At 38.1% G+C, this 72089-nt stretch overlaps 2 protein-coding genes and 4 pseudogenes across 2 annotated transcripts; 1 reads left to right on the forward strand and 5 right to left on the reverse strand.

The window, feature by feature from the left end:
- OR7A160P (olfactory receptor family 7 subfamily A member 160, pseudogene) lies at window positions 1954-2851 on the reverse strand (annotated as a pseudogene).
- OR7A98 (olfactory receptor family 7 subfamily A member 98) lies at window positions 11690-13040 on the reverse strand. Its single transcript, XM_024995310.2, has one exon. It carries the CDS (start codon window positions 12936-12938, stop codon window positions 11907-11909), a length of 1032 nt encoding a protein of 343 aa, XP_024851078.1. The 5' UTR covers window positions 12939-13040; the 3' UTR covers window positions 11690-11906.
- OR7A155P (olfactory receptor family 7 subfamily A member 155, pseudogene) lies at window positions 29461-30375 on the reverse strand (annotated as a pseudogene).
- Window positions 38726-39674, reverse strand: OR7A178P (olfactory receptor family 7 subfamily A member 178, pseudogene; annotated as a pseudogene).
- Window positions 51637-52670, reverse strand: OR7A103 (olfactory receptor family 7 subfamily A member 103). Its single transcript, XM_002688679.3, has one exon. The coding sequence runs from the start codon at window positions 52655-52657 to the stop codon at window positions 51686-51688; it is 972 nt and encodes a 323-aa protein (XP_002688725.1). The 5' UTR covers window positions 52658-52670; the 3' UTR covers window positions 51637-51685.
- Window positions 52671-55714: 3044 nt separating this feature from the next.
- Window positions 55715-64358, forward strand: LOC100300469 (cyclin-dependent kinase inhibitor 3-like; annotated as a pseudogene).
- Window positions 64359-72089: the final 7731 nt, after the last annotated feature.

The following is a 72089-nucleotide window of genomic DNA, read 5'->3' on the forward strand; positions in this document are numbered from 1 at the left end:
TCTAGAATCCAAGATTGGTATTTTGTCTTGATTAGGGCCCTAATCAAGCACTAACTGTAGTGGGTCACAGCCCCTAAAATCCTATCACCATCTTTAAGAAGTGGGTTAACAGTGTCATTTTAGTATAAAACCTTAGACAGTACACAGCTTGGATTTATGACAATACTGCCAAAACAATTACACATTTCATAATTCCAGCACAAGACTGGTTATTTTGTTCCTCACAAGAAAGTGTTTAATTGTAAGAGGTATATTTAGATCTTAGCACCTCCTAGAGATTGTATGATTTATCTTTGGAAAACTTTATTCTGTGAGGTAGTACTATTATGAACTCGGTTTTCCATTGTAGAAATGGGGCTCGTAGGGATTAGTGATCTCCCAGTTGTAATCTGAGTAGAAGTAGTGACAGATTCTATTTTCTTGGGCTCCAAAATCACTGCAGATGGTGACTGAGGCCATGAAATTAAAAGATGCTTGCTCCTTGGAAGAAAAGCTGTGACAAATTGAGACACACATTTTATTTATTTTTTTTTAATTTTTTTATTATTTTTTTTTTACTTTACAATATTGTATTTGTTTTGCCATACATCAACATGCATCCACCACAGGTGTACACGTGTTCCCCATCCTGAACTCCCCCTCCCACCTCCCTCTCCAGACAAGCATTTTAAAAAGCACAGACATCACTTGGTTGACAAAGGTCCATGTTGTCAAAGCTATGGGTTTTCCAGTAGTCATGTAATGATGTGAGAGTTGAATCATAAAGAAAGCTTTATGTTCTCAGATTGTGGTGCTCTAGAAGACTCCTGAGAGTTCTTTGGACAACAAGAAGAACAAAGCAGTCAATTTTACAGGAAATAAATCCTGAATATTCACTGGAAGGACTGTTGCTGAAGCTGAAGCTTCAATACCTTGGCCACCTGATGTGAAGAGCTGATTCACTGGGAAAGACCCTGATGCTGGGAAAGATTGAAAGCAAAAGGAGAAGGAGGTGGCAGAGCATGAAATGTTTAGGTAGCATCACCAGCTCAATAGACATGAATCTGAGCATATTCTGGGATATAGTGGAGGACTTGGTGTGCTATATAGTCCATGTCATCACAAAGTCATACATGACTTAGCAAATGAAAACAACATCATGATGAAAGCTAACTTGATTTATTGTGGTGATTAGTTTGTGATATACACAAATGATCAAACCATTATGTTGTACACCTGAAACTAACATAAGGTAATATCAGTTATGTTTCATTTAAAACAACAACAACATAAGGGCTGGTTTAGTCAAAACATTTGTTCAGATCAAAATCACAAACATTATGGGCCTGGGCAATGCCCCCCAGGCATTCTTAGGCAACGGCATCATATCAGTAGATAGATACTGAAATTGGGTTCATGAGACAGTCCACATTATCAGGAAGAGTGGTTAAAATAATGATGTAAAGCAGAGTGACAATACCAAAGTTAAACTGTGGTTTCATCTTTCCCCCCGACAAAGGCATTGCATAAATGATCTTAGATGCCAAGTATAGTTTTATTCATATCAGTATAACAACTCATGATTGCTCTTTCATGGAAACTAGGGGCAATTGTGTGGGACAGTATAAGTCTTTTGAGAAGAAAATATTTTTAAGAAATCTAAATCTCTCCATGAAATATATGTTAATTTACAAATATATCTGATACAAAGTAGAGAAAACTTTGGGAATATATGAAAATGGCCCCAAAGAAAACTGTCTGTATACCAGACAGAGCAGAAAGATTAATAAATTGAATTGTTGAAATTGAATACAAAGGTTGAATTCAAAGAAATAGAAATCCCAGGAAATAATTGGCAACAAATTATATTCCACAGTGCTCAAAGAATCACAATTTTATGTTCTGAAGTTTTGAGTCATGCAATCAAGGACACTTATTCACCTCCAGAATGATTGGTCATTTTATACCTGCCATCCCATATAATCTCTTCAGAGCCCCATTAATATCTTCATTCCTCAGACTGTGGATGAAGGGGTTCAGCATGGGTGTGACCACAGTGTGCATCACTGAGGCTATTGCACTTGAGGGTGAGCTGTATAGCAGCAGAGCTAAGGTACACTCCTAGGACAGAAGAGTAAAACAAGAAGACAACTGAGAGGTGAGAAGCACCGGTGGAAAATGCTTTATTCTTCCCCTGAGCTGATGAGATTCTACATATAGAAGAAACTATCTGAGAATAAGAGTAAAGGATACCAGCAAAGGATCCACAGCCAGCACCCAGTTGAAAAATACAACACAGCATCTTTAAGAAAAATGTCAGAACAGGCAAGTTTGAATATCTGATTGAGATCACATAAAAAGTGGGATATTTCCATGTACAGAAGGACAATCACAACATCATTAAACTTTGTAACAAGGAATTTAGGACACTTAGATCCAGGACACCAGCATCAGCAGTCCACAGAGCTGGGGACTTGGGGTGATATTGTAGTGCAGGGGGTGACAGATGGTGAAGAAGTGGACATAGGCCATCAAAGTCAGGAGAAAGTTGTCCAAAGAGTATGGAAAAATACATCTGGGTGATGTAGCCTTCATAGGTGATACCTTTGCTGTGGGTCTGGGTGTTCCATAGCACATTTGGGATGGTGGTGGAGGTGAAACAGATGTCTACAAAGGACAGGTTGGAGAGGAAGAAGCATATGCGGATGTGGAGGTTGGAGTCTGAGCTGACAGCCAGGATGATAAGCAGGTTTCCAAGCACAGTGATCAGGTACATGGAGAGGAAAAGCCCAAATATGACGGGCTGCAGTTCTGGTTCCTTTGATAATCCCAGAAGAAATCCTGAAAATTGGGTATCATTGCCTGGTCACATGTTTGATGGTAAAGACTAAAATTTTAAAATACTATGATTAATTTTTATATAAATGGACTTCAGTAACATGTTGAAAATGCTGCAATTACAATTGTATGTCAAGCAAAAGCAAACATAAGAGAGAGTGGGTGGTTTTGTTATTTTCATTGGAAGTTCAGGAAGACTGAAAAACAGGGGTATATTTGTACATAAACCTTAAGGAAAAATAGTTGGCAAACAAAGAGTTATCTGGGGAAGTGTGTGCCCTGCAGGGAAAAAAGTTAGTGCAAAGGATCTGAGGAAGGTTCTTATTTCAGACATTCCAGGCTCAATATATTTCCAGTGTGGTGAGCAAAGAGCACAGGGAGAGTGATGACAGATAGTGTCAGAGAGTGGACTCCTTACCACAACTGGGACTTCAGGGCACAAGGAGTCCCTTTGTTAAATTCTGTTCATTACTCATCATCAATTTTGATTTCAAGGCATCCTGTGACTAGGTATGGATCCTAGTCACAAGGATTCTCCTTATCTTCATATGTTGGTTAACATTCTGGTTTCTGTCTTTTAAAGGTCACTTTACTGTATGTGGGTTCAAGTAGTCAACACTCAGAACTGCATCAGCCACAAGACACACAACACACAACACAGAGCATATTTTTCCTGTTAGGGGCACAATACACCCAGGCTTTTCTCATCCCTAAAAGAAAGTGAAAGTGTTACTCAGCTGTGTCCGGCTCTTTGTGACCCCATGGGCTGTAGCCCACCAGGCTCCTCTGTCCATGGGATTCTCCAGAAAGAATACTGGTATGCACTGCCACTGCCTTCTCCAGTGGATCTTCCCAACCCAGGGATCAAACCCAGGTGTCCTGCATTGCAGGCAAAGTCTTTACTGTCTAAGCCACCAAGGAAGCATCTTCTCATTCCTAACCACCAAAATTAGGGAAAAAAAAAAAAAAACCCCTCTAGAAATAAAGCTGTCAATCAAATTATCTTTACCCTAAAGAGTAAAGAAATAACATTCATAGTCCAGTTGGTGGGCCTGCCTGGGACATGTGAACTTGGTGCTTCATTAAAGTGTGACCATTTTCTGTCTTGTATTTAAATAAGTATAAAAACCTCAGCTATTTGTAAGGCCTCCTCAGACAACCATTTTGTCTTTTTGCATTTCTTTTCCTTGGGGATGGTTTTGATCACCGCCTCCTGTACAATGTTATGAACCTCAATCCATAGTTCTTTAGGCACTCTGTCTATCAGATTTAATTCTTTGAATCTTTGTCACATTCACTACTTTATAATTGTAAGGGATTTGATTTAGGTCTTACCTGAATGGCCTGGTAGGTTTCCCTACTTTCTTCCAGTTGTCTGAATTTGTTAATAAGGAGTTCATGATCTAAAACACAGTCAGCTCCCAAAGTTGTTTTGCTGATTGTATAGAGTTTCTTCATCTTCAGTTGCAAAGAATGTAATCAATCTGATTTCAATATTGACCATCTGGTGATGTCCATGTGTAGAGTCATCTCTTGTGTTGTTGGAAGAGGGTGTTGCTATAGCCAGTGCATTCTCTTGGCAAAACTCGGTTATCCTTTGCTCTGCTTCATTTTGTACTCCAGGGTCAAACTTAACTCTTACTCAGGTATCTCTTGATTATCTACTTTTTTTTTTTCTAATTTTATTTTTAAACTTTACATAATTGTATTAGTTTTGCCAAATATCAAAATGAATCTGCCACAGGTATACATGTGTTTTGCATTCCAGTTCCCTGTAATGAGAAGGACATCTTTTTTTGATGTTAGTTCTAGAAGGTCTTGAGGGTCTTAATAGAATCATTCAACTTCAGTTTCTTCAGCATTAGTGGGTGGGGCTTAGACTTGGGTTACTCTGATATTGAATGGTTTGCCTTGAAAATGAACAGAGATTATTGTGGTGTTTTGAGATTGTACCCAAGTACTGCATTCCAGATTCTTTGTTCACTATAAGGGCTACTCAATTTCTTTTAAGGGATTCTTGCCCACTGTCAGTTCAGTTGCTCAGTTGTGTCTGATTCTTTGGGACCACACGGACTGCAGCATGCCAAGCTTTCCTGTCCATCACCAACTCCCAGAGCTTACTCAAACTCATGTCCATTGAGTCAGTGATGCCATCCAACCATCTCATTCTCTGTCGTCCCCTTCTCCTCTTGCCTTCAAACTTTCCCAGCATCAGGGTCTTTTCCAATAAGTCAGTTCTTCTCATCAGGTGGCCAAAGAATTGGATTTTTCAGCTTCAGCATCAGTCCTTCCAATGAATATTCAGGATTGATTTCCTTTAGGATGGACTGGTTGGATCTCATTGCAGTCCAAGGACTCTCAAGAGTCTTCTCTAACACCACAGTTCTAAAGTATCAATTCTTCAGAGACCAGCTTTCTGTGTAGTCCAACTCACATCCATACATGACTACTGGAAAAATCATAGCTTTGACTAGATGGACCTTTGTCAGCAAAGTAATGTCTCTGCTTTTTAATATTCTGCCTAGGGTTGTCATAATTTTCTTCCAAGGAGCAAGTGTCTTTTAATTTCATGGATGCAGTCACAATCTGCAGTGATTTTAGAGCCCCCCAAAATAAAGTTTCTCACTGATTCCAGTGTTTCCCCATCTATTTGCCACAGTAGTAGATATAATGGTCATCTGAATTAAATTCACCCATTCCCATTTAGTTCACTGATTCCTAAAATGTTGATGTTCACTCTTGTCATCTCCTGTTTAATCACTTCCAATTTACCTTGATTCATGGACCTAACATTACAGGTTCCTATGCAATATTGCAATAGGAATAAGCACAGGCAGCTGCGACAGCGCACAAGCACGGCCGAGAGGAGTTACCCCACGTCTGAGGTCAGAGGCCGCAGCGGAGAGGAGCTACCGCACCCGAGGTCAGGGGCGGCGACCGAGAGCGCCAGACTGCGACAGCAAAGGAGTAGCCGAAAGGAGCTATGCCCACCCAAGGCCAGGGGCAGAGGCCAGGAGGAGCTACCTGACACCCAAGATCAGGGGAAGCAGCCATTTAAGCGACCCCACTTCCAAGGAGCAGTGGCTGTGTGGGCTCAGGAGGGCCTAGAGGAGCTACTCCATGTTCAAGGTCAGGAAGGGTGGCAGTGAGGAGATACCCCTCATCCAAGGTAAGGAGCACCAGCTGGGCTTTGCTGGAACAGCCACAAAGAGATACCCCACGTCCAAGGTAAAAGAAACCCAAGTAAGATGGTAGGTGTTGCAAGAGGGCATCAGAGGGCAGACATACTGAAACCATAATCACAGAAAACTAGTTAGTCTAATCACACGGACCACAGCCTTGTCTAACTCAAGGAAACCAAGCCATGCCATGTGGGGCCACCCAAGATGGGCGGGTCATGGTGGAGAGGTGTGACAGAATGTGGTTCACTGGAGAAGGGAATGGCAAACCACTTCAGTATTCTTGCCTTGAGAAACCCATGAACAGTATGAAAAGGCAAAATGATAGGATACTGAAAGAGGAACTCCCCAGGTCAGTAGGTGCCTAATATGCTACTGGAGATCAGTGGAGAAATAACTCCATAAAGAATGAAGGGATGGAGCCAAAGCAAAAACGATACCCAGTTGTGGATGTGACTGGTGATAGAAGCAAGGTCCGATGCTGTAAAGAGCAATATTGCATAGGAACCTGGAATGTTAGGTCCATGAATCAAGGCAAATTGGAAGTGGTCAAACAGGAGATGGCAACAGTGAACATCGACATTCTAGGAATCAGCGAACTAAAATGTACTGGAATGGGTGAATTTAACTCAGATGAGCATTATACCCACTACTGTGGGCAGGAATCCCTTAGAATAAGTGGAGTAGCCATCATGGTCAACGAGAGTCCAAAATGCAGTACTTGGATGCAATCTCAAAAACGACAGAAGGCTCTCTGTTCGTTTCCAAGGCAAATCATTCAATATCACAGTAATCCAAGTCAAGCCCCAACCAGTAATGTTGAAGAAGCTGAAGTTGAATGGTTCTATGAAGACCTACAAGACCTTTTAGAACTAACACCCAAAAAAGATGTCCTTTTCATTATAGGGGGCTGGAATACAAAAGTAGGAAGTCAAGAAACACCTGGAGTAACAGGCAAATTTGGCCTTGGAATATGGAATGAAGCAGTACAAAGGCTAATAGGGTTTTACCAAGAGAACCCACTGGTCATAGCAAACACCCTCTTCCAACAACACAAGAGAAGACTCTATACATGGACATCACCAGATGGTCAACATCAAAATCAGATTGATCATATTCTTTGCAGCCAAAGATGGAGAAGCTATATACAGTCAGCAAACACAAGACCAGGAACACACTGTAGCTCAGATCATGAGCTCTTTATTGCCAAATTCAGACTTAAATTGAAGAAAGTAAGGAAAATCACTAGACCATTCAGGTATGACGTAAATCAAAGTCCTTATGATTATACAGTGGAAGTGAGAAATAGATTTAAGGGACTAGATTTGATAGACAGAGTGCCTGATGAACTATGGACTGAGGTTCATGACATTGTACAGGAGACAGTGATCAAGACCATCCCCAGGGAAAAGAAATGCAAAAAAGCTAAATGGCTGTCTGGGGAGGCCTTACAAATAGCTGTGAAAAGAAGAGAAGTGAAAAGCAAAGGAGAAAAGGAAAGATATAGGCATCTTAATGCAGAGTTCCAAAGAATAGCAAGGAGAGATAAGAAAGCCTTCTTCAGCGATCAATGCAAAGAAATAGAGGAAAACAACAGAATGGGAAAGATTAGAGATGTCTTCAAGAAAATAAGAAATACCAAGGGAACATTTCATGCAAAGATGGGCTCAATAAAGGACAGAATGGTGCGGACCTAACAGAAGCAGATGATATTAAGAAGAGGTGGCAAAAATACACAGAAGAGCTGTACAAAAAAGATCTTCATACCCAAGATAATCATGATGGTGTGATCATTCACCTAGAGCCAGACATCCTGGAATGTGAAATCAAGTGGGCCTTAGAAAGCATCACTATGGACAAAGCTAGTGGAGGTGATGGAATTACAGTTGAGCTATTTCAAATCCTGAAAGATGATGCTATGAAAGTGCTGCACTCAATATGCCAGCAAATTTGGAAAACTCAGCAGTGGCCACAGGACTGGAAAAGGTCAGTTTTCATTCCAATCCCAAAGAAAGAAAATGCCAAAGAATGCTCAGACCACTGCACAATTGCACTCATCTCACATGCTAGTAAAGTAATGCTCAAAATTCTTGAAGCCAGGCTTCAGCAATACGTGAACCATGAACTTCCAGATGATCAAACTGGTTTTAGAAGAGGCAGAGGAACCAGAGATCAAATTGCCAACATCTGCTGGATAAATCAAAAAAGCAAGAGAGTTCCAGAAAAACATCTATTTCTGCTTTATTGACTCTGTCAAAGCTTTTGACTGTGTGGATCACAATAAACTGTGGAAAATACTGAAAGAGATAGGAATACCAGACCACCTGACTGGCCTCTTGAGAAGCCTATATGCAGGTCAGGAAGCAACAGTTAGAACTGGACATGGAACAACAGACTGGTTCCAAATAGGAACGTCAAGGCTGTATATTGTCACCCTGTTTATTTAACTTTTATGCGTAGTACATCATGAGAAATGCCAGGCTGGAAGAAACACAAGCTGGAATCAAGATTGCTGGGAGAAACATCAATAACCTCAGATATGCAGATGACACCACCATTATGGCAGAAAGTGAAGAGGAACTCAAAAGCCTCTTGATGAAATTTAAAGAGGAGAGTGAAAATGTTGGATTAAAGCTCAACATTCATATAACGAAGATCATGGCATCTGGTCCCATCACTTCATGGGAAATAGATGGGGAAACAGTGTCAGACTTTATTTGAGGGGGCTCCAAAACCACTGCAGATGGTGACTGCAGCCATGAAATTAAAAGACACTTACTCCTTGGAAGTAAAGTTATGACCAACCTGGATAGCATATTCAGAAGCAGAGACATTACTTTGCCAACAAATGTCCGTCTAGTCAAGGCTATGGTTTTTCCAGTGGTCATATATGGATGTGAAATTTGGACTCTGAAGAAAGCTGAGCACCGAAGAATTGAGGCTTTTGAACTGTGGTGTTGGAGAAGACTCTTGAGAGTCCCTTGGACTGCAAGGACATCCAACCAGTCCATTCTGAAGGAGATCAGCCCTGGGATTTCTTTGGAAGGAATGATGCTAAAGCTGAAATTCCAGTACTTTGGCCGCCTTATGCAAAAAGTTGACTCATTGGAAAGGACTCTGATTCTGGGAGGGATTGGGGGCTGGACGAAAAGGGGAAGACAGAGGATGAGATGGCTGGATGGCATCACCGACTCAATGGACATGAGTTTGAGTGAACTCTGGGAGATGGTGATGGACAGGGAGGCCTGGTGTGCTGAGATTCATGGGGTCACAAAAAGTCAGACACGACTGAGAGACTGAACTGACCTGATGTAATATTGTTCTTTACAGCATCAGACTTTACTTTCACCACCAAACACATGTGCAACTGGGTGCTGTTTCCACTTTTGCTCAGGTTCTTCATTCCTTCTGGAGCTATTTCTCCCTTCTTCTCCAGTAGCATATTGGACACCTACCAACCTGGGGAGTTTATTTCAGTGTCATATTTTTTGCCTTTTCATAGAGAAGCAAAATGCAAGGAAAAATGGAAAGTTACACCCATTTGAATGCAAGTTCAACAAGGAGAGATAAGAATGTCTTCCTACATTACTTTGCCAACAAGGCTCCATCTAGTAAACACTATGGTTTTCCCACTAGTCATGTATGGATATGAGAGTTGGACCATGAAGAAAGCTGAGCACTGAAGAATTTATGCTTTTGAACTGCAATGTTGGAGAAGACTCTTGAGAGTCCCTTGGACTGTAAGGAGATCCAACCAGTCCATCCTAAAGGAAATCAGTCCTGAATATTCATTGGAGGGACTGATACTGCAGCCGTAGCTCCAATACTTTGGTCACTTGATGCAAAGAGCTGACTTATTTGAAAAGACCCTGATGCTGGGAAGGATTGAAGGCAGGAGGAGAAGGGATTGACAGAGGATGAGATGGTTGGATGGCATCACTGATTCGATGGACATGAGTTTGTTCAAACCCTGGGAGATGGTGATGGACAGGAAAGCCTGGTGTGCTTAGTCATGGGGTTGCAAAGAGTCAGACGCTACTGAGCAACTCAACTGAACTGATACTTAAATGATCTTGATAATTGCTTCTTTTTCAATTGATTTTATGTGGGAAAAAATAAAGTAGAAAAATTCCTAAAAAAATAAATTAATAAATAAATAAACTATTTAAAAGCACAACTAAAAAAAGAAAGAAAGAAAAGAAAGTCTTCCTAAATGAACAATGCAAAGAAACAGAGGAAAGCAACAGAACGGGAAAGACTAGAGATCTCTTCAAAAAAATTAGAGATTACAAGGGAACATTTCATGCAAAGATGGGTACAAAAAAGGAAAGAAATGCTATGGACCCAACAAAAGCAGAAGATATTAAGAAGAAGTGTCAAGAATACACAAAAAGACTATACAAAAAAAAGATCTTAATGATCTGGATAACCACAGTGGTATTACCACTAACCTAGAGCCAGACATCTTGGAGTGTGAAGTCCAGTGAACCTTAGGAAGCATCACTGTGAACAAAGCTTGTAGAAGTGATGGGATTCCAGCTGAGCTATTTCAAATCCTAAAATATGATGCTGCAATAGTGCTGCACTCAATATGCCAGCAGAATTTGAAAACTCTGCAGTGGCCACATGACTGGAAAAGGTCAGTTGTCATTTCAATACCAAAGAAAGGCAATGCAGAAGAATCTTCAAACTGCCATACATTTGTACTCATTTCACATGCCAGCACAATAATACTCAAAATCCTCCAAGGTAGGCTTTAACAATGCATGAACTGAAAACTTCCAGATGCACAAGCTGGATTTAGAGAAAGTAGAGGAACTAGACATCAAATTGCCAACATCTGTTGGATCATAGAGAAAAGAGAGTTCCAGAATAACATCTACTTCTGCTCTATTGACTATGCTAAAGCCTTTGACTGTGTGAATGGCAACAAACTGTGGGAAATTCTTAAAAATATGGGAATACCAGACCACTTTAGTAGCCTCCTGAGAAACCTGTATGCATGTCAAGAAGCAACAGAACCAGACATGGAACAACGGATTGGTTCCAAATTGGGGAAGGAGTACATCAAGTCTGTATATTGTCACCCTGATTACTTAACTTATATGTGATAGAGAAGCCATAATTGTAGGCAGCATAGAATTTTTTTAGCCAAAAACGAATAACACAGGGAGCTCAACTTGATGCTCTGTGACAACCTAGAGGAGTAGTATGGTGTGGGAGGGAGGCTCAAGAGGGATACTCCAGTATTCTTGCCTGGAAAATCCCATGGACAGAGAAGCCCGGCAGGCTACAGTCCATGGGATTGCAAAAGAGGCAAACACAATTTAGCGACTAAACAACAACAGCAACAACACATGGTAGATATTGGGGACACAGGCTGAATAATTGTATGACACCAAAAGACCAGTTCTAAAACTCAGTGGCATGAATAAAGTCGATATTATCAGGAAGGACAGTTAAACTGGTGATACAGAAAAATTACAGAGCCAAAATAAAAACACTGGTTTCAGACTTTACTCTACAGTTGAATTCTATAAGTTACTTTAGCTGCCAAAGGCATTTTTTCCTCATGAGTAGAGAAGAATTATTTTAAATACTTGAGAAGATGGATATTTCTTAAGACAAAGGCCTTAAGAAATCCAATTTTTCCTACCAAATAAATGGAAGTTTCCAAATATTTCTCACCCATGTTTGGGAAAAATTTAGGGAAAGTAGAAATATAGAAAAAAAAAATGGAAAATTGTCCATGCATCAGCTATTAAGAAAGCTTAATTGAGTTACTTAAATTATATGCTGAATTTAAATCAAAGAGTGCAAAACCCAGGCAATTCATAAAAGGAACAAATGCTCTTTCAACAATCTGATCAAGAATCACAATTTCTGACTCTAATGCTTTGAGCACTGCAATTACCAGCACTTCCTCAGCCCCAGGACAAATGGCCCTTTCATAGCTGCCACTCCAAAGAATCTTCTCAGAGCCCTCTTTATGTCTTTATTTCTCAGACTGTAGATGAAAGGGTTCAGCATGGGTGTGACCACAATGTACATCACCGAGGCTATTGCACTTGAGTGTGAGTTGTGGGTAGCAGTAGAGCTAAGATACAATCCTAAACCCGTAAAATAAAATAAGGAAGCAACAGAGAGGTGAGATGCACAGGTGGAAAATGCTTTATACTTCCCCTCAGCTGATGAGATTCTACATATGGAGGAAACTATCCTAGAGTACGAGTAACATATACCAGCCAGGGGGACAGCACCGAAAAGCCCAACTGCAAAATACATCACAGCATTATTAAGAACGATGTCAGAACAGGCAAGTCGGAGTACTTCTTTCAAGTCACAGAAAAAGTGGGGGATTTCCAAGACTGTACAGAAATACAGTCTCAGTACCAGTAAGCTTTGTACCAAGGAATTCAGGGCACTCATAATCCAGGACAGGAGCACCATCAGTCCACAGAGAATAGGGCTCATGATGACTGTGTAATGCAGGGGGTCACAGATGGCTATGAAGCGGTCATAGGACATGACAGTTAGAATTAAGTTCTCCAGCTCTACTAATAGTATGTAAAAATGCATCTGGGTGATGCAGCCTCCATAGGAAATGGCTTTGCTCTGTGTCTGTATGTTCACCAGCATCTTTGGGATGGTGGTGGAGATGAAACAGATGTCTACAAAGGACAGGTTGGAGAGGAAGAAGTACATGGGGGTGTGGAGGTGGGAGTCTGAGATTGTGGCAAGAATGATGAGCAGATTCCCAAACACAGTGATCAGAAACATGGAGAGGAAAAGTCCAAATATGATAGGCTGCAGTTCTAGTTCCTCTGATAATCCCAGAAGAATAAATTGTGCCATCCCTGTATCATTTCCTTGTACCACGTGGTGGTGATCACTACTAGGGAAGAAAAATATAGCATGATTAATTTCTACATGTGTGCACATTAACACAGTAAAATGCTATGAATTACAATATTTAATCATCTTTAAGTAATCTACTGTGTCATCTGTGATTAGAAATTCCTGTCTAACACTCAACCGTTTCCCCAAGAGGTCATGATTATACTGTTTTAAATCAAATGTCTTTCACATATTCTAGAAATTCATGTTGAGTATCAACCATCTTCTAGGGTAAATGTGTGAGATGCTGAGAACAAAACTTCCAACAATGCAATGATGAAGAAAGAATATGAGCTAGCAAATGAAATATATATATATATATATATATATATATATATATATATATATCATCTCATGTGGTGACAGATGATATGGGGGGGAAAAGGCAGGTATAAATGTAATAAAATATCCATGCATGGATATGTTACATTTTACTGAGAGTTCAGGAAGATATGCAAAAAGAGACATTTGAACAGAGACCCGAAGCAAGACAAAGCAGAGACATCAGTCTCTGGGGAACCAGTGTTCCCTATTGGGAAAAGAGTCTGCAAAGTACCTGAGGGCAGGGCTTGTTTCAAATATTCAAGACTTAAAAAGCAGCAAAAGTGTCAAGGGAAACAAGCAAGAGTGAGTGTGAGGAGAAATAGTATCAGAGGATGATAAGGAATAAGGTTTTCCTGCTACAGCTGAACTTTCAAGACACAAGAAGTACTTCATCCACATGTTGTTACTTTCACATTTTTACATTTGTTTTGATTCCTGTGAATTAAAATGAATTGACTCCTTTATTTGCATCTTCTGGTTGACATTATTGTGTCTGTGTTTTAAGGGTAACATTTTTGAGTTGATAATTTAAGAATCACTTTCCAGAGAACTGCTCATTCCCCACAACACACACACACACACACACACACACACACACACACACACACAACACACACACTTACACACATCATGTCTTACTGGGCTTGTAACTCTCTGACTTTTCTCACTTTGGGCTACAGTAATTACGAAAGCAGCGATGAAAGATAGTCATCAACACTATGTTGTTTTTGCCCAAGAAAATGCAGAAATAGTACCCAAGTTCTAGACAGTAAGCTTCCTATGAACTGTATTCCATTTAAATGTGACTACTTTGTGCCCTGTATTGGGCTTCCCCTGTGGTTCAGCAGTAAATAATCCCCCTGAAGTGCAGGAGATGCAAGAGACACACGTTTAATCCTTGGGTTGGGAAGATCCCCTTGAGGAGCGCATGGCAACCCACCCCAGTATTTTTGCCTGGAGAATCCCATGGACTGAGGAGCCTGGTGGGCTACAGTCCATGGACTTGCAAAGCATTGGACATGACTGAAGCAATTGAACAAGCATGCATGCATTAAAAAAAAAAAAAAAAGGAGTTCAAAAAACTGATAGAATGAAAAGTCCTGTGGAGGAAAATAAGGTCTACCTGTGGGTCACATTCCTTGGTGGTTGCCTTGTCCTAGGATACAGGCCTTGGAGTATGTATACCTCACTTATGCAGACATTTCAACCTCTATGACAAGTCTGATGGCATCAGGGATTTACACCATGGTCTCCCCTACAAACCTGTATTGAATACTTTCATTTTCAAAGCAAAATCTAATAAACTCAGCTGGTCCCTAACAGACCATGGAAAAGAGAAAGATTCCTTGATTCTGATAGCTTTCCAATGACAGTTATATTGCCTTGATACTCAAAATATCTCATAAAATATTCTAGAGCAATTTATCAAAGCAGGAAGGAGTAATCATTTTAGGACAACAGGAGCATTCCAGTAGAAAGTAAGCAAAGGGAATAAGGCTTCCTTGGTGGTTCAGATGGTAAAGAATCTGCCTGAAATGCAGGAGACCCAGGTTTGATCCTTGGATCATCAAGATTCCCTGGAGTAGGAAGTGGCAACCTACTCCAGTATTCTTGCTTGGAGAAACCCATGGATAGAGGAGCCTGGCGGGCTACAGTCCATGGGTTCACAAAGAGTTGGACACAACTGAGCAACTAACACTTCCAAGGGAATAAACCCACAACTGACAACAGAAAATAGACAATACACAATTATAGATGAGGATTTTAAAAGATAAATTCTCTAGGCTGGTGCACAGGGATGACCCAGAGGGATGGGATGGGGAAGGAGGTGGGAGGGGGGGTTCAGGATGGGGAACACATGTACGCCCATGGCGATTCATGTCAATGTATGACAAAACCAGTACAATATTGTAAAGAAAATAAATAAATAAAACTGAAAAAAATTAAAAAAAGATAAATGGTAACAGACTTTTGTAAATGATCTTGAATACAAAGCTTTTGATTCATAAAACTGACTTTTGAAACTCACTGTTATCACATATTAGCCATTTGAATGTAGTGGATCTACAGACCCATTCTAAATGTTAATGACCTAATTCAAATAGTGGGGATAGTGGTATCTATCCTCCTAAGTTGGAAGGCAAATTTAGTCAATACATGTAAAAATTCAGCATAGTTCCTTTCTCATACTAAATTAGCAGGTATCACAGAGATGTGAATTTGCTTGTTTTTTCTTTCTACCTTCCAAATGCTTCCCTTGCTTCCCTACCTCTTGGTATTTAAGAATTCCAAAGTAAGACTCATTTTCATACCCCTGTTTTCATTCTAAGCACAATATTTTCCTGTGAATATATAACCTGAGGAAAGATACTGTGAAATGTTTGTCTCAAGAACACTGTTGCAAGGCAGTATATAATTCCATAGATGTGGGTCGTTCTAATAAAAATGGAAGGTATTCAAGTACTTCCCAAATTCAAAAGTCTTTTTGTAAATGTGGATATTTCATTTCATATGCCTCCAAACCCACTTTTCTTACTCTCCTTAAATGTATAACTCCTCTAATATGCTCTGATTTTACTGGAACCACTTGATGCTCCTCATTGCTTCCTCATTCTCATCCAATTGGGTTTCCATTCCCATCACTTAATTGTCAACATTGATTCTTGTGCTGCTGAGTTCATCAGACATTTCTCGAAAAATTTTAACATATAAAATAAATGAATTATAAGTTAATTAGTCAATCTAATGAACAACCATGGCTAATATTTCAGCCCTGGTGTGGGCCGATTAGGTTCTCAAGTGACCTCAGAAAAAAGTTTTCCACTTGTATTCTCTCTCAAACTTCCTTGAAGTACCTATAGAACTCTCACACTCACCTGGATGGGGATGACAGGAGGAAAGCCCCTGTGTGGATATCCATGTTTCTCCGTGGATGGTTGATGATGCAGGCTGAAGCTCTGTTCTCAGGCAGGTCAGAAGGAAAGAGGGAAGCATTGATCCTTTCAAATGTAGGACTCCAAAACCAATAACCATGCCCTGTGCAGCTCAAGGTTGTATAGACTGAGGGATGCAGCCAAGGAGAATTTACAGCTCTCCATGTCTGTTCATTAGGCACTGTTTCCATTGTTACTCCCACATCTGAGCACAACACTTCCCTGTGGGACACTGGTCTAGATAGGAAAATTTTCCTGATGAGTCTCTTTCCCCAGAAGGTTAATTAGAAGTAAGATGAATCTAGTTTTTATTACCCTCTTCCCATGAACTTGGCTGCCTTCCAGAGGTCTAATCTCCTTGTACTTGATCCTTGTGTGTGCTAAGTCACTTCAGTTGTGTCCAATTTTTGCAACCCTATGGACAGTAACTTGCCAGGGGCCTCTATCCATGTATTCTCCAGGCAAGAATACTGAAATGGATTGCTATGCCCTCCTCCAAGGGATCATCCCAACTCACAGATCAAACCCACATCTCATGTCTCCTGCATTATAAAGTGGGTTCTTTTCCAATAGCACCACCAGGAAAGCCCATATCAACTATACTTCAATTGAAAAAATAACTTAAAGAAACAAAAAAATGGTATTGACTTAATGATCTGACATAGATTAGCAATAAAATTGGCAAAAGAGTAGACATGCACTTCAGTTCAGTCACTCAGTAGTATCTGACTCTTTGCAACCCCATGGACTGCAGCAACCCTGGCTTCCCTGTCCATCACCAACTTCTGGAGCTCGCTCAAACTCATGTCCATCAAGCCAGCAATGCCATCCAATCACTTCATCCACTGTCGTCCCCTTCTCCTGCCTTCAATCTTTCCCAGCATCAGGGTCTTTTCTAAGGAGTCAGTTCTTTGCACCAGGTGGCTGTAGTATTGGAGCTTCAGCATCAGTCCTTCCAATGAATATTCAAGACTGATTTTCTTTAGGATGGATTGGTTTGATCTCCTTACAGTCCAAGGGACTCTCAAGAGTCTACTCCAACACCACAGTTCAAAAGCATCAATTCTTCAGCACTCAGCCTTCGTTATAGTCCCACTCTCACATCCATAAATGACTACTGGAAAAACTAGAGCTTTGACTAGATGGACCTTTTTTGGCAAAGTAATGTCTCTGCTTTTTAATATGTTGTATAGAATGCTCATAGCTTTTCTGCCAAGGAGCAAAGGTCTTTTTATTTCATGGCTGCATTCACCATATGCAGTGATTTTGGAGTCCCCAAAAATAAAGTCTCTTAGTGTTCCAACTGTTGCTCCATTTATTTGCCATGAAGTGATGGGACCGGATGCCATGATCATAGTTACTTTTTTTTTTTTTTTTTTTGACATTAAACATTCAATTTATTTCAAACATGAAAATTTACATTTTGCATAAAACAGTATAAAAACATTATAAAGTTATAATTCCAATGTAAATTATTAGATTTGAGTATATCTAATGATTCTTTCTCCTTTGTATCCTTCTCATCAGAGTACCTTCTAAATGGATACCCCTGAAGTATTTAGCTCCCCTCTAATGTACTTTCAGACCCGTGAGGTAGCTCCTCCATTCTGGCCAAGAAGCTACTGGCTTGTACAGTTTTGATTTTAATTCCAGTTAACCTGAGAAGGATGATTCTGTTAATTTCTCCCTCCCCTCAGGAAAGAGATTAGCTGCTTTCTGAAGGCTCTCTCTAAACCAGTGTGTTGTTTTTTTTTTGTTTGTTTGTTTGTTTTGTTTTGTTTTTACTTTTATTTTATTTTTAAACTGTTGAGTTTTAAACCAGTTTTTTCACTCTCCTCTTTCACCTTCATCAAGAAGGTCTTTAGTTCCTCTTCACTATCTGCCATAAGGGTGGTGCTCTGCATATCTGAGGTTATTGATATTCCTCCCAGCAATCTTGATTCCAGCTTGTGCTTCATCCAGTCTGGCATTTTGCATGATGTAATCTGAATATAAGTTAAATAAGCAGGGTGACAATACACAGCCTTGACATAATTCTTTCCCAATTTGGAACCACTCTCTTCTTCCATGTCCAGTTCTAACTGTTGCTTCTTGACCTGCATACAGATTTCTCAAGATACAAGTCAGATGGTCTATGGTCTGGTATTCCCATCTCTTGAAGAATTTTACATTGTTTGTTGTTATTGACACAGTCAAAGGCTTTGGTGTAATCAATAAAGCAGAAGTAGATGTTTTCTGGAACTCTCTTGCTTTTTCTATGATCCAACGGATTTTGGCAATTTGATCTCTTTTTCCTCTGCTTTTTCAAAATCCAGCTTGAACTTCTGGAAGTTCACGGTTCATGTACTGTTGAAGCCTGGCTTTGAGAATTTTGATTATTACTTTGCTGGAGTGTGAAATGAGTGCAATCATGGGGTAAGTTGAAAATTCTTTGGTATTGTCCCTTTTGGGGGTTGGAAAACTGACCTTTTCCATTCCTGTGGCCACTGATGACTTTTAACTGAATGTAATACTCAATGTTCCTAGAAACAGTGGCACATAGTAGATGTTCAATTATTTGTTGAATGAATCAAGAATCAGGTACAGTAGAGATGCACATTGGGCTTTCCAGCTGGCTCAGCCAGTAAAGAATCCACCTGCAATACAGGAGACCCAGATTCAATTCCTGGGTCAGGAAGATCCCTTGGAGAGGGAATGGCTACCCACTCCAGTATTCTTGTTTGGAGAATTCCATGGACAGAGGAGCCTGATGGATTACAGTCCCTGGAATCCCGAAAAGTAAGATACGACTAGGCAACTTTCGTTGCCTAACACTTTCACTTTTCATAGTGATTTCAAGATAACTGAATGCAACAATATTGAACAAAAATCTACAATTAACTTATATAAGGACATAAAATATTAACAATTTAATGATACCAACATGAGCTACTATTTCAACTTAAATTCCCAAAGACTTAGAAATAAAATATCTTAAAGGATTTTAAAATGTTAGAATAAAGGAGTACTCAAGTTACAATTTGTTCTCATTTTAATATATTTGGATTCAAATATGCATATGAAAGATGAAGTTGACATTTTCAAATGGTAAAGAAGAATGCTTTCCAAGTGCTCACCAAAAGTGATACAACTTTTAGAAATATGTTTAATCAAGAAAGGCTGATAAGAGCAATAACGAGTATTTCCATGTATTTCCATTTCCAATAACAGATTTCCATGTATATAAATGTATAAAAGTTTATTTATTCACACTATGCAAGAGAACATTCACTCTTGTTTTTGTTTATAACAAGGATTTGCAAGTGGCAAGTATTAAAGTGACAGTTCAATTATTGCAGTTAAAAAAAAAAAAGCTAAAAAGTAGAAAAGCAATGGAAAAACAACCATATAACTGAGTGATATAGAACTAAAGAGCCTCTTGATGAAAGTGAAAGAGAGTGAAAAAGCGGGTTTAAAACTCAACATTCAAAAAATGGCATCCAATCTCATCACTTCTTTGCAAATAGATGGGGAAACAATGGAAACAGTGACAAACTTTATTTTCTTGGACTCCAAAATCACTGCAGATGGTGACTGCAGTCATGAAAATGAAAGACACTTGCCCTTTGGGAGAAAAACTGAGCAACCTAGACAGCATATTAAAAATTAGAGACATTACTTTGCTGACAAAGATCCACATAGTCAAAGCTATGGGTTTTTGAGTAGTCAGGTATAGATGTGAGATTTGAATTATAAAGAAGGCTGAGCGCTGAAGAATTGATGCTTTTGAACTGTGGTATTAAAGTAGACTCTTGAGAGTCCCTTGGACTGCAAGGATATCAAACCAGTCAATCCTAAAGGAAATCAATCCTGAATATTCATTGGAAGGACTGATGTTGAAAATGAAACTCCAATACTTTGGCCAGCTGATGCAAGGAACTGAGTCCTTAGAAAAGCTGGGAAAGATTGAAAACAGGTGGAGAAGAGGATGACAGAAGATGAGGTGGTTGGATGGCATCACCAACTCAATGGACATGAGTTTGAGCAAGCTCCTGGAGCTGATGATCGACAGGGATGCCTGGGTTGCTGCAGTCCATGGGGTTGCAAAGAGTTGGACACGACTGAGTGACTTAGCTGAACTGAGTAATATAAAGAACAACATATGACTGAGTATATGTTATCAAACATTCTAATATATCTACATACTTAAAATAATAAAATTGCATGCAATAATTTTGTGAATGGTAGTGGTGAGAGTCGGCACCCTTGTTTTGTTCCTAACTTTAGGAACACCATTGAGGATAATGTTTGCTGCAGTTTTGTCATATATAGCTTTTATTATGTTGAGATATGTTCCTTCTATTCCTGCTTTCTGGAGAGTTTTTATCATAAATGGATGTTGAATTTTATCAAAGGCTTTCTCTGCACCTATTGAGATAATCATATGGCTTTTATTTTTCAATTTGTTAATGTGGTATATTACATTGATTGATTTGTGGATATTCAAGAATCCTTACATCCCTGGGATAAAGCCCACTTAGTCACGGTGTATGATCTTTTTAATGTGTTGAAAGCAAAAATAAAAAAATGGGATCTAATTAAAATTAAAAGCTTCTGCACCACAAAAGAAACTATAAGTGAGGTGAAAAGACAGCCTTCAGAATGGGAGAAAATAATAGCAAATGACGCAACTGACAACCAACTAATCTCAAAAATATACAAGCAACACCTGCAGCTCAATTCCAGAAAAGCAAACGACCCAATAAAAAAATGGGCTAAAGAACTGAATAGACATTTCTCCAAAGAAGACATACAGATGGCTAACAAGCACATGAAAAGATGCTCAACATCACTCATTATCAGAGTAATGCAAATCAAAACCAATATGAGGTACCATAACATGAGAAACGCTGGACTGGAAGAAACACAAGCTGGAATCAAGATTGCTGGGAGAAATATCAGTAACCTCAGATATGCAGATGACACCACCCTTATGGCAGAAAGTGAAGAGGAACTCAAAAGCCTCTTGATGAAATTTAAAGAGGAGAGTGAAAATGTTGGATTAAAGCTCAACATTCGGAAAACGAAGATCATGGCAACCGGTCCCATCACTTCATGGGAACTAGATGGGGAAACAGTGGAAACTGTGTCAGACTTTATTTTTCTGGCCTCCAAAATCACTGCAGATGGTGATTGCAGCCATGAAATTAAAAGACGCTTACTCCTTGGAAGGAAAGTTATGACCAATCTAGATAGCATATTCAAAAGCAGAGACATTACTTTGCCAACAAAGGTTCATCTAGTCAAGGATATGGTTTTTCCTGTGGTCATGTATGGATGTGAGAGTTGGACTGTGAAGAAGGCTGAGCACCGAAAAATTGATGGTTTTGAACTGTGGTGTTGTAGAAGACTCTGGAGAGTCCCTTGGACTACAAGGAGATCCAACCAGTCCATTCTGAAGATCAGCCCTGGGATTTCTTTGGAAGGAATGATGCTAAAGCTGAAACTCCAGTACTTTGACCACCTCATGCGAAGAGTGGACTCATTGGAAAAGACTCTGATGCTGGGAGGGATTGGGGGCAAGAGGAGAAGGGGACGACAGAGGATGAGATGGCTGGATGGCATCACTGACTCGATGGACATGAGTCTGAGTGAACTCTGGGAGTTGGTGATGGACAGGGAGGCCTGGCGTGCTGCGATTCATGGGGTCACAAAGAGTCGGACATGACTGAGTGACTGATCTGATCTGATGAGGTCCCATTTCACACCAGTCAGAATGGCTGTGATTCAAAAGTCTACAAGCAATAAATGCTGGAGAGGATGTGGAGAAAAGGGAACCCTCTTACACTGTTGGTGGGAATGCAAACTAGTACAGCCACTATGGATAACAATGTGGAGATTCCTTAAAAAACTGGAAATAGAACTGCCATATGACCCAGCAATCCCACTGCTGGGCATACACAATGACGAAACCAGAACTGAAATAGACACGTGTACCCCATTGTTCATCGCAGCACTGTGTATAATAGCCAGGACATGGAAGCGACCTAGACGTCCATCAGCAGATGAATGGATAAGAAGGCTGTGGTACATATACATAATGGAGTATTACTCAGCTATTAAAAAGAATACATTTGAATCAGTTTTAATGCAGTGGATGAAACTGGAGCCTATTATACAGAGTGAAGTAAGCCAGAAAGAAAAACACCAATACAGTAAACTAACGCATATATATGGAATTTAGAAAGATGGTAATGACAAGCCTGTATGCGGGACAGCAAGGGAGACACAGATGTATACAACAGTCTTTTGGACTTTGTGGGAGAGGGAGGCGGGGGATGATTTAGGAGAATGGCATTGAAACATGTATAATATACAGGAAACGAATCGCCAGTCCAGATTTGATGCAGGATGCAGGAGGATTGGGGCTGGTGCACTGGGATGACCCAGAGGGATGGTATGGAGAGGGAGGTGGGAGTGGGGTTCAGGATGGGGAACACGTGTACACCCATGGTAGATGCTGATGTATGGCAAAACAAATACAATATTGTAAAGTAAAAAATAAAATAAATAAATAAATAATAGAACCAAATTTTAAAAAAAGGAAAAAAAATTGTGAATAAATGAAACATCAAATTTTTGTTGAAAAGTATGATCAAACATGGGAATCCAACCAATGCAACCAGAACATACAAAACAAAAGACTCTCACAGACAATATATTTTATCAAGAAAGTAAATGACTAAAAAATGGAAATATATATATAACATCATTGGTAATAAAATAATTGCAAGTATTATAATTAGTAATAATTAAAGCTCTTTAGTGTGCCCATTTTCACATAAAACATTTTTTTTATGTGAATATCCAGAGATAGAAAAGATACTGAGATATATAAATTCCAAGTAATGCTGCAGTAGGCATGTATTTGCATAAATCCCTTGGTCAGGATTTATTTTTGCAATCCTTATTGTAAAATTCAGATTTAAATACAAGAATGTAGGGAAAACCACTAAACCATTGAGGTACAACCTAAATCAAATCCCTTAAGATTACACAATGAAAGTGATAAATAGATTCAAGGGATTAGATCTGATAGACAGAGTGCCTGAAGAACTATGGATGGAGCTTCATAACATTGTTCACCAGGTAGTGATCAAAACCATCCCCAAGAAAAGGAAATGTAATAAGGCAAAATGGTTGTCTGAAGAGGCCTTACAAATAGCTGAAAAATGAAGAGACACAAAAGGCAAAACAGAAAAGGAAAGATATATCCATTTGAATGCAGATTTCCAAAGAATAGCAAGGAGAGATAAGAAAGCCTTCCTCATTGATCAATGCAAAGAAATAGAGGACAACAATAGAATAGGAAAGACTAGAGATCTCTTCAAGAAAAGTAGAGATACTGAGGGAACATTTTGTGCAAAGATGGGCTCAGTAAAGGACAGAAATGGTATGGACTTAACAGAAGCAGAAGGGAAAGATTGAAGACAGGAGGAAAAGGGAACAACAGAAGATGAGATGGTTGGATGGCATCACTGACTCAATGGACATGACTTTGAGCAAGCTCCAGGAGATGATGAAGGACAGGAAAGCCTGGGTTGCTGCAGTCCATGGGGTCTCAAAGAGCCAGACATGACTGTGGGATTGAACAACTTGGTCAGGATCTTTCTAATTAATATGAAAACCAAGCACTCGACTTAGTGAGTGAACAAGAGTAACAACATACCATAACCTACCTTAGAACATTATAGTGATTGCAAAAAAATTTATTTATGATGTAGTCATAAATAAATGTAGTTCTCATACTACATTTATGATGTAGTCCCCTTATGCACTTCATTCCCCATTATGTTAATGATACTCAGAAGGCTTTAATGTTATGCTCAATAAAAGTGAAAATGAAGTGGTTCAGTCATGCCCAGCTCTTTGGGACCCCATGGACTGTAGCCTACCAGGCTTCTCTGTCCATGGGATTTTCCAGGCAAGAGTACTGGAGTGGGTTGCCATTTCCTCCTCCAGGGGATCTTCCCAATCCAGGGATTGAATCCAGGTCTCTGGCATTGTAGGCAGACACCTTACCATCTAAGCCACTGGGGAAGTGCTCAATATTTTAAACCAAATAAGAGATGGAGTCTTGATTGGAATCTCTCAGGAGGCTCCCAGTTTTCAAACACTGGAGCAGTGATTCTCAACCAAGAGTGATTTTGCAATTAAAGATATTTGGCAATATTTGAAGGGGTCCTACTGAACTCTTCTGACATACAGGACATCATCCAATGCAAGTAATCATACTTCCCAAGTATCAACACTGAGAAAGTGATGAAACCTATTCTAGACTAGCACTTCTCTAAATCCACTGCTTCTACAAATTACCAAGGATTGTATTTCAAATGTAAATTATTATTCAGTAGGCCAGATCTGGAGAATGAAATGGCAACCCACTCCAGTGTTCTTGCCTGGAGAATCCCAGGGATGGGGGAGCCTGGTGGGCTGCCGTCTATGGGGTCCAACAGAGTCGGACACTACTGAAGCGACTTAGCAGCAGCAGCAGGCCAGATCAGGGGCCCAGGGACCTGTGTTTCTAACAAGACTCTAAGTGTTATTTGATAGTACAGGTCCTGGCCTGTGGATGACAATTTGAGTAGCAAGAAAGTGGTCTGTGTTAGATCAGGTGTAAGTAGTTTTAGGCCTTCACCCAGAATCCTCCAATCTTTCTTAATTTTGAAAGAAAAGATTTTTGGTCACCTGTTAGGTTGTGATAAATTTGTGTTTGATTTTTTATAAAAGTATTAGTTAAGTCACTCAGTCGTGTCCAACTCTTTGCGACCCCATGGACTGTAGCCCAGCAGGCTCCTCTGTCCATGGGTTTCTCCAGGCAAGAATACTGGAGTGGGTTGCCATTTCCTTCTCCAGGGGATCTTCCCAACCCAGGGATCAAACCCAGGTCTCCCGCATTGCAGGCAGACACTTTAACCTCTGAGCCACCAAAGTGACATCAAATAATTTCTATTAGGATAATATTTTGCAGTAGTCACAATAAGATCCTCCAAAAGATTTCTACAGAAAAATCTCAAGAACTTTGGAATAGCCTAGTTTACATAACTAGTTTAATTACAATAGCAGAGGAAATAAGGTTGCTGATCATTTATCTTGATATAAGAATATTAGCACACCCCAGTACACCAGCCACAAGCTTCCTGTATCCTGCATCAAACCTGGACTGGCAATTCATTTCTTATATGATATTATACATGTTCCAATGCCATTCTCCCAAATTATCCCCTGCTCCCTCTCCCACAGAGTCCAAAAGACTGTTCTATACATTTGTGTCTCTTTTGCTGTCTCACATACAGGGTTATCGTTACCATCTTTCTAAATTCCATATATATGCGTTAGTATACTGTATTGGTGTTTTTCTTTCTGGCTCACTTCACTCTGTATAATTGGCTCCAGTTTCATCCACCTCATTAGAATTGATTCAAATGTATTCTTTTTAATGGCCAAGTAATATTCCATTTCATGTTGATGTATGGCAAAACCAATACAATATTTTAAAGTAATTAGCCTCTAATTAAAATAAATAAATTTAAATTAAAATAATAATAATAATAAATAAAACACTGAAAAAAAAAGAAAGCATCACACACACAAAAAAGAATATTAGCACAGATATCCAGGTCAAACTTATACAATTATGATGATTTTTCTAACCATTCAAGAGAGGGGAAGAATTGGAATTAGAGAGGGAGTTAAAATGCCATACACCTGGATTTGAATATGGAGGAAGGACCGTGAACTATGGAATGGTGGTAGCCACTAGAAGTAAAACAGGAAATTGAATGCAACCTGTTCTGGATATCCTTAAGGATCACAGCCTTGTAGATATCTAAATTTTTGCTCAATTAGACTTCAGGCCTCTGACCTTACATAATTTTATGACAGGTACTTTTTTACCTACTGGTATGGTAATTTGTTATTGGAGCAAACAGATCAGATCAGATCAGATCAGTCGCTCAGTCATGTCCAACTCTTTGTGACCCCATGAATCGCAGCACGCCAGGCCTCCCTGTCCATCACCAACTCCCGGAGTTCACTGAAACTCACAGCCATCGAGTTAGTGATGCCATCCAGCCATCTCATCCTCTGTCGTCCCCTTCTCCTCTTGCCCCCAATGCCTCCCAGCATCAGAGTCTTTTCCAATGAGTCAACTCTTCGCATGAGGTGGCCAAAGTACTGGAATTTCAGCTTTAGCATCATTCCTTCCAAAGAAATCCCAGGGCTGATCTTCAGAATGGACTGGTTGGATCTCCTTGTAGTCCAAGGGACTCTCAAGAGTCTTCTCCAACACCACAGTTCAAAACCATCAATTTTTCGGTGCTCAGCCTTCACAGTCCAACTTTCACATCCATACATGACCACAGGAAAAACCATAGCCTTGACTAGACGGACCTTTGTTGGCAAAGTAATGTCTCTGCTTGTGAATATGCTACCTAGGTCGGTCATAACTTTCCTTCCAAAGAGTAAGCATCTTTTAATTTCATGGCTGCAATCACCATCTGCCATGATTTTGGAGCCCAGAAAAATAAAGTCTGACACAGTTTCCACTGTTTCCCCATCTATTTCCCATGAAGTGATGGGACCAGATGCCATGATCTTCATTTTCTGAATGTTGAGCTTTAAGCCAACTTTTTCACTCTCCACTTTCACTTTCATCAATAGGAATCTAAAATATATTTGTTCAATCATCTACTGTTTCTAGGACCTGAGCTAAAGATTTTCAATTCACACAATAAGCTTCTCTTAAATAGGGCATTTTGTGTTGAACTCCTACCATATATAGGAGGAAATCAGAGTCAATTTAAAGATGTTTTTCCCATTAATTTATACAGAGAATTTTTATTTATCTAAATGTAAATGTGGCTCTGATTTTGAGGCCTTTGAAATTTAAGATAGAAAAAGTACCTCATTATTGAAATTAATATCCTACTTTAAATCTTTGTGTTAACATTTCTACATTCTTTCTAGTTTGTGTTAATTCCAGCATTCTTTTTTTTTTTCTTACTCTATCCTTCCAACTTTCTCTCAAGTTTTCCTTCAACACAATGGGTGAGATTACTAATGAGACTGTGTGCAATATATATATATATGTGTGAGTGGGTTTATTTCAGAGACTGGTGGATACAGATGAAGGCACCTATAAACATATATGTACTCCTAACCTTGAACATGGTTTGTGGACTCAGCAAATATTTCTATGCATTGCAGCATCCATACCTCACAACATCCAAGTGAAGCTAGAATTTATCATCTCATATTTCCTTATGAAATGAAAACTGAGACTCAGGGCAATTATATTGTTAACAACATTACAAAGAAATTAAAACTTATTGTGCACCTTTTTATTTTTTATTTTTTCTAATTTTATTTTATTTTTAAACTTTACATAATTGTATTAATTTTGCCAAATATCAAAATGAATCCGCCACAGGTATACATGTGTTCCCCATCCCGAACCCTCCTCCCTCCTCCCTCCCCATGCCATCCCTCTGGGCCGTCCCAGTGCCCCAGCCCCAAGCATCCAGCATCGTGCATCAAACCTGGACTGGCAACTCGTTTCCTACATGATATTTTACATGTTTCATTGCCATTCTCCCAAATCTTCCCACCCTCTCCCTCTCCCACAGAGTCCATAAGACTGTTCTATACATCAGTGTCTCTTTTGCTGTCTCGTACACCGGGTTATTGTTACCATCTTTCTAAATTCCATATATATGCGTTAGTATACTATATTGATGTGTGCACCTTTTTAAATTATTCACAAATGGAACCATGTAATATACTCTTAATTTTTGAAATAAAAAAACTGTATATTTTAAAAATGTGCAGTTTACTGTATGTAATTACATGTTAATGAATTAGCTAAAAATTAAACATTTCTGAATTAAACCATGCTGCATGGTTTAGGGTAATATGCTAAGCACAGGTAGTTGAGTCACACCTAAAAGTGATTGAGATAGCTCTTTTAGGAAGAAAGAAAAGTGTCAAAGTGTTTTATTTATATAGTTTATATCACATATATCATTTAAATATGATATTTATATTATCCATTGACTTTTATTGATTATGAAAGAAATTAGAAGGGGGAAATATTTCATTTAGAGAATTGGAAAGAATCATATTCATAGGCAGCAGCAATGGAATTTCTTCAAGCAGAAGCACAAAGATATAATTACACCAAACAATCCTTTGCTCCAGTGATAAATCTCTTTACACACAAACAAGGAAATCACATACACCAATAAGTAAATGGGACCATGAAAAACAGTTTGCATAGAAATAATCTGACATGAATTTGTGCTACATCATACTTAAGGTCCCCTCTGAGTCCACATCTTATAATGCCAAACTCATTATTGAAATTTTTGTTTCACATACACACCAATTAGAGGTATGATTTTGATGCTCACTTTGCCAGTGATTCATGTAGGTAAAGTGGACATTGAGCTACATGGATAACAGTACACTGTGAGGGTGTAAAAGCAGATGACATACTATGAAACACACTATTTGTTAATGTCTACATTTTCAGAAAGAGCAATTACAGTGGCGATGTTCCAACGTATGAAGAACCAAAATGTGATAAAATGTAGTTTCATATTTTTCTCTTCTATGATATTATGTAATAGGTTTGGGTATACAGTTTTTTTCCATAGAAGTAGCAAAATTCATGATAATTCTTTAGTAAAATGAAATAAAATTTACTCAGTAAAAAGTAGATCATTTCAGAAGAATTTATTCTTAAGAAATGGGTGAAGTCTCATGAGATAAATTGGAATTTATATATATTTCACAAAAGAGTTTGAATCAATTTGAGAGAGTAGAAAAATGACAAAAGAAAAAACTTAGATAACAGAGAAAAGTTTATAAAGGATGTTTTTAAAATTGTATAAAGTGAAGTGAAGTCGCTCAATTGTGTCTGACTCTTTGCGACCCCATGGACTGTAGCCTACCAGGCTCCTCTGTCCATGGGATTTCCCAGGCAATAGTCCTGGAATGGATTGCCATTTCTTTCTCCAGGGGATCTTCCCAACCCAGGGATTGAGCCTGGGTGTCCCACATTGTAGACAGATGCTTTACCATCTGAGCCACTAGGGAAGTCCTTAAAATTGTATAGAGAAGTTGAAATAAAAGAAATGGAAATACCAGGCTATAAATTGAAGAAGCAATTACTATCATCACAATCTGAACAAAGAATCACAATATCTGCCTATGAGGCTTTGAGTCCTGCTATCATGGGCATTTTTTCAGTCCAAGATCAAATGGCCCTATTAAAAAGTTTCCATCTCAAAGAATCTTTTCAGAGCCTTCTTTATGTCTTTATTTCTCAGACTGTAGATGAAGGGATTCAGCATGGGTGTGACCACAGTGTACATCACTGAGGCTATTACACTTGCTTCTGAGCTGTGGGTACCAACAGAACTAAGGTATACTCCTAAACATGTACAATAAAATAAGGAGACAACAGAGAGATGAGATGCACAGGTGGAAAATGCTTTATACTCTAAGATAGAACACTATCTTAGAGTAAGAGTAGTAAGAGTAAAGGATACCAGCCAGGGAAACAACTCCAAGAATTCCAGATCCAAAATACAGCACTATGTTATTGACGAAGGTTCAGAACAGGCAGGCTGGATTAGCTGTTTGATTTCACCAAAAAAAAAAAAAAGGTGGTGGATTTCCAAGTCTGAGCAGAAGGACAATCACAATATCATTAAGGAGTTCAGGACACTAATGATCTAGGACTCCAGAACCAGCCATCCACAGAGCTGGGAGTTCAGGGTGACTGTGTAATGCAGGGGGTGGCAAATGGCCATGAAGGGATCATAGGCCACCACAGTCAGGATAAAGTCATCTAATCCTGCAAAGAGAATGTAAAAATGCATCTTGACAATGCAGCCTTCATAAGTTATGACTTTGCTCTGTATCTGAACATTTTGCAGCATCTTTGGGATAGTGATGGAGGTGAAGCAGATGTCTACAAAGGACAGGTTGGAGAGGAAGAAGTACATGGTGGTGTGGAGGTGGGAGTCTGAGCTGACAGCCAAGATCATGAGCAGGTTTCCAAATACAGTGATTAGGTACATGGAGAGGAAAAGCCCAAATATGAGGGGCTGCAGTTCTGGTACCTCTGAAAGTCCCATGAGAAGAAATTTTGAAATGTTTGTATTGTTCCCTAGTTCCATATGGTGAAGGTGACTCTAGGGAAAAAAAAGAACAACATGACTAATTTTCCCTGAAATTGGCATAACTCACATAGCTGAAATACTATAATTTTTATTTTGCTTGCAAGAAACTGATGCTAATATATTGTATATAGACAGATCCTCCCTAAATATGTATCCCATTTCGTCTCTCACCAGATATTTTTATCACATTGTTAGCATACTTCCAAAGAGTTCATGTATTTTCAGTTTTTTTTTTTTTTTTTACTATACAATATTGTATTGGTTTTGCCATACATCAACATGATACAGGGTGCTTGGGGCTGGTGCACTGGGATGACCCAGAGGGATGGTAAGGGGAGGGAGGTGGGATGGGGGTTCAGGATGGGAAACACATGTATTTTCAATTTTAATGAGAAATTCTTTCAGATATTTGAGGTATATTTTATATTGAGGGCCAACATGCTTCAAGAACATATAAGGAATAAGTAGAGGTACTGAAAAACAAATTTCCCACAATCCAAGGATGGTGAAAGATGATATTCAAATAAATATATTTTATGTCGGAAGGTGAACGATGTTTTGAAGAAAACAAAAACAGATATAAAGAAGCGAGTAGGAGGGAAATTTATTATGTACTGAGTGTTCAGGCAAGGCCAACAAACAAGAGGTTATTTGAAGAGATGTTAAGAAAGAAACAGAAGGATATAGTACGACACCAGGAGAAGTGTGTGGCTGGAAGAGGCAACAGCCACTGCAAAGGTCCTGAGCAAGACACTTGTTCCACATGTTTGAATGCAAACAAGGAAGCCAGAGGAATGAGCAGGACGGGGAGTGACTAGAGATGGTGTCAGGGATACTGAGGATCAAAGTGGCCTCTCTGCTAAAACTGACACCTCAGTCCACAGAGAATTCCTCCTTCCATGTGGTTCTTTGCACTTTATTAATTTTCTTGCAAAAATGTCCTATGAATTATATTAGATCCCTTTCATAGTTTCATCTGTTGATTGAGTTCTGGCCTCTGTGAACTTCTCATGCCAACTTAATATATGAGTCCAGTTGCCTCTGCTTTAAGAACTGCCCTCACTTCACAAGGCACAGGCACACACACCCCACAGCCTCCTGGACTACATTACTGGCATGAATTTCTCATCCAGAACCAACCTCCTTGGGCCATGGGTGGTTACAACTCAAGTTGGTCAGATCAGATTACCTTTCTCCTAAACAATGTTTTAACGGTACCCAGAAATTCTAGTTCATAAGCTTCTGAGAGAGTAATATAGTTAGGGTTCCCTTTAACTACAACCACTTTCTGTCCTGTGTTTAAAGAAATATAAAAAGTATGGGGGAGAGAGAGATAAAATGAAGGGAAAAGATCTAACAAGCTCAAATCATCCCAGAGACAATGGGACAAAGAAAACCCTCCTTGGTTTGGCAATGTTTCAACTTTAGCTACATCTCCTTGATGCCCAGGAAAAATCAGAAAGAAACATATCTCTTTTCCAATGAAAGAAAGTTATATCTAAATGATGTGAAAAACCAAAACCGTACAGATTTAATATCCCAAGAGAAGAAAAAGTAAAGATAGCAAACTCACAATTCAAAAATAAAAACACAAAAAATATGACAAGTTTCATATGTGTTACATGAAGCAGTAGAAGATGTCTTTCCTGTGCTTTTCCATATAATCTGACCTTTTTCTGTGTGGTCTGATACTGAATGAGGCAAGCCTTGTCTCTTTTTTTCTTATGAGTCATAATTTGTTTGCTACTGTTGGTCTTAATGTTTTCACTTTTTAAATTAATCTAATGGGCATACTTCAAGTCTAGTTCTGGTCTTTGACCAACAGGCAAAGGCCTTTCCAGATCTTACTTTATAGAGTAGGCCATGAAAATTCCTTCTCTTATTCTGGATAAATTTCTTTACATGATTTAAGCCTGAGGACTATATTTTATTTCAGTGTACTGTGACATTGTCTCTATATTGCAAGATGCTAATCACCAGAGATTTAAATTGCCTTGTTCAATTCTTATTTTCCCAGGTCTGTGAATATATTTGCAGTTATTTAAAAACACACTGAAGAAAAATATAAATTATGAAATGACAAAATATGGCTAAATTATGAAACCAGTTAAAAGGGTGACTTCACACAATTTTATTAAAGAAAAATGAATGGAACAGCAAAAACTGACTGAAACATGATATATATAATAGGAATAATTAAGCACTTATGACATGAGTTAAGAATTAATTTAGAAAAGACCTTGGCTCAAGAGAATATAACATAGAATTATCCAGAAATTTCTCACAAGTAGCAAATGTTTTGCTATTATTTGTTGAATGATGGCGGATTCATTTTGATATTTGGCAAAACTAATACAATTATGTAAAGTTTAAAAATAAAATAAAATTAAAAAAAAACTCAAATAAATAAAGAATTAGGTCTCTTTAGATATGAACACTATCCTATGGGATGATTGCATCCAATTTGGTTGGAAAATGTTGGATTGTTGAATAAAAGCTGGAGTAAATGGCCACCTATCTAGAAAGAAATTAAGTAGTTCCTTATCTGACACATCTTTTTTAAATGAACTAAAGACCCCAGTGCAAAAGTAAGCAGTACTCTTTAGATGAATATGAAAAACTACATTGGAACCACTTTTCCATTGATATTAGAAACACGGATAACTTTTAACTCAGGATTCCTCAGTCTCTGCACTATTGGGCATTCTCTGCCAGATTCTTCTCTGGGGTGGGGTCTGTCCTATAAATTGCAAGATGTTTAGAAGCATCCTTGCCCACCACTTACCCATCATCAGTGTGACAGTGAATAATGTCTAGAAATATTGCTTAAAGGTTCCTGGAGGACACAATTACCCTTGTTTGAGAAAAATAATATTAAACTAAGAATTCCAAAGTACTTTTGTAGCAGTGATATAATAGTCACTTATTTATAAATAATATAATACACCACCAAATGTCTGAGTCACACAACCACACCATGCAGTATTATACAGATATGGAAATAATGAACCAGCATTATACTGGTTGATTGGAAGCAAGTCCCTGAGGTATTATTGAGAAAGAAACAAAAGAGGGACAAATTGTAGAAAATATTAAACATAACGAATATTTGTCCCTAAAATATAAAGACCATTTATCATAAATTCAGGATTGTATTGATTCATTTGTGTAAAAGTATATAAAAGAACACATTTTATTTTTTAATTAAATTTACTTATTTTAATTAGAGGCTAATTACTTTACAATATTGTATTGGTTTTGCCATATATCAACACGAATCCTACACGGGTGTACACGTGTTCCCAACCCTGAACCCCCCTCCCACTTCACTCCCCATACCATCCCTCTGGGTCATCCCAGCGCACCAGCCCCAAGCATCCTGTATCCTGCATCGAACCTGGACTGACGATTCGTTTCTTATATGGTATTATACAAGTTTCAATGCCATTCTCCCAAATCATCCCCTCCCCCACAGAGTCCAAAAGACTGTTTATACATCTGTGTCTCTTTTGCTGTCTCCCATACAGGGTTATCATTACCATCTTTCTAAACCAATACAGAATACTAACACATATATATGGAATTTAGAAAGATGGTCACGATATACAGAATTTAGAAAGAACACATTTTAGAAAGAGATTTTTCAAAAACTAAAAACTTATGGAACAAAATATATCGGTGAGAGTGCAATTATGTTAAGTATATTGTTTCCTGAGCAATATGCCATGTGCTAAGTAACTTCAGTCATGTCAGACTCCATGTGACCCTATGGAGTGTAGTTTGCCAGTAGCCTCCATCTGGCCAAAGGATTCTCCAGGCAAGAACTGTGGAGTGAGTTGCCATACCCTCCTTTAGGGGATCTTCACAATGCAGAGATCGAACCTGCATCTCTTAATTCTCCTGCATTGGCAGATGGGTTCTTTACCATTAGTACACCTGGGAAGCCCCTTCCTGAACAATAGGATCTAATAAAATTGAATGAAAATCTACAAATAACTGATAAAAAGACACAAAAGAGTAAAAATTTAACAATATTAACATGGATCTCTAATTCAAGATCAAATTGCCAAAGATTTGGTAGTGAAACAATACAACAGAAGAACATTTACGAAGTGAGGAAGGAGCAGTATCTAAGTTATAATTTTATCTTATGTGTAGAGAGAGGAATTCAATTATGGCTATAGAATGTAAGTCAAATGGTAGAGAATTATGATCAGAGGAGATGGAATTTTTAGGAAAAGATTTAATCAGAAGGCCGAAAGGAATAATAAGGAATAACTGATGAGAAACTCTAAATAGAAGTAAATATATATAAGTTGTCTTTCACCACTAAGAATGCTAAATAGCTCTCACTTTCCTTTCTTGCTTACAGCAAGAGTTGAAACATTTAGAATATTAAAGTGACAAATTATTACGGTAAGAAAAATAGCAATCAAGAGCAATGAGTGGTACGTACTGTGCAGCATGGTGACTATAGTTCATAATACTCTTTTTAGCATAATTGAAAGTTGCTAAGAGACAGTATATCCTAAAAGCTGCCCTCACAAGAAATAAATTGTAACTATATGTGGTGACAGATGTTAAGGAGATTTACTGTAGTGATCATTTAGCAGTATAAACAAGTATTAAATCATTATGCCGTGTACCTGTAGCTCATATATTGTTGTAGGTCAAATACCCAAATTCTTTTGGAAAAGCAATGAAGAGAATTTTGGCAGATTAGACCAACAAAATTTATCAGTTCTTATACAATCTCACAAATATATCTATGCATATATAAAAGAACTAAATCACAAATTTAAGGTTTCTGTTAAAAAATAATCCTTCCTGTCAAAGAATGCAATTTTAAAAAGAAATAACAACACTCTGATACCACTATATAAAACAAAATAGTTATAGAGACATTTTTTAAATAGAGAAACACTGCATGACTAACAAATTCATAGATTTATTTAGCCTCACAGATAATAAAATAGTTGCAAAGTAAACGTCCCTAGCATACATCCAATTTTTTTTAAATAACTAAGATTTTTGTTTCTTATGTGCACACAAGAGTGAGAGAAGATACTGTAATGTGTGTGTTTCCTACACAGCTATTGAAAGTGTGTATTTGCCAACAGTCCTCAGTTTAGATCTTTCTCCTCTATGTGGAGGCACAGTCTAATACGCCCCATCTTACAATAAAATGAAATGCCCTCACCTCATCGACTGACCCTCTACAATTAATACCCTATTTGTCTACTCCTGTTAATTAGCAAGAACTTTAGACTCAGGTTCCACTTTTACTGGATGCAGTTTCTACCTCCCATTCATTCTTCTGTCGGACTTCCACTGAAAGTGAAAGTTGCTCTGTTGTGTCTGACTCTTCACGACCCCATGGACAGGAGTGGGTAGCCTTTGCCTAGAATGATTTAATTTTCAACATTGACACTCTCATTTTTAAGTGCAGTGTTCCTTTTTCAGCATGATAGATAAAAACATTTTCAGGAAACCCAGCAAACAACCATGGTGACCTCTGCCTCTGGGATATGCCATTAGAGTGCAATTCCATGCAATAAACTGTACATTTTTAAAGTATTCAACTTTCTGAATTTTAAAAATTAGCAGTATATTCAGTTCAGTTCAGTTGCTCAGTCATGTCTGACTCTTTGTGAACCCATGAATCTCAGCACGCCAGGCCTCCCTGTCCATCATCAACTCCTGGAGTTTACTCAAACTCATGTCCATTGAGTCAGAGATGCCATCCAGCCATCTCATCCTCTTTCATCCACTTCTCTTCCTGCCCCCAATCCCTCCCAGCATCAGAGTCTTTTCCAATGAGTCAACTCTTCGCATGAGGCGGCCAAAGTATTAGAGTTTCAGCTTCAACATCACTCCTTCCAATGAACACCCAGGACTGATTTCCTTTAGGATGGACTGGTTGGATTTCCTTGCAGTTCAAGGGACTCTCAAGAGTCTTCTACAACACCACAGTTCAAAAGCATCAATTCTTTGGCGCTCAGCTTTCTTTATAGTCCAACTCTCACATCCACACATGACTACCAGAAAAACCATAGCTTTGACTAGATGGAGCTTTGTTGGCAAAGTAATGTCTCTGCTTTTCAATATGCTATCTAGGTTTGTCATAACGTTTCTTCCAAGGAGTAAGCGTCCTTTTATTTCATGGCTGCAGTCACCATCTGCAGTGATTTAGGAGCCCCAAAAAATAAATCTGCCACTATGTTGCTCATTATTATAGAAATGCAAATCAAAACTGGAATGAGATATCACCTCACACCATTCAGAATGGTCCTCATCAAAAAGTCTACAAACAAAAAATGCTGGAAAGGGTGTGGAAAAAAGGAAACAGTCTTGCACTGTTGGTGGGAATGTAAATTTATACAGCCACTATGGAAGACAGTATGGAGTTTGGAATTTTTCCTTAAAAACTAGGAATAAAACCACCATATGACCCACCAATACACTGCGAGGCATATAGCCCGAAGAAACCAAAATTGAAAGAGGCACATGTATCCCATTGTTAATTGTAGTGTTATTTAGAATAACTGGGACATGTAAGCAACCTAGATGTCCATCAACAGATGAATGGACAAAGAAATTGTGGTATATATACACAGTGGAATACTACTCAACCATAAAAAGGAATTTATTTGAGGCAGTTCTGATGAGGTACCTAGAACCTATTATACAGAGTGAAGTGAGTCAGAAAGAGAAAGATAAATACCATATTCTAACACATATATATTATGTGTTAGAATCTAGATTTCTATGTGTTAGAATCTAGAAAAATGGTACTAAAGAATTTATTTACAGGGCAACAATGGAGAAACAGACATAGAGAACAGACTTATGGACATGGGGAGAGAGGAGGATGATATGTATGGAAAGAGTAACATGGAAACTTACATTACCATATGTAAAATAGATAGCCAACAGGAATTTGCTGTATAGATCAGTAAACTCAAACAGGGGTTCTGTATCAACCTAGAGGGGTGGGATGGGGAGGGAGATGGGAGGGAGGTTCAAAAGGGAGGGGATATATGCATACCTATGGCTGATTCATGTTGAGGTTTGACAGAAAACAACAAAATTCTGTAAAGCAATTATCCTTCAATGAAAAACACATTAATTTAAAAAAGAGAAAAAAGGATATGCCTATTTGTAAAAACTTACACCTTTATCAAAGGACTGGATAGGAATTTAAGCTCTCTAGTGAGCCATGATTTGGAGATGTATATATATATATGTATATATATGTGTATATATATATGTATATATATATGCATATATATGATGTTATATATATTATATCTATATACAATATAGATATGAGATATGTGATATATATATATATGATATACATTATATATAATAAAAGAACAGTATTGGTTATGACAGAAATGGAATGGGGGAAATATTTCATTTAGAGCATTGGAAGGAACCATATATTTTTAGGCACAATGGAAGTTTTCAAGCAGAAAGATATATTTACACCAAATAATCCTTCACCCCAACAATAAACCCTTTTACATACAGACACTAAACCAAGATCTCAATAACTAAATGGACACTATGAAAAAATACTTTGCATAGGAATAATCTGACATAAATTTCTGTTGCATCATACTTAAGGTCCTGTCTGATTCTAGGTCTTATTATATCAAACTCTGTATTGAAATTGCTGTTTCATATAGATACCAATTAGAGACATGCATCTGATGCTCTGCTTTCTCAGTAACTCCTGTAGAGAATGCAACACTGAGCTAAATAGAGAATAGTACCTTGAGGGGTGTAAAATCAGATGACCAGTTATGAAACATACATCTGTTCATGTCTACATTTCCAGAAACAGAAATTATGGTAGTAATATTCCAAGGTATGATGAATTAAAACAGTAACAAATTATAGTTTCATATTTTATTCTCCTATGAAATTATATAATTGGTTTGGTTACCAAGTTAGATTTTTCATAGAAGTAGCACAAACTATGTTTATTCTTTTAATAAAATGAAAAAAAAGTTTACTCAGTACAAAGCATTTCATTTCAGAAGAATTTATTCTTAAGAAATGTGTGAAAGCTCATGAGATAAATGGGAATTTACATATGTTTCACACAAGGTTTGAATCAATTTGAGAGAGCAGAAAAATAGCAAAAGAAAAAACTTAGATGACAGAGAAGAGAAAAGTTAATAAAGGATGTTTTTAAAATTGTAGAGAGAAGTGAAATTGAAGAAATGGAAATACCAGGTAATAAAATGAGGAAGCAGTTGCTATTACCATAATCTAAACAAATAATCTCACTATCTGACTCTGAGACTTTAAGCCCTGCTATCATTCTTCAGTTCGAGGTAAATGGACCTTTTCTAAAAGTTTCCATCCCAAAGAATCCTTTTAGAGCTCTCTTTATGTCTTTGTTTCTCAGACTGTAGATGAAGGAGTTCAGCATGGGTGTGACCACAGTGTACATCACCGATACTATAGCACTTGTGTGTGAGCTGTGGGCAGCTGTGAAGCTAAGATACACTCCTAAGGCTGAACAATAAAATAAGGAGACAACAGAGAGGTGAGATGCACAGGTGGAGAATGCTTTATACTGCCCCTGAGCTGATGAGATTCCACAGATAGAGGACACTATCTTAGAGTAAGAGTAAAGGATGCCAGCCAGGGGACCACCCCCGAGAATTACAGATTCAAATGACATCACCATGTTATTGAGAAAGGGGTCAGAACAGGCCAGTTGGATGAGCCATGTGGTTTCACAGAAAAAGTGGTGGATTTCCAAGTCTGAACACAAAGACAGTCGCAAAATCATTAAACTCTGTAACAAGGAATGCATAGAACTCAACACCCAAGACAGCAGCACCAGCAGTCCACAGAGCCAGGGGCTCATGATGACCGTGTAGTGCAATGGGTGGCAGATGGCCACATACCAGTCATAGGCCATCACAGTCAGGAGGAGGTCATCTATCCTGCAAAGAATAAGTAAAAATACAGCGATGGACGATGCAGCCTTCATAGGTGATGACTTTGCTCTGTGTCTGAGTGCTTTGCAGCATCTTTGGGATGATGGTGGAAGTTAAGCAGATGTCTACAAAGGACAGGTTGGAGAGGAAGAAGTACATGGGGGTGTGGACGAGGGGATCTGAGCTGACAGCTAGGATGATGAGTAGGTTTCCAAACACAGTGATCAGGTACATGGAGAGGAAAAGCCCAAAGATGAGGGGCTGCAATTCTGGTCCCTCTGAAAGTCCCAGAAGAAGAAATTCTGGGATTTGTGTATTGTTCCCTGGCTCCATGTGATGAAGATGACTATCAGGAAAAAAGAAAATAGCATGAAGAATTTTCACCCAAACAGACACAACTCACATCACTGAGACACTATAATTTCAATTTTGTTGGCATGAAATTGATGTTAATATGTTGTATGTAGATAAATTCTCCATGAGGTTATACCCCATTTCACCTCTGAATAGAAATTTTTTTCCCATTCTCAGTATATTTCCAAATGGTTCATGTATTTACAGTTTTAATGAGAAATTCTTTCATGAATTTGAGAAAAATATTGAGAGCAAACTTGTCCCAAACCATACAGAGAATAAGTAGAGGTGCTTAAAAACAAATCCCCCACAACCCAAGGATGGTGAAAGATGATATTCAAATAAATATATAATATATTAGAAGGTGACAGGTGTTATGAAGAAAACAAAAACATGTATAAAGGAGAGAATAGTAGGTGGCATTATTTTATACCAAGTTGCAAGGGCTGCAAACAAGGGGTTATTTGAAGTGATGTCAAGGAAGAGAGAGAAGTACCTAGTGAGATACCAGAAGTGTGTGTCTGGCCAAGGGAACTGCCACTGCAAAGGACCTGAGGAAGATGCTGGTTCCACATGTTCAAAGGCAAACAAGAAAGCCATCAGGGCAGAGGGATAATCAAGAGGGGCAGTGATTAGAGGTGGTGTCAGGGATTCTGAGGAAAAAGGAAGCCTCCCAGCTAGAGCTGACACTTCAGTCCACAGAGAATCCCTCCTTTCACATTGTTCCTGCACTTTATGGTTTTAGTTGCAAAGGCTTCCTGTGAATTAAAGCAGATCCTAGTCTCAGTACCATCTTTGATTGAGTTCTGGCCTCTGTCACCTTAGTGTATCACCTTAATGTATGAGTCCCAGTGCCTGTGCTTTAAGACCTGCTCCCACTCCACAATACACAGATACACCATGGCTTCTGAGCTGTGTTTCTGTCATGAATTTCTCAACGAGACCCACCCTCCTTAGGCCAGGGGTGGTAAACACTCGAACTAGTCAGATCAGATTAATTTTCTCCTAAACAACGTTTAAATGGCACCCATAAATTCCAGATCATAAACTTCTGGGGGAATAGTAAAGTTGGGGTTCCTTTTAGCTACAGCCACTTTCTGCCCTGTATTTTAAGAAACATGAAATGTGAGGGAGAAATAAAATGAAGGAAAAAGATCTAAGAAACTCAAATCATCCCTGAAACAATTTGATGAAGGAAAGCTTCCTTGGATTAGCAACCTTCCAACTTCAGCTATATCTCTTTGATGCCCAGGAAAAATCAGAAAGAAACATATCTTATTTCCAAGGACAGAAGCAGTCATACGTGTACGATGTGAAAAACCATACAGATTTAATACCCCAAGAGTAAAATAAGTAAAGGTCATAAACTCAACAATTCAAAAATAAAAACCTATAAAATATGACAAAAGTTATGTATGTGATATATGAGACAGTAGAAGTTGTCTTTCCTGTGCTTCTCTATATAATTTGATCTTTTTTGTGCATTCTGATACTGAATGAGGCAAGCGCTGTCTCTCTTTTCTTATAGGTGATAATTTGTTTATTACTCTTGGGCTTAATGATTTCCGTTTTTTAATTAATCCAATGGGCACACTTCAATTCTAGTTCTGGTCTTTGTCCAACAGGCAAAGGCCTTTCCAGACCAAACACTATAAAGCTTGAGCAGGTCATGAAAATTCTTTCTCTTATTCTGGATAAATTTCTTTACATGAATTAAACCTGAGGACACTATATTTTATTTCAGTGTTCTATGACATTGTCACTATATTGCAAGATACTAATCATCAAAGACTTAAATTGCCTTGTTCAATTCTTGTTTTCCCAAGTCTGTGGATATATTTGCATTTATTTTAAAAACACACTTAAGAAAATGAGAAATTATAAAATGACAAAATATGGATAAAATATGAAACCAGTTGAAAGTTTGATTTCCTATAATTGTATTAAAGAAAACTGAATGGAACAGCAAAAGCTGACTGAAACTTGACATACACTAGGAGTGAAAGTGAAGTTACTCAGTCATGTCTGATTCTTTGCGACCCCATGATCTGTAGGCTGCCAGGCTCCTCCATCCATGGGATTTTCCAGGCAAGAATACTGGAGTGGGTTGCCATTTCCTTCTCCAGGGCATCTTCGCAACCCAGGAGGGGATCGAACCTGAGTCTCCCATATTGTAGGCAGACGCTTTACCGTCTGAGCCATCAGGGAATTAATAGGAGTAATAAAACATTTATGACATGAATTAATAATTAATTTAGAAAAAGACCTCAACTCAAGAGAACATAACATACAATGACCCAGAAATTTCTGGCAAATAGCATATGCTTTGTTATAATGTTTTGAATGATTAGGAATTAGGTCCCTTTAGATATGAACACTATCTTATGGGACAGTTGTATTCAATTTGGTTGAAAAGGCAGGTTCGTTGAATAAAATCTGGAATAAATGACCATCTATCTAGGAGGAAATTAAGTAGTTCCTTATCTGACACATCTTTTTAAAAGGGACTAAAGACCCCAGTGTAAAATTAAGCAGTCCACTTTAGACAAATATATAAAAAACTACATTGGAACTTCATTTCTACTGATATCAGAAACAGATAGTTTTAAAATCTGGATTCTTCAGTCTCTGCACTATTGGACATTCTTTGCTGGATCCTTCTCTGGGGTAGAGTCTGTCCTGTAAATTGCAGGATATTTAGAAACATTGTTTCCCACCACTTACCACTCATCAGTGACAGAAAATAATGTCTATGAATATTTCTTAAAGGACCGTGGGGGACACCCTTAGTGGCGAAACGCTGTATTAAACTAAGAATCTCAAAATATTTTTGCAGCAGTGATATAATAGTCACTTATTGATAAATAATGTTATAGACCCACCAAATGTGTGAGCCACACCATGTGATATTATACAGATATTAAAATAATGAGCCACCATTATACTGGTTGATTGGAAGCAAGTCCCTGAGATATTATTGAGAAAGAGACAAAAGAGGGACAAACTATAGAAAACATTAAACATAATGATGATCTGCCACTAAAATATAAAAACCATTTATGATGTATTCAGGATTATATTGATGCATTTGTGTAAAAGTATATAAGTATGTATAAGAACACATTTTAGAAAGAGATTTTTCAAAAACTAAGTATATACAGAGTGAAGTAAGCCAGAAAGAAAAACACCAATACAGTATACTAACGCATATATATGGAATTTCAAAAGATGGTAACAATAACCCTGTGTACGAGACAGCAAAAGAGACACTGATGTATAGAACAGTCTTATGGACTCTGTGGGAGAGGGAGAGGGTAGGAAGATTTGGGAGAATGGCATTGAAACATGTAAAATATCATGTATGAAACGAGATGCTGGATGCTAGGGGCTGGTGCACTGGGATGACCCAGAGGGATGGTATGGGGAGGGAGGAGGGAGGAGGGTTCAGGATGGGGAACACATGTATACTTGTGGTGGATTCATTTTGATATTTGACAAAACTAATACAATTATGTAAAGTTTAAAAATAAAATTAAAAAAAAAGAATTTATGGAACAAAATATATCGGTGAGAGTGCAATTATGTTAAGGGTACTGTTTCCTGGGAAATATGCTATGTGCTAAACCACTTCAGTTGTGTCTGACTCCATACAACCCTATAGACTGTAGCCTGCCAGTAGCCTCCATCTCTCCATGGGATTCTCCAGGCAAGAAGACTGGAGTGTGTTGTCATGCCCTCCTCCAGTGTATCTTCCCAACACCAAGATCAAAACTGCATCTCTTAATTCTCCTGCTTTGGCAGACAGGTTCTTTACCACTAGCACCACAATAATAAATTGAATAATAAAATTGAATGAAAACCTACAACTAACTGAAAAAAGACACAAAAGAGTAAAAATTTAGCAATATTAACATGGATCACTAATTCAAGATCAAATTGCCAAAGATTTGGAAGTGAAGCAATATAACAAAAGAACATTTACAATGTGAGGAAGGAGCAGTATCTAAGTTATAATTTTGTCTTATATGTAGAGAAAGGAATTCAAATATGGCTATAGAATGTAAGTCAAATAGTAAATAATTACGGTAAGAGGTGATGCAACTTTTAGGAAAAGATTTAATCAGAAGACCAAAAGGAATAAAAATAAAAACAGATGAGAAAGTCTTAATAGAAGTAAATATGTATAAGAAGTTATTTATCAGCACTAAGGATGCTAAAGAACTCCCACTTTCCTTTCTGGCTTACATCAAGAGTTGACACATGAAGAATATTAAAATATACAACTAAAGTATTATGACAAGAAAAGTAACAATAAAGAGCAATGAGCAGCCTGTACTATGCAGCATGGTGACTGTAGTTCATAACACATTTTTTAGAATAATTGTAAGTTGCTAAGAGACAGTATATCCTAAAAGCTCTCCTCACAAGTAATAAATTGTAACTATATGTGGTGACATGTTAAGGAGATTTACTGTGGTGATCATTTAGCAATATAAATATTGAACCATTATGCTGTGCACCTGTAACTCACACATTGTCAAAGGTCAGTTATACCTAAATTCTTTTGGAAAAGCAATGAGGAGAGGGTTCGTAGATTTGACCAACAAAATTTATCAATTCTTATACAAAACCACAAATACATCTATGCATATATAAAAGAGCTAAATCACAAATTTAAGTTTTTTGGTTAAAAAATAATCCTTCCTATCAAAGAATGCAATTTAGAAAAGGAATAACAACACCTGATACCACTGTATAAAACAAAATAGTTATAGAGATATTTTTTTTAATAGAGAAACACTGCATGGCTAACAAATCCATAGATCTATTTAACCTCACAGATAATAAAATGGTTGCAAAGTAAACCTCACTAGCATACATCCTTACACTTATATAACTAAGTTTTTTTTTTCTCTTAAGTGAACACAAAAACAAGAGAAAATACTGTAATGTGTGTGTTTCCTACACAGCTATTGAAAGTGTGTAGTTGCAAACAGTCCTTCGTTTAGATCTTTCTCCTCTATGTGGAGGCACAGTCTAATATGCTCCATCTTACAATAAAATGAAATGCCCTCAGCTCACTGACTGCCTCTCCACAATTAATACCCTATTTGTCTACTCCTGTTAATTAACAAGAACCTTAGACTCATGTTCCAATTTTACTGGATGCAGTTTATCCCTCCTATTCGTTCTTCTGTTGGGCTTCCACTAGCATGATTTAATTGTCAGCATTGACGATCTCATTTTCAAGTTCACTGTTCCTTTTCAGCATCATAAATAAATGCATCTTCAGGAAACCCAGCAAGCAATCATGGTGCCCTCTGCCTCAGGGCTATGCTACATTGGTCCTCAGGTGATCTCAGGTACATTCCTGGTTTCCATCCTTCTGATCCTCTTCTGCAGAGTCTGTGGAGCTCTCAGACTCACCTGTTTGGGAGGTTTGTCTCACTTTGCCTGGGAAATTTCCCTGTGAAAGTCAAAGTTCCCCCATAAGTAGCTGGTGATGCAGACTCATGTCCTGTCTCTGCACAGGACAGCTAAGAGATCAAGCATTGGTCTCCCATCCAGATGTAGGACCACAAAAGCAATGAACACCTCCTGTCCAACCGAAAAGGAACAGGCTGAGGGACTGCAGCAGAGGAGATATTTGCATCTTCCGTGTCAGCTCATTAAATATGTTTTCCCTTTGTTACCCCAGGGGAAGTTCATTATTTCCCCTGGTGACACTGGTCTGGACAGAATGCATTTTTTTCTTCTGATTCTCTGTTCCTAAGAGACTCCATTTTAAGTTAGGTAAATTCAGTTTCCTCACTCCTTTGCCTTTACCTCTCCTGCTTCCAAATTTCTAAGGCTCCCGGCACTACATCACATCCCTGAGTTCAAGTTTTCTCAAAAGCATAATATTGACAATTGGTCTTGACTAGGTCCTTTGGGTCTTCAATGCTCTGATCTGTTGTGGGAACACAACCCAAGGAATCTCTGAATATGACCATTGCCCTTTTCAAAACAGGGGATAACTTTGCTCCTTTAATATAAAACTTGGCTACTATAATCCTTGGTTGCATGCAAGTTTTCCAAAGCCTAAACTGATTTCCTACTTACAGCAGAAATTAAACAACCCACTTGCCAATGCAGGAAATTAAAAGAAACAGGTAGGATCCCTGGATCAGGAGGATCCCCTGGAGAAGGCCATGGTAACCCACTCCAGTATTCTTTCCTGGAGAATCCCATGGACAGAGAAGCCTGGCAGGCTACAGTCCATGGGGTCACAGAGTTGGACAAGACTGAAGTGACTTAGCACAGAACAGCACACATACTGCTCCTAGTTGAGTTTAACCTTTTGGAGTCAATCAGTGAGCTTCCCTTATATAATATCATTTTATGTTTCACTCTGATTTTTAATAGGAGAAAATTTTAGTCATTCTGGAGAAATTTCGCCCCCTTAGCTGGTACAGAGAATTTCACTTTGTCTAAATGTAAATGTGCATCTGACTCTGAGACCTTTGGAATTAAAGATAGGAAAAGAAAGTCATTATTAAAATTCAGATCACATTTATTAACAAAATGTATTAACGTTTCTACATTTTTTCTAATTTATGTTCATTCAAGCATTCTTTTTTTTAATTTAATTTTATTTTTAAAATTTACAATATTGTATTGGTTCTGCCATACATCAAAATGAATCCGCCACAGCCATACATGTGTTCCTAATCCTAAACCCTCCTTCCTCCTCCCTCCCTATACCATCCCTCTGGGTCGTCCCAGTGCACCAGCCCCAAGCATCCAGTATCGTGCATTGAACCTGGACTGGAGACTCATTTCATATATGATATAATACATATTTCAATGCCATTCTCCCAAATCATCCCACCCTCTCCCTCTCCCACAGAGTCCAAAAGACTATTCTATACATTAGTGTCTGTTTTGCTGTCTATTATACTGGGTTATTGTTACCATCTTTCAAATTCCATATATATGCGTTAGTATACTGTATTGGTGTTTTTCTTTCTGGCTTACTTCACTCTGTATAATAGGCTCCAGTTTCATCCACCTCATTAGAACCGATTCAAGTTTATTCTTTTTAATGGCTGAGTAATACTCCATTGTGTATATGTACCACTGCTTTCTTATCCATTCATCTAATGATGGACATCTAGGTTGCTTCCATGTCCTGGCTATTATAAACAGTGCTGCAATGAACATTGGGGTACACGTGTCTCTTTACCTTCTGGTTTCCTCAGTGTGTATGCCCAGCAGTGGCATTGCTGGATCTTAAGGCAGTTCTATTTCCAGTTTCTTAAGGAATCTCCACACTGTTCTCCATAGTGGCTGTACTAGTTTGTATTCCCACCAACAGTGTAAGAGGGTTCCCTTTTCTCCACACCCTTTATAGCATTTATTACTTGTAGACTTTTGGATCACAGCCATTCTGACTGGCATGAAATTGTACCTCAAAGTGGTTTTGATTTGCTTTTCTCTGATAATGAGTGATGTTGAGCATCTTTTCATGTGTTTGTTAGTCATCTGTATGTCTTCTTTGGAGAAATATCTATTTAGTTCTTTGGCCATTTTTTGATTGGGTCATTTATTTTTCTGGAGTTGAGCTGTAGGAGTTGCTTGTATATTTTTGAGATTAATTGTCTGTCAGTTGCTTCATTTGCTATTATTTTCTCCTATTCTGAAGGCTGTCTTTTCACCTTGCTTATAGTTTCCTTTGTTGTGCAGAAGCTTTTAAGGTTAATTAGGTCCCATTTGTTTATTTTTGCTTTTATTTCCAATATTCTTGGAGGTGGGTCATAGAGGATCCTGCTGTGATGTATGTCGGAGAGTGTTTTGCCTATGTTCTCCTCTAGGAGTTTTATAGTTTCTGGTCTTACGTTTAGATCTTTAATCCATTTTAAGTTTATTTTTGTGTATGGTGTTAGAAAGTGGTCTAGTTTCATTGTTTTACAAGTGGCTGACCAGTTTTCCCAGCACCACTTGTTAAAGAGATTGTCTTTAATCCATTGTATATTCTTGCCTCCTTTGTCAAAGATAAGGTGTCCATATGTGCATGGATTTATCTCTGGGCTTTCTATTTTGTTCCATTGATCTATACTTCTGTCTTTGTGCCAGTACCATGCTGTCTTGACGACTGTGGCTTTGTAGTAGAGCCTGAAGTCAGGCAGGTTGATTCCTCCAGATGGTGAAAAATTGAAAGCATTTCCTCTAAAGTCAGGAACACGACAAGGGTGCCCACTCTCACCATTACTATTCAACATAGTTTTGGAAGTTTTGGCCACAGCAATCAGAGCAGAAAAAGAAATCAAAGGAATCCAAATTGGAAAAGAAGTAAAACTGTCACTATTTGCAGATGACATGATCCTCTGCATAGAAAACCCTAAAGACTCTACTAGAAAATTACTAGAACTAATCAATGATTATAATAAAGTTGCAGGATATAAAATCAACACACAGAAATCCCTTGCATTCCTATACACTAATAATGAGAAAACAGAAAGAGAAATTAAGGAAACAATTCCATTCACCATTGCAATAAAAAGAATAAAATACTTAGGAATATATCTACCTAAAGAAACTCAAGACCTATATATAGAAAACTGTAAAACACTGGTGAAAGAAATCAAAGAGGAGACTAATAGATGGAGAAATATACCATATTCATGGATTGGAAGAATCAATATAGTGAAAATGAGTATACTACCCAAAGCAATTTATAGATTCAATGCAATCCCTATGAAGCTACCAACGGTATTCTTCACAAAGCTAGAACAAATAATTTCACAATTTGTATGGAAATACAAAAAACCTCGAATAGCCAAGAATTCTTTTTTTTACTTCTATCCTTCCAACTTTCTCTCACGTTTTCTTTCAGCACAATGGATGGAATTACAAATGACGCAGTACATTTAAATATATGTGTGCACGTGTGTTTATTTCAGAGAAAGTGTATACAGATACAGACACATATACATATTCCTAAACTTTAACAATATTTGGAGACTCAGAGAAGTATTTACATACATTTTATACATTCATCACAACCTCCAAGTAAAGTTAGGATTTATCATCTCACATTTTCTTCTGAAAGATAAAACTGAGGCTCAGGGCATTTGCATTATTAACAATAACTTTATAAAGAAATTAAAATGCATTGTGGACCTTTTAAAATTATACACAAATGGAACCATGTAGTATACTGCTGGTTTTGACATTTATAAAATTGTATATTTTTTAAAATGTGTTGTTTATTATATTTACACTCTAATGAATTAGTTAAGAATTAAAATTTTCTGGTTGTGCATTTTTAAGGGTAGTATGTTCTGTTCAGTTCAGTTCAGTTCAGTTGCTCAGTCATGTCCAACTCTTTGCAACCCCATGGACTGCAGCACTCCAGGCCTCCCTGTCCATCACAACTCCTGGAACTTACTCAAACTCATGTCCATTGAGTCAATGATGCCATCCAACCATCTCATCCTTTGTCATACCCTTCTCCTCCTGCTTTCAATCTTTCCCAGCATCAGGGTCTTTTCCAAGGGTAGTATATTAATCACATTAATACTGGTGAGAGGTAGCTCCTATAACTGGGAAGAAAGCAAAGTGGCATATATGGATTTAGGAACAGTGAAATTTAAATATAGTGATTAACGTTTGAGAAATAAAGTTTTTTTTTTTTTCTTATAAAGTAAAAGACTGTTGTTCAGTCTCTAAGTCATATCTGACTCTTTGCAACCCAATGGACTGCAGCATGCCAGGCTTTCCTGGCCTTCACCATTTCCCAGAGCTAACTCAAATTCATGTCCATTGAGTCAATGATGCAATCCAACCATCTCATCCTCTGCCACCTCCTTCTCCTTTTACCTTCAACCTTTCCCAGCTTCAGGATCTTTTCCAATGAGTCAGTTGTTCATATCAGGTGGCCAACATATTGGCACTTTAGCTTCAGCATCAGTTCTTCCAATGAATATTCAGGGTTGATTTCCTGTAGGATTGATGGGTTTGATTTCCTTGCAGACCAAGGGACTCTCAAGAGTTTTCTCCAACACCACAGTTGGAAAGCATGAACTCTTTGATGCTCAGCCTTCTTTATGGTCCAACTCTCATGCAGTCACCATCCTCAATAAACTAAAGACTAACCTACTTACATAAAAGGAAGAAATTGACATAAGGTAGTTTAAGACAGAAGACCACTGTAGCTGAACACACCATCATGGAGCAGCCTTTCAAACACAAAATAGAGTCTGACAGCTGACTGTCAGTAGATCCATGAGGAAACAATCATAACTCAGATCAACTCCCCATCATAGAAACTCATTACATAAAAAAAAAAAAAATCATTATACTAAATAATTTGCTTTTAGGATGACTTGTTATGTAGCAACAGCTAATTGATATATACTAATCCAAGTGAACAGAACTGAGACAATTATAATAATATGTTGCTTTATTTCTAGGCAATTGTTACGATATCTGAATAGCATTCATGACTTCTCTATTATTCAAGTTTATGTCATACAATTTTTTTAAAAGGGATTCCATTTAGTTTTCCTTGTAGGTAAGCAAAAAAGGTTAAAAGGATATGCCTATTTGTGAGAAACATATACCTTTATCACAGGAAAGTGAAAACATGAAAGTCACTCAGTCTGACTCTTTGTAACGCCATGGACTGTACAGTCCATGGAATTCTCCAGACCAGAATGCTGGAGTGGTAGCCTTTCCCTTCTCCAGGGGATCTTCCCAACCCAGGTCTCCTGCATTGCAGGTGGATTCTTTACCAGCTGAGCCATAAAGGAAGCCCAAGAACACTGGAGTGGGTAGCCTATCCACTTCTACAGTGAATCTTCCTGACCCAGGAATCATACTAGGGTCTCCTGTTTTGTAGGAGGATTCTTTACCAAATGAGCTATCAGAGAAGCCCATTTATCACAAGACTAGAAGGGAATTTAAGGTCTAATTAGCCATAATTTGGATATATATATAATATTATATATATTGTGCATGTCATATAAATATGATATTTATATTATTCATTCCTTCTTGCATTGATTATACAGAAATGGAATGGGGAAAATATTTCAACTAGAGCAATGGAAGGAGCCATTTATTTGTAGGCAACAATGGAAATTTGCAAGCAGAAAGATATAATCATGCCAAAAACTCTTTTGCCCCAACAATAAACCCCTTTACACACAGATACTAAATTACATACCTCAATAAGTAAATGGACATCATGAAAAAATAATTTGCAAAGATACAATCTGACATAAATTTTTGCTGCATCATACTTAAGGTCTCTCTTACTCTAGGTCTTATTATGTCAAAGTCTTTATTGAAATTTCTGTTTCACATAGATGTCAATTAGAGACATGCATTTGATGATCAGCTTTACCAGTAACTCCTATAGAGAATGTAGATGCTAGGTTAAATAAAGAATTGTACCCTGTGAATGAGTAAAACCAGATGACCATTTATGAAATACACTACCTGTTAACATCTACATTTTCAAAAAAAGCAATTATGGTAGTGATGCTCCAAGGTATGAAAAACTAAGGCATGATAAACTGTAGTTCCACATTTACTCTCCTTGAAACTATGTAATTGGTTTGGTTTCCAAGTTAGTTTTTTTCCTACAGAAGTAGCACAGTTCATGATTATTCTTTCAGCAAAAAGAAAGAAAAATTATTCAGTATAAAGTATATCATTTCAGAAGAATTTATTCTTAAGAAATGTATGAAGCATCATGAGATAAATGGGAATTTACATATGTTTCACACATGGTTTTGAATCAAATTGAAAGAGTAGAAAAATAACAAGAGAAAAATCTTAGATGATAGGGAACAGAAAAGTTAAGAAAGGATGCTTTTAAAATCATATAGAGAAGTTGAAATCAAAAAAATGGAAATACCAGTCTATAAACTGAAGAAGCAATTGCTATTATCATAGTCTAATCAAGGAATCACATATCCCCCTATGAGGCTTTGACCCTGCTATCATGGGCAGTTTTTCAGCCCAAGGGCAAATGGCCCTTTTACAAACATTTCCATCCCAAAGAATCTTTTCAGAGCCCTTTTTATGTCTTTATTTCTCAGACTATAGATGAAGGGATTCAGCATGGGTGTGACCACAGTGTACATCACCAATACTATAGCACTCATGTGTGAGCTGTGGGTAGCAGTGAAGCTAAGATACACTCCTAAGGCTGAACAATAAAATAAGGAGACAACTGAGAGGTGAGATGCACAGGTGGAGAATGCTTTATACTGCTTCTGAGCTGATGAGATTCCACAGATAGAGAACACTATTTTAGTGTAAGAGTAAAGGATACTAGCCAGGGGAACACCCCGGAGAATTACAGATCCAAAATACACCACCATGTTATTGAGAAAGGGGTCAGAACAGGCCAGTCTGATCAGCCATGTGATTTCACAGAAAAAGTGGTGGATTTCCAAGTCTGAGCAGAAGGACAGTTGCAACACCGTTAAGCTGTGTAACAGGGGAAAGAGGGCACTCACGATCCAGGACACCAGCACCAGCAGTCCACAGAGCCGGGGGTTCATGATGACTGTGTAGTGCAGGGGGTGACAGATAGCCACATACTGGTCATAGGCCATCATGGTCAGGGGAAAGTCATCTAATGCTGCAAAGAGTAAGTAAAAATACACCTGGACAAAGCAGCCTTCATAGGTGATGCCTTTGCTCTGTGTCTGGATGTTCCACAGCATCTTTGGGATGGTGGTGGATGTAAAACAGATGTCTACAAAAGACAGGTTAGAGAGGAAGAAGTACATGGGGGTGTGAAGGTGGGGGTCTGAGCTGATGGCCAGGATGATGAGCAGGTTTCCAATCACAGTTATCAGGTACATGAAGAGGAAAAGCCCAAATATAAGGGGCTGCAATGCTGGCTCCTCTGAAAGTCCCAGAAGGAGAAATTCTGAAGTTTGTGTCTTGTTCCTTGATTCCATGTGATGGAAATGACTACTGGGAAAAAAGAAAATAGCGTGATTACTTTTCAAACAGGTGTAAGACACATAGCTGAACTTCTGTAATTTCTATTTTGCTGACAAGAAATTGATGTTAATGAGTTGTATATAGATAAATTCTCCTTGAAGGTATATTCCGTTTCACCTCTAATTAGATACTTTTGTCTTATTCTCAGAACATTTCCAAGGAGTTCATGCATTTACAGTTTTAATGAGAAAGTCTTTTATGCATTTGAGAAACATTATGCTAGTCAACATGTTTCAAGTACATATCGGGGATAAATAGAGACACTTAGAAACAAATCTCTCACACTCCAAGGGTGGTAAAAGATGATATTCAAATAAATATAGAATATGTTAGAAGGTGACAGGTGTTATGAAGAAAACAAAAACACGTAAAAAGGAGAGTGTAGTATGAACATTATTTTGTACCAAGTATTCAGGCAAGGCTTACAAACAAAGGGTTCTACGAAGATACATCAAGGCAAAGAGGGAAGGTAATATCGTGATACCAGGAGAAGTGTGTGTCTGGCAGAAGGAACGGCCACTGCAAAGTAACTAAGGAAGAAGCTGGTCACATGTTCAAATGCAAGGAAGCCGGTGGAGTGAAGGAATAAGCAGGAAGGGGAGTGGTTAGAGATGGTGTCAAGGATGCTGAGGAGCAAGGTGGCTTCCCTGCTATAGCTGAACCTTCAGTCCATAGAGAATCTGTCCTTCCATGTTGATTCCAGAACTTTATGCATTTAGCTGCAAAGAAATCCTGTAAATTATATCAGATCATCTTCTTAGTACCATCTTTGATGGAGTTTTGGCCTCTGTCACCTTATTACGTCACCTTAATATGTGAGTGCAGTTGCCTTTGCTTTAACAACTGCTCTCACTCCACAAGGCACAAGTATACACACACACCATAGCCTCCTGGGCTGTGTTACTGTATGAATTTCTCGCCCAGAACCACCTTCCTTAAGCCATGGGTGATGGCACCTCAAGCTTGTGAGATCAGATTATCTTTCTCCTAAAGGATGTTTAAATAGTACCCAGAAATTCCAGTTCACAAGCTACTGAGTGAATAATACAGTTGAGATTCCTTTTAGCTACAATGACTTTCTGCCCTATATTTAAATAAATATAAAAAGCATGGGAGAGAGAGAGATAAAATAAAGGGGAACAATCTAACAAGCTCAAACAGCCCCTGAGACAATGTGGTGTTCTTGATTTGGCAACATTTCAACTTCAGCTATATCCCTTGATACCCAGGAAAGATCAGAAAGAAAAATACACAGAGGCAATGATATCTGTAGGGTGTGAAAAACCATACCAATTTGCCCTGTCTCTCTCTCTCTCTCTCTCTTTTTTTTTTTTGATGTGGACCATTTTTAGCCTTTTTGAAAGTGTTCCAATATTACGTCTGTTTTATGTTCTAGGTCTTTAGCTGTGAGACATGTGGGATCTTACCTTCCCAACCAGGGATCGAACCCACAGCCCATGCACTGGAAGGCAAAGTCCTAACCACTGGAGAGCCAGGAAAGTGCCCTTATCTCTGTTTTTTTTTTTTTTTTAATGAGATATATTTTATTTGTTATTCTTGGGCTAAATGTTTTTAATTTTTTTTTCACAAATCCACTGGGAACATCCTAATTCTAGTTCTGATCTTTGGACAGCATGCAAGGACTTTTCCAGACCATACGCTGTGAGTACATGAGGTCATGAAAATTCATTCTCTTATTCTGGATAAATTTCTTCACATGATTTAAGCATGCTGCTGCTGCTGCTAAGTTGCTTCAATCGTGTCCAACTCTGTGTGACCCCATAGAAGGCAGCCCACCAGGCTCCCCTGTCCCTGGGATTCTCCAGGCAAGAACACTGGAGTGGGTTGCCATTTCCTTCTCCAATGCATGAAAGTGAAAAGTGAAAGTCAAGTCGCTCAGTCGTGTCCGACTCTTCACGACCCCATGGACTACAGCCTACCAGGCTCCTCTGTCCATGGGATTTTCTAGGCGAGAGTACTGGAGTGGGGTGCCATTACCTTCTCCAGATTTAAGCCTAAGGACACCTTTATTTCAGTATACTGTGATGTTGTCACTATAATGCAAGATTCCAAGCATCAGTGATTTCAGCTCCCTTGTTTACTTCTTATTTTCCCATATGTACATGAATACATATGTGCATTTATTTTAAAAACACAATTAAGAAAATTATAAATTATGAAATAGAATGGCAAAAATGTTAAACCAGTTAAAAGAGTAATTTCAGATGAATGCATTAAACAAAACTAAATGGAACATCAAAACCATTATGTTTTAATCAATTTTTGATGTTCCATTCAGTTTTTAGCAGTAACAGAACAATCAAAACAATAATTAATAATGAATTAATAACTAATTTAGAAAAGACCTTGACTCAGGAGAATCTAATATATAATCTACCTGGGAATTTCTAGCAAATAGCATGTGTATTGTTAATATTTGTTGAATGATTAGGAATTAGATCCCCTTAGATATGAACACTAGTGTATGGGAAGATTGTACTCCAACTTTTTTTTATTTTTTTGTACTTCAATTTGATTGGAAAAGGCTGGATTGTTGAATAAAATTTGGAATAAATGGTCATCTATGTGGAAGGAAATGAAGTGGTTTCCTATTTAATGCATCTTTTTAAAAAAGACAAAAGTCCCCAGTGTAAAATCAAACAGTCCATTTCAGATGATCATATAAAACCATACATAAAATCTACAGGTGAGAAAACTATTCTTATCAAGGGAGAAAATCAGAAGTAAAAAGAAAAACAAATTTAACTATATAAAAATTTAAAACATTTTATGGTCAAAAATACCCACCCCAAAATCAACTGCAGAACAATATTTCATAAAAAATCTTTGGACATGCGGTTAACTGTTGAGAAGAAGGCATAAAGTTATGTAGATGTATGGTAATAATAAGAAATAACTTCCTGACTGAATATACAAATCTTTGCTCAAAGTGAGTACTAGTTTAATAAACAGGAAGATATCTAATTCACAACCTTGTGGCTCATCTCGGGGCGGAGGCTGAGATACCGGTGCTGCCTAAGGGAGGTGGTGGTCGATCTGGACGTGGGGTGGCCCGCAATGAAGCCGCCTAGTTCAAAGCAAACAAGTGAGTTTGACTCATCAGATGAAGAGCCTATTGAAGATGAACAGACTCCAATTCAGATATCATGGCTACCCCTGTCACGAGTGAATTGTTCTCACTTTCTTGGTTTATGTGCTCTTCCAGATTGCTAATTTAAAGATGTTAGAAGAAATATCCAAAAAGATACAGAAGAACTAAGGAGCTATGGTATACAAGACATATTTGTTTTCTGCACCATAGAGTTCCAAAACCTTTTGGATCTCTACCATCAGTATGGAATTATCATTCATCACCATCCAATTCCAGATGGAGGGACTCCTGATATCACCAGCTGCTGTGAAATTATGGAGGAGCTTGAAATTTGCCTTAAAAATAACCGGAAAACCTTAATACATAGCTGTTTGTCTCCTCCTATACCTGTCTGACACAGTATCACCGCAGCAAGCCATCGACAGCCTGAGGGACCTGAGAGGATCTGGAGCAATACAGGCCATAAAAGTAAGAAGGGTGACTGTTCTCATGAGGCTGTGGTTAGGGATGAACTGTCACAGTGCAACACGTCCTCAAAGGGGCCATGAAAATCCAAAGCATCCTGTTATCCATGTATCACCTGTTTATATTTTGACTTTTTAAATTTACATTTAAGTAAGTTCAGCTTTTCCAAACAAAATAATGAAAAATTGTGAACTTTCCAGTTTATTCATCCAGGATCCATTCCTTTTCAGTTTTTGCCCATTCAGTTCTGGGAATGAATTCTGTCACCTGGAAAAATGAGGCAATTTTTACTATAAAATTGGTAGTTTCCTGGGTAGACTTTTGACCTAAAAGTAGCTAATGAAGATCCTCTCATGGTATCATTAAACATTTAACAAACAGATGAATGACTAATAGAAAAAAAAAAAAAATGTAAGGTCATTCTAGTTATCCTTTGCTGTGACTAACCAAAGTGACATCTTTCCATTTACTTTCTCTTTAAAACAAAAAACACTGAGTAGTAGTGCCCCAAGGATATTATTGATTTGTAGATCTGTCATGCCAACAGAAAAATACACCCAACTGAATGCAGAGTTCCAGAAAATAGCAAGGAGAGATAAGAAAGCCTTCTTAAGTAACTATGAAAGGAAACAGCAGAAAACAATAGAATGGGAAGACTAGAGATCTCTTTTAAGAAAAATTGGAGTTACCAAGGGAACATTTCATTCAAAGATGGGCACAATAAAGGACAGAAACGGTATGGACCTAACAGAAGCAGAAGATATTAAGAAGAGGTGGCAAGAATACACAGAAGAACTATGCAAAAAAGATATTAATGACCCAGTTAACCACAATGGTGTGCTCACCTAGAGCCAGACATCCTGGAGTGTGAAGTCAAGTGGATCTTAGGAAGCATTACTACAAACAAAACTAGTGGAGGTAATGGAATCCCAGCTGAGCTTTAAAAGATGCTGCTGTTATTCTCCTGTAATTGAGATCTAATCTTACTGCATTGTGGTCAGAAAAAATGCTTGGAATGATTTCTATTTTTTTGAATTTACCAAGGCTAGCTTTATGGCCCAGGATGTGATCTATCCTGGAGAAGGTTCCATGTGCGCTTGAGAAAAAGGTGAAATTCATTGTTTTGGGATGAAATGTCCTATAGATATCAATTAGGTCTAACTGGTCTATTGTATCATTTAAAGTTTGTGTTTCCTTGTTAATTTTCTCTTTCGTTGATCTATCCATAGGTGTAAGTGCGGTATTAAAGTCTCCCACTATTACTGTGTTATTGTTAATTTCTCCTTTCATACTTGTTAGCATTTGTCTTACGTACTGTGGTGCTCCCGTGTTGGGTGCATATATATTTATAATTGTTATATCTTCTTCTTGGATTGATCCTTTGATCATTATGTAGTGACCTTCTTTGTCTCTTTTCACAGCCTTTGTTTTAAAGTCTATTTTATCTGATATGAGTATTGCTACTCCTGCTTTCTTTTGGTCCCTTTTTGCATGGAAAATCTTTTTCCAGCCCTTCACTTTCAGTCTGTATGTGTCCCCTGTTTTGAGGTGGGTCTCTTGTAGACAACATATGTAGGGGTCTTGTTTTTCTATCCATTCAGCCAGTCTTTGTCTTTTGGTTGGGGCATTCAACCCATTTACATTTAAGGTAATTACTGATAAGTATGATCCCATTGCCATTTACTTTATTGTTTTGGGTTCAAGTTTATACACTGTTTTTGTGTTTCCTGTCTAGAGAATATCCTTTACTATTAAAAATTCCAACATATGGAGGCTGAACAACACACTGCTGAATAACCAACAAATCACAGAAGAAATCAAAAAAGAAATCAAAATTTGCATAGAAACGAATGAAAATGAAAACACAACAACCCAAAACCTGTGGGACACGGTAAAAGCAGTCCTAAGGGGAAAGTTCATAGCAATACAGGCACACCTCAAGAAACAAGAAAAAAGTCAAATAAATAACCTAACTCTACACCTAAAGCAACTAGAAAAGGAAGAAATGAAGAACCCCCGGGTTAGTAGAAGGAAAGAAATCTTAAAAATTAGAGCAGAAATAAATGCAAAAGAAACAAAAGAGACCATAGCAAAAATCAACAAAGCCAAAAGCTGGTTCTTTGAAAGGATAAATAAAATTGACAAATCATTAGCCAGACTCATCAAGAAACAAAGGGAGAAAAATCAAATCAACAAAATTAGAAACGAAAATGGAGAGATCACAACAGACAACACAGAAATACAAAGGATCATAAGAGACTACTATCAACAATTATATGCCAATAAAATGGACAACGTGGAAGAAATGGACAAATTCTTAGAAAAGTACAACTTTCCAAAACTCGACCAGGAAGAAATAGAAAATCTTAACAGACCCATCACAAGCATGGAAATTGAAACTGTAATCAAAAATCTTCCAGCAAACAAAAGCCCCGGTCCAGACGGCTTCACAGCTGAATTCTACCAAAAATTTAGAGAAGAGGTAACACCTATCCTGCTCAAACTCTTCCAGAAAATTGTAGAGGAAGATAAACTTCCAAACTTATTCTATGAGGCCACCATCACCCTAATACCAAAACCTAACAAAGATGCCACAAAAAAAGAAAACTACAGGCCAATATCACTGATGAACATAGATGCAAAAATCCTTAACAAAATTCTAGCAATCAGAATCCAACAACACATTAAAAAGATCATATACCATGATCAAGTGGGCTTTATCCCAGGGATGCAAGGATTCTTCAATATCCGCAAATCAATCAATGTAATACACCACATTAACAAATTGAAAAATAAAAACCATATGATTATCCCAATAGATGCAGAGAAAGCCTTTGACAAAATTCAACATCCATTTATGATAAAAACTCTCCAGAAAGCAGGAATAGAAGGAACATACCTCAACATAATAAAAGCTATATATGACAAACCCACAGCAAACATTATCCTCAATGGTGAAAAATTGAAAGCATTTCCTCTAAAGTCAGGAACAAGACAAGGGTGCCCACTTTCACCATTACTATTCAACATAGTTTTGGAAGTTTTGGTCACAGCAATCAGAGCACAAAAAGAAATAAAAGGAATCCAAATTGGAAAAGAAGAAGTAAAACTCTCACTATTTGCAGATGACATGATTCTCTACATAGAAAATCCTAAAGATTCCACCAGAAAATTACTAGAACTAATCAATGACTATAGTAAAGTTTCAGGATATAAAATCAACACACAGAAATCCCTTGCATTCCTATACACTAATAATGAGAAAACAGAAAGAGAAATTAAGGAAACAATTCCATTCACCATTGCAACGGAAAGAATAAAATACTTAGGAATATATCTACCTAAAGAAACTAAAGACCTATATATAGAAAACTATAAAACACTGGTGAAAGAAATCAAAGAGGACATTAATAGATGGAGAAATATACCATGTTCATGGATTGGAAGAATCAATATAGTGAAAATGAGTATACTACCCAAAGCAATTTATAGATTCAACGCAATCCCTATCAAGCTACCAACAGTATTCTTCACAGAGCTAGAACAAATAATTTCACAATTTGTATGGAAATACAAAAAACCTCGAATAGCCAAAGCGATCTTGAGAAAGAAGAATGGAACTGGAGGAATCAACCTGCCTGACTTCAGGCTCTACTACAAAGCCACAGTCGTCAAGACAGCATGGTACTGGCACAAAGACAGAAATATTGATCAATGGAATAAAATAGAAAGCCCAGAGAAAAATCCACGCACATATGGACACCTTATCTTCGACAAAGGAGGCAAGAATATACAATGGATTAAAGACAATCACTTTAACAAGTGGTGCTGAGAAATCTGGTCAACCACTTGTAAAAGAATGAAACTGGACTACTTTCTAACACCATACACAAAAATAAACTCAAAATGGATTAAAGATCTAAACGTAAGACCAGAAACTATAAAACTCCTAGAGGAGAACATAGGCAAAACACTCTCCGACATACATCACAGCAGGATCCTCTATGACCCACCTCCAAGAATATTGGAAATAAAAGCAAAAATAAACAAATGGGACCTAATTAACCTTAAAAGCTTCTGCACATCAAAGGAAACTATTAGCAAGGTGAAAAGACAGGCTTCAGAATGGGAGAAAATAATAGCAAATGAAGCAACCGACAAACAACTAATCTCAAAAATATACAAGTAACTCCTACAGCTCAACTCCAGAAAAATAAACGACCCAATCAAAAAATGGGCCAAAGAACTAAATAGACATTTCTCCAAAGAAGACATACAGATGGCTAACAAACACATGAAAAGATGCTCAACATCACTCATTATCAGAGAAATGCAAATCAAAACCACTATGAGATACCATTTCACACCAGTCAGAATGGCTGCGATCCAAAAGTCTACAAATAATAAATGCTGGAGAGGGTGTGGAGAAAAGGGAACCCTCTTACACTGTTGGTGGGAATGCAAACTAGTACAGCCACTATGGAGAACAGTGTGGAGATTCCTTAAAAAACTGGAAATAGAACTGCCTTATGATCCAGCAACCCCACTGCTGGGCATACACACTGAGGAAACTAGAATGGAAAGAGACACGTGTACCCCAATGTTCATCGCAGCACTCTTTATAATAGCCAAGACATGGAAGCAACCTAGATGTCCATCATTAGATGAATGGATAAGAAAGCTGTGGTACATATACACAATGGAGTATTACTCAGCCATTAAAAAGAATACATTTGAATCAGTTCTAATGAGGTGGATGAAACTGGAGCCTATTATACAGAGTGAAGTAAGCCAAAAGGAAAAACATAAATACAGTATACTAACGCATATATATGGAATTTAGAAAGACGGTAACAATAACCCAGTGTACAAGACAGCAAAAGAGACACTGATGTATAGAACAGTCTTATGGACTCTGTGGGAGAGGGAGAGGGTGGGAAGATTTGGGAGAATGGCAATGAAACATGTAAAATATCATGTAGGAAACGAGTTGTCAGTCCAGGTTCGATGCATGATGCTGGATGCTTGGGGCTGTTGCACTGGGACGGCCCAGAGGGATGGTATAGGGAGGGAGGAGGGAGGAGGGTTCGGGATGGGGAACACATGTATACCTGTGGCGGATTCATTTTGATATTTGGCAAAACTAATACAATTATGTAAAGTTTAAAAATAAAATAAAATTAGAAAAAAAAAAAAAAGATGCTGCTGTTAAACTGCTATACTCGTTATGCCAGCAAATTTGGAAAACTCAGCAGTGGCCACAGGACTGGAAAAGGTCAGTTTTCATTTCAATCCCAAAGAAAAGCAAGGCCAAAGAATGTTCAAATTACCATACAGTTGCACTCATCTCACATGCCAGCAAGATTTTGCTCAAAACCCTTCAAGCTAGGCTTCAGCAGTATGTGAACCCAGAACTTCCAGATGTACAAGCTGGATTTAGAAAAGGCAGAGGAACCAGAGATCGAATCTCCAACATACATTGCATCATAGAAAAAGCAAGGGAATTAAAAAAAAAATCTACTTCTGCTTCACTGACTATGCTAAAGCCTTTGACTGTGGATCACAAGCAGCTGTGGAAAATTCTTAAAGAGATGGGAATACCAGGCCACCTTACCTTCCTCCCGAGAAACCTGTATGCTGAAAAGAAGCAAGTTAGAACTGGACATGGAAAAACAGACTGGTTCCAAATTGGGAAAGGAGTACATCAAGGCTGTATATTATCACCCTGCTTATTTAACTTACATGCAGAGTACATCATGCAAAATGCTGGTGAATAACAAACTGGAATCAAGATTGCCAGGAGAAATATTAGCAACCTCATATACGCAGGTTATACCACTTTAATGGCAGAAAGTGAAGAGAAACTATAAAGAGTCTCTTGATGAAGGTGTAAGACAGCCTATCACTTCTTGGCAAATAGATGGGGGAAATGTGGAAACAGTGTCAGATTTCATTTTCTTGGGCTCCAGAATCAATGCAGATGGTGACTGCAGTCACAAAATTAAAAGATGCTTGCTCTTTGGAAGAATAGCTATGTCAAACCTAGACACGGCTTTTTAAAACTTTGGAAAACTCAGCAGTGACAGAGTTTTAAAAAGCAGAGACATCACTTTGCCAACAAAGGTCTGTATAGTCAAAGCGATGGTTTTTCCAATAGTCAGGAATGGATGTGAGAGTTGGACCATAAAGAACGCTGAGTGCCAAAGAATTAACACTTTTCAACTGTGGTGCTGGAGAAGACTCTTGAGAGTCCCTTGGACCAGTCAATCCTAAAGGAAATCAACCCTGAATATTCATTGGAAGGGGTGATGCTGAAGCCGAAGCTCCAATACTTCAGCCACCTGATGAGAAGAGCTGGCTCACTGGAAAAGACTAATGCTGGGGAAAATTGAGGGCAAGAGAAGGGGGTCACAGAGGATGAGATGGTTGGATGGCATCACTGATTCAATGGACATGAGTTTGAGGAAACTCAGGGAGATAGTTATGGACAGAGAAGCATGGCATGCAGCAGTTCATTGGGTTGCAAAGACTTGGACACGACTTAGTGACAGAACAACAATGCTAGCTTGCCTTCCTTTCCCAGTTACCTGGTCTCAGCTTTAGGACTAAGTCAGAGGAGCAGGTTCTGAAAACAGAAGCTCCCTCTTGTTACCTGTTAAAATCAAATGATGTTCAAATTTAAGATATTCCCAAGTGTCTCTTTGACAAGAACAAATTACATGGACAAACATATGTATATGTGTGCGTATATGAGTGTTTTGCATCTTTAATCTTAACCCGACATTAATATGGGCTATTTATCACCTCAGCATTCTGGGGCAAACATGGTTTTCCAGCTCTATGCTGATATAAGTTAAGTTAGCAGTATGCAAGCCCAACTTCTCAATAGTAATACAAAATGAGATTTTGGGCAGGGAAATAATATCCTCTGGGCAGCTGTTAAACTCCAAATGAATTAATTAAAGAATCTATTTTGCTTATCTGTTAAGATTAGTAATTTTATTTCAGTATTTTCTATTATGAAAATTGTTCCAAAATGATTTTATCCTCACAAAAAGCAGACAACTAAGGCTTCTGTAAACCAATAAATAGATTTTTCTTGAATATACTGTTAATTGCTGCAGACAGTGCCCTTCCCTGTGGACTTACTCCCCAGGAGAAAATGCATTAGAAATAGAATACCAGACCTGGTTTCGATCCCTGGGTTGGTAAGATCCCCTGAAGGGAACGGCTTCCCACTCCTGTATTCTGGCCTAAAGAATTCCATGGGGTTGCAAAGAGTCGGACATAACTGATCGACTTTCACTTTCACTTCATGTGTTTAATCTTATTTGCTCCTGCCAGTAAAGGGAAAAACGATTTTACAGACGTAAAATGCTCATCTGTATTTCATGATAGCTGCTATTTTTTCGAGATTTTTAAAGCAAGTTTTTCACACTATATATAGCTTTTGTTGTTGTTTAGTCACTAGGTCATGCCCAACTCTTTACAACCCCATGGACTGTCGCCCTCCAGGCTGCTTTGGCCATGGGATTTCCTGGGCAGGAAAACTGGAGTGGGTTACCATGCCCTCCTCCAGGGGATCTTCCTGACCTAGGGATTGACCTCGGGTCTTCTGCATTGTAGGTGGATTCTTTACCACTGAGCCATGAAAGAAGCCCTGTACGTAGCTTCACTGGAAGATAAAACTTCCCCAAGATGTAAATACCTCCTTACCCAAAAGGATGTAGAATCATTTTTACCAAGTATTATTTTGATTCCTGATTCCAACTAGTATCATGACTACTCTGGCAATTAGCTTTCTACAATGTATTTCAGTGTATCTTTACTTTTTTCAGCAATATAATTAACTTCATGAGTTCCAGGAAAAGCTAGCTGCACACTTTCATCAAGAAATTCACTATCAAGATCTGTATCTAGATAAAAGAATTTCAAATTGCATATATATATGACCATGTCTGAAATTTGAGTTCTCTAATAGCATTTGTATTGAAACTACTAGTGTTATCAAACTGAATGTAATGAATGTAAATGTACCTGTGCAGATATTCCTAAAGATTTTACTGAAAAATTTCAAAAAAAAATAATTTACAACCTTCAGCCTCAGAAAAAACTTAATGTTGATTGAGGTTGAAACTTTTTTTTAATTAAATGTATTTATTTTAATTAGAGGCTAATTACTTTATAATATTGTATTGGTTGAAACTTTTAAACAAGTATTACAGACATAAGGGGAACTCTCTAATTTCTCTGGCAGAGATATGAAATGGAGAACATTGTGGAAACCACCTAAAACAGCTATTGATAATAGAAACACAAATATTCTTTAACTCAGGGTCCTCCGTCTCTGTACTACTGGATATTCTCTGCCAGGTCCTTCTCTGTGGTGGGGTCTGTCCTGTACATTGTAGGATGTTTAGAAGCATCCTTGCCCACCACCTGCCCTTCATCAGTGTGACAGCAAAAAATATCTACTGATATTGCTCAATGTCCCCTGAGGGACAGTTATCCTTGGTTTAGAAGTGCAATGTGGCAGATTCATTTTGATATATGGCAAAACCAATACAATATTTCAAAGTTAAATAAAATAAAATTAAAAAAAGAAAACCAAACTGAAATATCAAAAAAAAAAAAGAAGTGCAATGTTAAATTAACAATCTCAAAATAATTTTGTAGCAGTGATATGATAGTCCTTATTGCTAAACAATGATACAGACCATCAAATGTATGAGTCACACAGCCATGGAATATTATACGGACATTGAAATAATGCTATTATTACTAGCATTAATGCTATTAATGATACTACTATTAATACAGCATTATTACTAGTTGTTTAGAAGCAAGTCCCTGAGTTGTTGCTAAGAAATAGACAAAAGTGGATAAACTGTAGAAAAACATTAAACATACTGGCCACTCATCAGTAAAACATAAAGAAAATTTAATGATGTATTTAGGATTATATTTATACCTTTGTATAAAAGTATGTGAATATGTATAAGTGCATATTTTAGAAGGGTATTTTTAAAGGAAACTAAAAACTTAAGGAATAAAAAATACTTATTCCATAAATAAAAACTTATGGAATAATAAATATACTTAACCTTATGAAGCAAAATAAGGTAAAATACATTGCTTCCTGAACAACTGTAGGTAAAAAATTGAATGAAAATCTGCCACTAACTAATAAAAACATAGAGTAAGAATTTAACGATACCAGCATTGGTCTCTAATTTATGTTGAAATTGCCAAAATGAGGAAATGAAAGAATATAACAGGACATCTACAATCAGGATACAGAGCAGTACCAAATTTGTAATTTCAACTCATATTGAAATGCTGCTGCTGCTGCTAAGTCGCTTCAGTAGTGTCCAGCTCTGTGTGACCCCATAGACGGCAGCCCACCAGGCTCCACCGTCCCTGGGATTCTCTAGGCAAGAACACTGGAGTGGGTTGCCATTGCCTTCTCCAGTGCATGAAAGTGAAAAGTGAAAGCGAAGTCGTTCAGTCATGTCCAACTCTTAGCGACCCCATGGACTGCAGCCCATCAGGCTCCTCCATCCATGGGATTCTCCAGGCAAGAGTACTGGATTGGGTTGCCAAAACGTGAAGGCAATGTTTAATATGGTAGAGAAGAATGTCTTTCAAATTATGTCCAGAGCTGATGCAACTTTTGCAAATAGATTTAATTAGAAGGCTAAAAGGAACAATAAGAAATAACAGTCGTGAAACTACAAGTAAATATGTATAAAGTGCTGCTGCTGCTGCTGCTATGTCACTTTAGTCGTGTCCGACTCTGTGTGACCCCATAGACTGCAGCTCACCAGGCTTCCCATCCTTGGGATTCTCCAGGCAAGAACACTGGAGTGGGTTGCCATTTCCTTCTCCAATGCATTAAAGTCAAAAGTGAAAGTGAAGTCGCTCCATTGTGTCCGACTCTAGCAACCCCATGGACTGCAGCCTACCAGGCTCCTCCGTCCATAGGATTTTCTAGGCAAGAGTACTGGAGTGGGGTGCTATTGCCTTCGCCTTATTATTAATATCACTAAGGATGCTGCAGAACTCTCACTTTCCTTTTTGGTTTACAACAAGGATTGAAACATCAAGAATATTAAAATGATAACTGAATTCATTCAGTAAGAAAAGTGACAGTGAAAAAGCAACAAATGGGGTGTACTGTACAGCGTGGTGACTATATATAGTTCATAATACTTTATAGCATAAACTGACAGATTTAACACAAAAATTGGTCCCAAATTTGACCCCAAAAATGAATTATTATACAATTCCCAGGTTTCCCTGGTGGCTCAGTGGTAAAATATGAACCTGCCAATGCAGAAGACCTGGGTTAGATACCTGGGTCAGGAAGATCCCTGGAAGAGGGCATGGCAACCCATTCCAGTATTCTTACCTGGGAAATCCCATGGACAGAGGAGCTTGGTAGGCTATATTTCATGGGGTTGCAAACAGTTGGACTTAACTTGGTGACCAAACAACAACAACAACATACAATCCCCACAAATGTGTGTGTGTGTGTGTGTGTGTGTGTATATAAAGAATGACTTGCCATACAACTTTTGTTAAAAAAGAAAGAAATAATATACAATGAAGAAAAGACAATCTCTTTAACAAGTAGTACTGGGAAAACTGGTCAGCCACGTGTAAAAGAATGAAACTAGAACACTTTCTAACACCATATACAAAAATAAACTCAAAATGGATTAAAGATCTCAATGTAAGACCAGAAACTATAAAACTCCTAGAGGAGAACATAGACAAAACACTCTCTGACATATATCACAGCAGGATCCTCTATGACCCACCATGCAGAATATTGGAAATAAAAGCAAAAATAAACAAATGGGACCTAATTAAACTTAAAAGCTTCTGCACAACAAAGGAAACTATAAGCAAGGTGAAAAGACAGCCTTCAGAATGGGAGAAAATAATAGCAAATGAAGCAACTGACAAACAACTAATCTCAAAAATATAAAAGCAACTCCTACAGCTCAACTCCAGAAAAATAAATGACCCAATCAAAAAATGGGCCAAAGATCTAAATAGACATTTCTCCAAAGAAGACATGCAGATGGCTAACAAACACATGAAAAGATGCTCAACATCACTCATTATCAGAGAAATGCAAATCAAAACCACTATGAGATACCATTTCACACCAGTCAGAATGGCTGCGATCCAAAAGTCTACAAATAATAAATGCTGGAGAGGGTGTGGAGAAAAGGGAACCCTCTTACACTGTTGGTGGGAATGCAAACTAGTACAGCCACTATGGAGAACAGTGTGGAGATTCCTTAAAAAACTGGAAATAGAACTGCCTTATGATCCAGCAACCCCACTGCTGGGCATACACACTGAGGAAACCAGAACTGAAAGAGACACGTGTACCCCAATGTTCATCGCAGCACTCTTTATAATAGCCAGGACATGGAAGCAACCTAGATGTCCATCATCAGATGAATGGATAAGAAAGCTGTGGTACATATACACAATGGAGTATTACTCAGCCATTAAAAAGAATACATTTGAATCAGTTCTAATGAGGTGGATGAAACTGGAGCCTATTATACAGAGTGAAGTAAGCCAGAAGGAAAAACACCAATACAGTATACTAACGCATATATATGGAATTTAGAAAGATGGTAACGATAACCCTGTATACAAGACAGCAAAAGAGACACTGATGTATAGAACAGTCTTATGGACTCTGTGGGAGAGGGAGAGGGTGGGAAGATTTGGGAGAATGGCATTGAAACATGTGAAATGTCATGTATGAAACGAGATGCCAGTCCAGGTTCAATGCACGATGCTGGATGCTTGGGGCTGGTGCACTGGGACGACCCAGAGGGATGGTATGGGGAGGGAGGAGGGAGGAGGGTTCAGGATGGGGAACACATGAGAAATAAAGGAATAAAAAATTAAAACAAACAAACAAACAAAAAAAAAGTATAGGAGAAAATAATAGCAAATGAAGCAACAGACAAACAACTAATCTCAAAAATATACAAGCAACTCCTACAGCTCAACTCCAGAAAAATAAATGACCCAATCAAAAAATGGGCCAAAGAACTAAACAGACATTTCTCCAAAGAAGACATACAGATGGCTAACAAACACATGAAGAGATGCTCAACATCACTCATTATCAGAGAAAGGCAAATCAAAACCACAATGAGTTACCATTTCACGCCAGTCAGAATGGCTGTGATCTAAAAGTCTACAAGCAATAAATGCTGAAAAGGGTGTGGAGAAAAGGGAACCCTCTTACACTATTGGTGGGAATGCAAACTAGTACAGCCACTATGCAGAACAGTGTGGAGATTCCTTAAGAAACTGGAAATAGAACTGCCTTATGACCCAGCAATCCCACTGCTGGGCATGCACACTGAGGAAACCAGAACTGAAAGAGACACATGTACCCCAATGTTCATCGCAGCACTGTTTATAATAGCCAGGACATGGAAGCAACCTAGATGTCCATCAGCAGATGAATGGATAAGAAAGCTGTGGTACATTTACACAATGGAGTATTACGCAGCGATTAAAAAGAATACATTTGAATCAGTTCTAATGAGGTGGATGAAACTGGAGCTGATTATACAGAGTGAAATAAGCCAGAAAGAAAAACATTAATACAGTATACTGAAGGATATAGATGGAATTTAGAAAGATGGTAACGATAACCCTGTAAGCAAGACAGCAAAAAAAGACACTGATATATAGAACAGTCTTTTGGACTCTGGGAGAGGGAGAGGGTGGGATGATTTGGGAGGATGGCATTGAAACATGTATAATATCATATAAGAAATGAATCACCAGTCCAGGTTCGATGCAGGATACATGATGCTTGGGGCTGGTGCACTGGGATGACCCAGAGGGATGGTATGGGGAGGGAGATGGGAGGGGATTTTAGGATGGGGAACATGTGTACAACTGTGGCAGATTCTTGTTGACGTATGGCAAAACCAGTACAATATTGTAAAGTAATTAGCCTCCAATTAAAATAAGTACTGGATGCTTGGGGCTGGTGCACTGGGATGACCCAGAGGGAGTGTAGGGGAGGGAGGAGGGAGGAGGGTTCAGGATGGGGAACACGGTTATACCTGTGGCAGATTCATTTCGATATTTGGCAAAGCTAATACAATATTGTAAAGTTTAAAAATAAAATAAAATTTAAAAAAATGTACAGGAAACAGAAAGTGGCAGAAATCTAAATGGAAAAATAAATGAGTTGGTTAATTCAAAAAAAAAAAAGAGAAAGAAAAGGGAAAACAATTTCTTCTTTCAAAGGATCCAATTAAAAATAAAAAATAAGTGACAGCACTTTATAAAACAGAAGAATTGTAAAGACATGTTTAAATAGAAAAACACTGAATGGCTAACAAATCATCAACTGTATTCAACCTCATAGGTAATATAATAATTAAAAAGTTAACCTCATTATCATACATCTTTTCACCTATGTAACTAAGTTTGTTTTTTTATTTTTTCCCCTTACATGAATACCTAGCATTAGAGAAAGTACTGTAATGTGTGTGTTTATTGCACAAGTATTGCAAGCACGTCTTTGCAAACAGTCCTGGGTACAGATCTTTCTCCTGCATGTAGAAACCGAGTCTAATATGCCCCATCTTACAATAAAAAGAAATGCTGTCACTTCACTGTGTGTCCCACCACAGGTAATATCCTGTGTCTCCCATTTCCTCTTCTATTGGGCTTCCAGCAGATTTAATTGTCAAAACTGACATCCTTGTTTCCAAGTGCAATGGTCACTTTTTTTACATCATAAATAAATGCATTATTATGAAAAGCAGCAAACAACCACAGAGACCTCTACATCTGGGCTATGCTCGATTGGTCATCAGGTGACCTTAGTTAGGTACACGTTCCTGGCTTCCATCCTCTCTAATTCTCCCCTCCAAAGTCTGTGGGGCTCTCAGACTCACCTGCTTGGGAACGCTGGGTGGATGACTTCTCTGTGAAGGTCAAAATTTCTCCCTAATTAATTGACAAGGCAGATCAAAGTTTTTATCCTCAAACAAGAAAACAGGAAAGGATAAAAATCAAGCATTAGTCTCCCAGCCAGATGTAGGACTGCAAAAGTAAATAACCACATCCTATGCAATCAAAGAGGCACAGGCTGAGGGACTGTGGCAGAGGAAATGTTTACAGCTTCCTGTGTCAGTCCATTAGGCATGTTTTCCTCTTGTTAATTCAGCTTCTAAGTACATTATTTCCCTTAAAGACACTGATCTGGATAGAATTTTTTTTTTTTCCCTGCTGATTCTGTTCCTAGGAGACTGCATTATAAGTTAGGTGAATTCAGTTTTTATAGCTCCTTTGACTTTACCTCTCCTCCTTCCAAAGCGCTAAGCCTCCCAGCACCTCATCACATCCCTGAGTTCAAATTATCTCATTAATATACTATGGGTAATTTGCCTCAACTAGATCCCCAGGGCCTTCAAAGCTTTGGTTTTTGTTGGGAACACAACCCCTGAAACCTCTGAATATGACTATTCCCTTCTTCAAAAGGGGATAACTTTTCTCCTTTAATATAAAACTTGGATATTATAATCCTTGGTTTCATGCAAGTTTTTGCAAAGCCAATAAGGATTCCCTACTCATATCAGGAGTTAATGGCTGTCCTTTAAGAGTCCTCAGTATAAAATATTTGTAACTATGAAAGACATATACATATATATTGTTATGCATCACTAGCTTAGCTGACTGTCAAATTTAATTTCTACAACAATGTATTCTATGAAGCAATACTTTTATGAACTCCATTCTCCAGTGTAGAAATAGGATTCAGAGGGACTCAGTGTTCTGATTACAAGTGTAAACAAAGTAAGGGATGGAATCTTGACTGGAGTGTGTCACCATGCCTCCAGTTCTCACTCTGAGCAGTGATTCTCAGCCAAGGTGATTTTGCTGCTAGGGATATTTGGTAATGTCTAAAAAGATATTTTGATTGGAGAAGGAAATGGCAACCCACTCCAGTATTCTTGCCTGGAGAATCCCAGGGACGGGGGAGCCTAGTGGGCTGCCATCTATGGGGTTGCACAGAGTTGGACACGACTGAAGCGACTTAGCAGCAGCAGCAAAAAGATACTTTGTGTGGATCACAATAAACTGTGGAAAATTTTGAAAGAGATACCAGACTACCTGACCTGCCTCTTGAGAAACCTACATGCATGTCAGGAAGCTACAGTTAGAACTGGACATGGAACAACAGACTGGTTCCAAATAGGAAAAGGAGTACATCAAGGCTGTATATTGTCACCCTGTTTATTTAACTTATATGCAGAGTACATCATGAGAAACATTAGGCTAAAAGAAGCACAAGCTGGAATCAAGATTGCCAGGAGAAATATCAGTAAACTCAGGTATGCAGAGGACACCCTTATGGCAGAAAGTGAAGAGGAACTCAAAAGCCTCTTGATGAAAGTGAAAGAGGAGAGTGAAAAAATTGGCTTAAAGCTCAACATTCAGAAAACTGAGATCATGGCATCTGGCTCCATCACTTCATGGGAACTAGATGGTGAAACAGTGGAAACAGTGTCAGACTTTATTTTGGGGGGCTCCAAAATCACTGCAGATCGTGACTGCAGCCATGAAATTAAAAGATGCTTGCTCCTTGGAAAGAAAGTTATGACCAACCTAGATAGCATATTCAAAAGCAGAGACATTACTTTGCCAACAAAGGTCCGTCTAGTCAAGGCTATGGTTTTTCCTGTGGTCATGTATGGATGTGAGAGTTGGACTGTGAAGAAAGCTGAGTGCTGAAGAAT

Source organism: Bos taurus, chromosome 7 (genome assembly GCF_002263795.3).
Source record: "Bos taurus isolate L1 Dominette 01449 registration number 42190680 breed Hereford chromosome 7, ARS-UCD2.0, whole genome shotgun sequence".
Taxonomy (NCBI): Eukaryota; Metazoa; Chordata; class Mammalia; order Artiodactyla; family Bovidae; genus Bos; species Bos taurus.

Coding starts and splice junctions, on each gene's coding strand:
- OR7A98 (XM_024995310.2), bottom strand. CDS start 12,938: ATGTGCACACATGTAGAAATTAATCATGCTATATTTTTCTTCCCTAGT.
- OR7A103 (XM_002688679.3), bottom strand. CDS start 52,657: ATGGAATCAAGGAACAAGACACAAACTTCAGAATTTCTCCTTCTGGGA.